General features: G+C 39.9%; 3 protein-coding genes and 1 pseudogene across 3 annotated transcripts in view; 2 read left to right on the top strand and 2 right to left on the bottom strand.

The window, feature by feature from the left end:
• The window catches only part of LOC139741633 (aqualysin-1-like), a 17490-nt gene extending 9834 nt beyond the window's left edge, over nucleotides 1-7656 (bottom strand). Inside the window, exons 1-2 of the mRNA XM_071652212.1 lie at nucleotides 7540-7656; nucleotides 6362-6502 (exon numbers count right to left, since the gene is read on the bottom strand). Coding sequence (XP_071508313.1) covers nucleotides 6362-6502; nucleotides 7540-7656 — 258 coding nt within the window. The remainder of the gene's footprint in view (nucleotides 1-6361; nucleotides 6503-7539) is intronic.
• Nucleotides 7657-17129: 9473 nt separating this feature from the next.
• On the top strand, nucleotides 17130-40772 carry LOC139741618 (probable ATP-dependent RNA helicase DHX34). The gene is made up of 27 exons (XM_071652196.1): nucleotides 17130-17153; nucleotides 17967-18106; nucleotides 19440-19531; nucleotides 20113-20259; nucleotides 21341-21426; nucleotides 22190-22327; nucleotides 23106-23295; nucleotides 23819-24036; nucleotides 24382-24435; nucleotides 25233-25460; nucleotides 26337-26444; nucleotides 26890-26986; nucleotides 27726-27873; nucleotides 28354-28528; nucleotides 29190-29276; nucleotides 29881-29955; nucleotides 30349-30462; nucleotides 31768-31920; nucleotides 32540-32638; nucleotides 34922-35068; nucleotides 35382-35527; nucleotides 36121-36231; nucleotides 37134-37255; nucleotides 38846-39007; nucleotides 39413-39524; nucleotides 40026-40180; nucleotides 40597-40772. The coding sequence occupies exons 1-27, from the start codon at nucleotides 17130-17132 to the stop codon at nucleotides 40770-40772; spliced, it is 3504 nt and encodes a 1167-aa protein (XP_071508297.1).
• A 12537-nt stretch (nucleotides 40773-53309) lies between these two features.
• Nucleotides 53310-64563, top strand: LOC139741632 (F-box/WD repeat-containing protein 4-like). Its single transcript, XM_071652211.1, has 9 exons — nucleotides 53310-53515; nucleotides 56564-56835; nucleotides 57125-57220; nucleotides 57994-58188; nucleotides 58511-58732; nucleotides 59738-59803; nucleotides 61315-61452; nucleotides 62183-62327; nucleotides 63570-64563. The coding sequence occupies exons 2-9, from the start codon at nucleotides 56567-56569 to the stop codon at nucleotides 63702-63704; spliced, it is 1266 nt and encodes a 421-aa protein (XP_071508312.1). The 5' UTR covers nucleotides 53310-53515; nucleotides 56564-56566; the 3' UTR covers nucleotides 63705-64563.
• A 5623-nt stretch (nucleotides 64564-70186) lies between these two features.
• LOC139741617 (melatonin receptor type 1B-B-like) overlaps nucleotides 70187-72089 on the bottom strand; it is a 6788-nt pseudogene continuing 4885 nt past the window's right edge.

Raw genomic sequence — 72089 nt, 5'->3', positions numbered from 1 at the left:
CGAGCGAGCGAAGCGAGCGAGCTTGAAAATTTTAACATTTTTACAGTCCAAAAACTGCCGGTTGTAGCTATATTTTTTCGCTTTGGAAATTAAGGGGGCACAACTGGCAGCAACATCAGGAGAATTGCATAACAATTAAAATGAATGCGAGCGAGCGGAGCGAGCGAGCTTGAAATTTTGACATTTTACAGTCCCCAAACTGCCGCTTGTAGCTATATTTTTTTCGCTTTGGAAATTAAGTGGGCACAACGGGCGCAACTGCTGGCATATTATGGGCAGCGACATCAGGAGAATGACATAACATAACGATTATATGCGAGCGAGCGAAGCGAGCGAGCTTGAAAATTTTAACATTTTACAGTCCCAAAACTGCCGGTTGTAGCTATATTTTTTCGCTTTGGAAATTAAGGGGGCGCAACGGGCGCAACTGCTGGCAATTTACACAGGCAGCAACATCGGGAGAATGGCATCACGATTAATGCGAGCGAGCGGAGCGAGCGAGCATGAAAATTTTGACATTTTACTGTCCCAAAACTGTCGTTTGTGTAGCTATATTTTTTCGCTCTGGAAATTAGGAGGCGCACCGGACGCAACTGCTGGCAATAACTGGCAGCGACATCAGGAGAATGGCATAACGATTATTATGCGAGCGAGCGAAGCGAGAGAGCTTGAAAATTTTGACATTTTACAGTCCCAAAACTGCCGGTTGTAGCTATATTTTTTCGCTTTGGAAATTAAGGGGGGGCACCGGGTGCAACTGCTGGCAATTACTGGCAGCAACATTAGGAGAATAATTATTTAAAGACTAAAGAATATGCGAGCGAGCGCAGCGAGTGAGCCTCCAAATTTGGACATATAAAAGTCCCAAAACTGCCGTTTGTGTAGCTGTATTTTTCACTTTGGAAATTAAGGGGGGGGGGGCGCACCGGGCAAAACTGCTGGCAATTACTGGTACCAACATCAGCAGAATGGCATAGCGATTAAATGCGAGTGAGCTTGAAAATTTTGATATTTTACAGTCCCAAAACTGCCGTTTGTAGCTATACTTTTTTGGCTTTGGAAATTAAGGGGGGGGGATGCAACGGGCGCAACTGCTGTCAATAACTGGCTGTGACATCAGGAGAATAGCATAACAACTAAATGTGAGCGAGCGGAGCGAGTGAGCTTGAAAATTTTGACATTTTTCAGTCTCAAAACTGCCGTTATACTTTATAATAAGGGGGGCGCACCGGGCGCAACTGCTGGCAATTACTGGCAGCAACATCAGAAGAATGGCATAGCGATTAAATGCGATCGAGCGGACCGAGTGAGCTTGAAAATTTTGACATTTTGCAGTCCAAAAACTGCCTTTTGTAGCTATATTTTACGCTTTGGAAATTGAGAGGGGGGGGCGGATCCGCCACTGGTAGTCAATGGTGTCGGTTTATGTTCATGATTTGGGGAGGTATGACCAGCGAGGGGACGTCGAAGTGACCAAATGGGGGAAGGATATCCAAAATTTGCACTTTAGAACATCCTCTAATATTATTGTTTGTGTTTGTGTGTGTGTGTGTGTTTTATATGCATGAAAAAGTTAGGAAATAGCCCAGGTCAAGTCTTGTTATTGGCAATGCAAGGCATTTTGATATAGACTAGTATGTAAAGCAACGCTGCAAAATTATTAATGATCTAGCTTTGATATATACGAAGCGTAAGGTACAAAGGTGTATATCTACATCACATTGCGCAACATTGCAGCGACTCTTTTTGCCGTTCGGATGTTCTGAGTACACTGCGCACATCCTGCTTATATTCAGAATGTCAACCAGGAATCATGCTGAATCGCAATATTTTGTCGGCTCCAGACTTTTTGCACAATGTTTCACGTTATGTACCTCTTTAATTATGGTTAAAAGAAATCTTAGAAAAATATCTTATTTCTTGATCCCCCTTTCATGTCGATTTCGAAAGCAGTTTAGTAACCCTTGAATTACCATTTTGGTTAGTTTTTTATTCTTTTTTACGAGCGGATGCGGGGAGGGGGGGAAGCTTGGCGCCCCCCCCCCCCCCCCCCACACACACACTTAACAGGGATCGAATGTACCACTGTTTTGCATGAAATATAAAGTATGAGGGAAGTGGCAGCAAAAATATGAAGACTTTTTGTTTTTGTTTGGTTTTTTTTTCTTTTGCTTGTCAGCCGACTTTTGGCGGAAAATCAGACCTTGAAAGAACGAGGAATTTTTGTTGTTGTTTCTCTTATCTTTTGATTTTTCTTTCTTCTTGACTGACAGGTGATTTTGACCCCCCCCCCCTTTAAAAACGCAGCATAGCCCTGAATAATGCCCAAATATATTCAATGAAATGGTAATATGGATTTCCATTTCTTTGTATGTAATAATGTACCGGTATTATCTTCCTGTAGGTATTGTATTTTTCTATTTTCTTGATTTAAGTCAATAAAGCAATCATTCCAGAGGCATCGTTCTGTAATGATGGTGGGTGGGGGAGGGACTTAGAGTTGGAATATCTGTGCGAGGGAGCGGAGCGACCGAATGGGGGGGGGGGGGGGGAGGGTGTGGGAGGGGGATACCCCCCTCTCAGACGAGGAAGATCTTGCATTTTCAGACCTGAAATTAAGCGATCTGGTGCACACTTTTGGTGAAATTTTGGATTTACATGTTTACAATGTATAGGCCTATACTATTTGACATTGTTAACGTCTGGGTCATACCTTATGTCGATATTACTGTCTTTGCGAGCGAGCGAAGCGAGCGAGCGAGCGCTTGAGAAAATTATGTATACATTATCCTACAAGACTATTCAGCTCTGTTACCTGTCTGGAGGCGGGCGTACGAACGTCATGCAATAATTATGCCAAAATTGATGCAATCACATTTCTGCTTCCTCCATTTTTTCCCTCAAATTTCAGGGGGGGGGGGGGAATGATTGTACAGGCCATCCCCCCTCCTCCATTTCGGGGGGGGGGGATATATCCCCCCATCCCCCCGGGATTTACGCCATGATGTGTGTGTGTGGGGGGGGGGAGCAATGCACGGTGCAATGTGCGTCCCTCAAGAACATACATGCATCCCCCAGTAATATTGGAGGTGTTCAAAAAGGGGCATTAAATGCAAATGATTTGATATTAAATGATTTTAGACATTAAGTGTAAAATCTTAGTCGATACCTAGTTGAATCATTACAAAAAATCTTTCATTGCAACAACTTCCCATTTTCATCTTGCACAGATGCACTGCATTTGCGAATAAAATATTCCCACACCAGACACTACAGAACAGAACTAACTTATGTCTGCTGATACTGGCACGTCATGACAGGGCTATTAGGAGTGTCGATCGTGGAAAAATTAGGAACTTTTAGTTTTGTGCGCCTCCGCCCAAAAAAAAAAAAAAGGAAGAAAAGAAAAAAACCCGGATATGAATGGGTCTTATAATTATATTATCAAAACTCATTCAAATTATTGCATATCATTTTATCTTCAAAATTTGTGGTCAAATCATGAGACAGAGTACTAGCAGCTTAACTTTGGAGGAATAAAAATTATTCACTTTCCGGAAATGGAAGTGGCAGCTAAAGGCTTTTGTTTTTATATTAGTGTTAATAGTCTGGATCCCCCCCCCCACACACACACAAATTAGCTTAAATTAACTTCAATTATTAAGAACAAAAAATCAAAATTTGAGGCACTGCATTGTGTAGCGTTTTTTCTCACTTTATTTTGGGAAAATAAGGAAGTTGATAATCTGGTAAAAAGCCAAAAGGTTCAGCTCCCCTCCCCTCCGCCGGCGAAATTGTGCTCGTATAACCAATGTTACTACTAATAATAAATGTATGAAGCATCAGTATAGTTAAGACTTAAGATCCCAATTTCATGAATTACTTTTACAAAAGATAATGGAGAGGGGAAGACCGGATAGATCGCCGTTTTTGGTGTAAACGCCTGCCATGCATATGGAAAAGGGCGCAAAACAGCATTGGATAAGTAACCGACGCATTTTGTGTATAAACAAATGGGAGAACCTGACCCAGACCACACCCGTGTAGCCAGGGGGACGATGGGTGTGGTCGCCCCCAAAACGCAAAAAAAAAGAAAAAGAAAAAGAAAAAACATGAAGAAAAAGGGAGGAAAAGAAAGAAGAGAAGAAGTAGAAACGTCGATGCTTCGATAATACACAAAGCGCGTCACAGAATCGGTATAGCATGCATTGCACACACATATTAGCCGGGTTCACACGTACACCAATTAGCGGGATAATTCGGTACGTGTGGACGCTCGCCAAATTAGCGGGATACCGATCGCGATCGCTATCCCGCTAATTTGGTACGTGTGGACGCTCGCCAAAAAACTCGGGATGAGCATCGCGATCGTCATCCCGCTAATTTGTACGTGTGAACCCGGCTAATATTATGCATCATACACAATTTACGGTACCGCGTACGGTATAATACCGGTAAACGGTGCAATGAACATTATGCGCAATGTATCTTCGCGATTCGGCCAGAAAGCAAAGCAGGGAAGAGAGAGAGAGAGAAAGAAAATGAACACAAAAGAAAGGAAAGGCGGATTCAAAACGGAAATAAAAGCGGTAAAGACAGCTTTTGTTTCATTTTTTAACATCTAAACATTGTTGAAGAGGGGTGTTGAACAGCTCAAACACCTCCCTTTTGCCCAAGGGAGGTGTTTGAACACCTCAAACACCCCCATTTTGGCAAAGGGGGGTGTTTGAACACCCAAAACACCCCCCCTCGCTACGCCCTTGAGTGGCAATGACTGGACAGTGACTTAGAGATAGAAAACCACATAAAAGTGGCTGGTATTGTTCTACGTTACTTTGAAGTTTGCCACTTTGTGATGCCGTACAAAGAACCAGAGTAGAGCATACATGTAAAATGCTTTGTATTAAGTCTCTTTCTCTCCCTCCCCCTCTCTCTCTCTCCCATCTCTCCCTCTGCCTCTTTGTCTCTCTCTCTCTCTGTCTCTCTCTCTCTCTCTCCCTTACCATTCATGGTCAGTTTTTGTATAAAGTTTTTGTACAAAGTTTCTTTGAGAAGGGTTAGTCAGGAAAGCTTGGGTACGATACCAGAGATAAGTATTATGGGATAGTAGGAACAGGAAAGTATATATAGTAGGGCCTATATATTGGAAAAAAGACTTCGAATCAGTCTCTCTCCCCAGGGAGGTGGATTCCCACCTCCCTGCTCTCCTCCCCAAGCCCTGTGAAGTGGAAGGACGTGTTCAAATTTCTCAGAGACCAAGCTGTTATATACTTGAATGCTTTAGTGGAGAAACTCAACCTTTTGCATCTATACACAGAATTCCGTCTTGACATAACTAAGTCATGTCTACTGTACATCAGTTCAAAGTTGATAAGATGTTTCGAATGATATTTTATGGACGCTTTGCTGTACATTCGAAACGGTCTGTTATAATTATGTTGGTCGATCTAAGGAGGAGTCAAATGACCACTTAGTGTTTTGAGGACCAGACATGCAGCTTTTAGAATGTGCAGCAATCCCGAAGTAACTTTCATTTGGACGAGGACCCCCCCCCCCCAACTGTATAGATGTTTCGAATGATATTTTCTGGACGCTTTACTGGACATTCGAAATGGTCTGTTATCATGTTGGTCGACCTAAGGAAGAGTCAAATGACTACTTAGTGTTTTGAGGACCAGACATGCAGCTTTCAGAATGTGCAGCAATCCCGAAGTAACTTTCATTTGGACATGGACCCCCCCCCCCCAACTGTATGTGTGAGTCAACTCAACGCAGAGATGTCTTCAAGTCATCATTCGCGGCTCCTCTTCACTTCATGAACTGAGCGCTCCGACGAGATTCGCCATCAGTTAGCATGTTAAGTCGACCGCGAGAACTGTATTTGTGAGCATTTTGCGCGAAAATTGAATGGTAGTGCATGACCCAATCCCCTTTATTGAATTCAGAGTGGACTTACAGTGTATATGTGAGTACATTCTTATCTCTGTCATTTGTATATGTATAATAACTCTTTTTATTTTTCATGGTTCAAAGAGATCAAACTGATTGCTCTGATGCGTGACCTTGAATAAATCTCAACACCAACAAGGTGATTAATGTAATCCAATGTGTACCACATTGTCTTTGTCACTGCTTTGACGCCCAGATATTTGGTTTGTTTAATGTTTCTGTGTGATATATCCATTTGGATGAAATTATGTATTCGGGGTGAGAATAAGCCATCCTGACAAGTGACTTTATTCTACAGTACACATACTCTAACACCCCCCTTACAATATGAAACACCCACCAGGTTTGGATAATATTACATTGCTCCCTGGGATCGGACTAAAGTACTACATTGACTTGAAGTGGTACTCACGAAGTCCACGGCCTCCTCGCTGAGCTCGAGTGACAGGGCCCGGATGGCCTTGAAGGCCTTCAGCACCTTGCCCATCCTCACGCGTCGGATGTTGAGAGCCTTCTGCAGGCGGTCGGCGATATCGTGCACGTCGACGTCATCCTGTTTTAAAAAAGAAAGAAAGTCACTACCAAATGACGATAGACAGTCAGGCAGATAAACCAGAAAGACAGTCAGGCCGATAAAACAGACAGTTAGCCAGTTGAACTGAACATAGAGTTATAGGCCGATAAACCAGCAAAACTGTTAGACAAATAAATCAGACAGACAGTTAGGCAGATATACAAGGAAGATAGTCAGGCCGATAAAGCAGACTGACAATTAGGCAGATAAACCATACAGACAGTCAGGCCGATAAAGCAGACCGACAGTTACGCAGTTGAACTGAACATAGAGTTAGGTAGATAAACCAGAAAAACTGTCAGACAAATAAATCAGACAGACAGTTAGGCAGTTGAATTGAACAGACAGTTAGGCAGATAAACCAGAAAGACAGTCAGGCCGATAAAGCATATAGACAGTTAGGAAGTTGAACTGAACAGACAGTTAGCCAGATAAACTAAACATACAGTTAGGCAGCGAAACTAGATAGACGGTACTAAGTAACTGTTTGGCAATCAAACTAGGCAGATGATGAGAAAGTTAAACTAGACAGACAGTTAGGCAGTTATTGCTGCCGGTACATTTTCCCCTTTGTTTTCTCTCTGTCTCTTCAATACCCCATTTCCAAGCCACCTTAATTTCAAGCAAAAGGCCTACCATATGCGGCCGGCAGCATTTCCCCTTCGTGAATTATATTTCTTTTATTTGACATCAATTAGTCTTCGTTGTTAACAAATTTGCGAGTTCTATTTGCATTGTGTTCTGTTGTCAATAATGTTGAAAGCAATGAAAAGTTGTTTTTTTAAATGAAATATTGCATAATGGGAAAATAAAACCAAACCAAACAAAACTGGTAAACCAGACAAGTTTATAATTAGGCAAATAAACCAGACAGACAGTTAGGCAGATAAACCAGACAAGGAATTAGGCAGTTACTGCACTAAACCATTCAGATAGTTAGGCAGTTAAACCATACAGATAGTTAGGCACTTAAACTAGACAGAATGAGGTGGGGAAAGCTGCATGAAGATGCTTACACTGAGAGCGACGAGGTAGCGGTCGGGGAGCTTTTCGGTGGCCCTGCTCATGGTGGCCAGGCCGGCGTAGGCGGTGGCGGCCAGGCAGGCCACAAGGCACAGAGTGAGAGCACGCATGATCTGAAGATAGTAGTTGAAAGAAAAATAACAACTTTAAAAAAAAAACAAGAACTTAAATACAAAAACAGTAGTCTCGGCACCGTGGAAATACCGCTACAAAAATTCGGAAACTCGATGCTCATGAACTGCTCATGGAAACAACAAAGCAACAGCTTGGCTGTCAGTGAGCATAGCAAATGTTGCTGTAGATAATGGATCATTCCATCACAGGAAGTATGCTAACACGACAAATGCTAACTCAAATTTCAAATAAAAAGTCACGCCTTGTTCGATTAAATTTAGATAAGTTTGTATAGAGTAAAAAATTATTATTCATTACAGCTTGAATCTAATAGAATTAAACTGTCTTATGCTTATATAAGCAAAGCGGCGGTAAATCCTTTATGTTAACAGGAAGTGAATGAATGTTACAATCCAGTGAAGTTCTCTAAAAGTACTCGGATCATAAACACCACACATTAAAGCAGAGCAGAGACGCATAGGCCCCGTTTTAACAGATAGGGAGTGCCCGATCCACAAATTAAATGAGAGACAGATAATCTGAGCTGTTTCGTTAAAAAAAAACCCTCATTGTCAAGAAGTTACAATAAATTCATGATAAAACTTAAGTAAAAGTACATCATAGACTACAAGGGTCATACCACATTGAAGAACTGTAGCAAAAGAAAAGTAAGCAAAAGCCAAAAGAAATGGAAGAAAATTCATATTGACTGCTTGATTCTTGTTCGCTTACATAACGTTCTATTAAGATTTATAAGTATCACCCATTGCTGTTTTTTATATGTAAAGAAGCTTTGATACAAGTTGAAGACAAAAACAAAATCTATATTGGATGTTACAAGACGATGAAAATGAACATGCAAACGATGACAAATCTTTTTTGTCAGTGCTGATGATTAGGAAAAAGACATCTACAAGCAGTGTGACAAATTGGAACATGTGAACATGTGATTATGAACTAATCATCAGTCATACGCTCTTGTCCAGAATTGTCACAAACAAACAAAATATAAAAACACACACACACAGAAGAGTAAGATTATGATGCGAACTTGTGCACAGTAAAAAGCTGCTTTTGTAGTCACTTATTTGGAGGAGTAGTGAATTATTTTAAACAGTTTAGCAAATCAAATTGTGTTGGTTAATTCTCGGATTTAAAAAAAAAAAAACACTGAAGAAAGAACTGAAAACGTCAAGGAAGACGTACGCCGCGTGCAGTTCAATCGAAAATAGACTATCGTTTGCATATTATCATGTCTCCTTACTTCGATGATTATTTTGTCAAAGTATACCACGAGGAAAGTTCGGAAGAAACGGTCTCCAATGTCCCCTATGCAATAATCCCCATTCAACCTAAGAATACTCACGAAATATTCTGATCCAAGTCTACACCAGGAGCAATTTGATAGAGAATGAAGCTGGGTGGCTTTTGTCGCCTGAAATATATAGGCCTGATCGAGAATATTTGTTTATTTTTATCATGGTATGATTGTGAAAGAGCCAGATAATTCTTGAATGCATTACGTAAACCCGCTGTGAATAATACTATTGTCAAGGAAGAGGGTCAGCGTAAACCACAGAAAGCGCTGAATTGCTTGATAAAGCAGGTTTACTCTAGATATAAATTATGTAAACATGCTAAAGGTAAGCTCCTTTGATACGCTGCAGATGGGATAATTTCCATCATTAGCTTTAAACAAAGAGGTTTCTAAAATAGATGAAATACATCTTGACATCACGCCAAGTCCTTTGTTTTATCCCTCTGTAAGCCACAATCCCATTAACATCTGCCTTTTTCACTTCTTTTCACACACTTTACAATCTTTAATATATGCACGGTTCATTCAGGCACAGGGTTTGATAATCATGCCGTGGGTGGCGCAGGAGGTATAATTCGCCCAATATAAGATGACCTTTATCACAATTTTCAGTCCTTAGCTCTTATTTTTTTCTACCACGCACTTTTCACACAATATTCGGCAACCATGCGAATATTCCAACCCCCCCCCCAAAAAAAAAAAAACACAAACCCGTTAACTAAGAAAGAAAGAAGAAAAGAAAGATACCAACGCGCACAGATTCTTGACTATGGTGATACATGGAAGGATTTCATCAACTTGATTTGTTATGTCATGATAAACTAATTCAACAGAAGTTAGTTTTCGGTGGGATACTGGGATAAAATGACAATGACAATCATATTTACATAAATGAATTATTTACAAGGGCATAAGTAACAAGAAATAAATTAGAGAGCACAAAGTATACAGAATCCATTTTATCATTCAATCATGTCGGGTCGATCGTTAACGATCGCCCCGTCACTGTACAGGCATGCTAACCTGGAAACATTAAACTGCACATTACTTGAATATGAGACCATTCTGAAGCAAATAATTTTCACACAACAATAGATATAATGTACTCTCAAATGAATCCCACAAGGATTGGAACAACCATCCCCCAGCATTCCCACTGATTCCTACTGATCAGTTACTAGCCATCCCCTTTAACTGTAAAATGCTACTAAACACGCAGAAACACGCATTAGCCAATTACTTAATTCGAAATATCTAGTATTCAAGTGCATAACCTGGTGAACAATATCATGCACAAATGTGCGTAAGACCGTTAATCATGATATTATTCTAATACTCCTTTTTCAGCCCTGGGGTAATAACAAGGAGATTTGAAGAAAAACTTTAACTAGCTGTTCCGTACGAGGTTACCACCAAGTTTCGAACAGGATTTCCCTTCCGAAATACAGCTTGAAATTGTTAAAATAAAGAACCTCTTCTTTGTTCCCCATACATATCCAAACTCTGGAAGAACGGCTTGGAGCATGAAACATCAAAGCCAGTGAAATGCTAAGCATTGTCATGCTATAGAACCTATATACATTTGCACAAATTGCGAAGAGATTCCACTCCTTTTCTAACAGCTCCCTGATGGAACCCAAACATGTGTTTGCATGGATTACGAAGAGTTGCCACTCCATGCATCTAACACCTCCCTATGTGGAGTGACAACTCTTCTTAATAACAGGGAGGTGTTAAGGAAGGAGTGGGATCTCTTCGCAATTTGTGCAAATTTATGTGAAGATTCTAAAGCGTGACAATTAAATGCTTAGAATTTCACTGCATGGCTTTGATATTCCATGCTCCAAGCCGCCCTTCCACAGAGTTTGGATATGTATGGAGACCAAAGAAGAGGATCTTTATCTTCACGATTTTAAGCTGTATTTCAGAGGAAACGTTGAAATCCTATATGGAACATGTACGGAACAGCTACTTTAAGTTTTTCTTCAAATCTCCTTGTTATTGATACCAAGGACTGAAAAAATGGAGTATTAGTGTATCATGAAAAAGTAAATATATAACCGTCTTTTACACATTTGCGCATAACATTGTTCGCCAGGTTATGCACTTAAATGTTAAATCTTTCTAATAAAATTATTGGCTCATGCGAGTTTCTGCGTGTTTAGTAGCATTTTACGGTTAAGGAAGTACAATTTTTACTAATTTCTTTCGAGGGTCCTAAAATTATTGAAGGGGACAGCGAATTGCTGCTGGCTTGGTTTATTATAATTTAGGATTGATGCATACCGTACTTAAACAAAAGTGCTGCCTTTAGTCAAAGCAACTTATTAACACGTGCGATTGAGCTCATAACTTGTCGGTGGCACGGAGCATGGGTACAAAGGAAAGATTCTAGTTTTTTCTCCTTCTCTCACACCATGCTTCGGTTCTAAAGTCAATGCTTCAATGGAATGTCTAACGTTTTTCTACGCTTTCATCCCGTCCCATGCTTGGCGCATCTAATAGCCCCCCCCCCCTCACCCCCTACGAAATTTAGAGGCGAAAACAAAAGTCCCCGTTTCATTGGATTACAGGCTGTATTTCAATTTAAATTTTGAATGAAATACTGTTTTTTTTTACAGTTAAGGAAAGACTTCAAATTTGTATTTCTGTTCTCCTATTTCTCTCTATTCTATTTTACCATGACGCTCAGATTTTGCCGGTGTTATATCTTTTATAAGCTGGCATATTTTGATCTTTAGAATTAAGCAATCCCATAAAGCGAATTCCAGCGTCCTTTTTGCTATCAATAATGCAATTTTACACTGTATTTGATGCGCTGCTTCAATTCAAAGCACACACTTTCATTGCTACTTGCTTGTTCATTTAAAGAGGGAGTGAATTGCGGGAGAGGATTTTCTACTCGTTTTTTTTTTCTTCATAGAAAGCTCTACATTCCTTGATTCCTACTGTCCGTGCTCCTTGGTCACAATGTACCTATATTTATACCACTTGTCGTTAACCGCATAACTTCTTGGCAGTGCCTATCAAGCGTGATATAAAAAGAGAACAAATATTTTCTGTTAACTAAGTGATACGCACATGTCTTGATTCCCATACCCGATAAAAATAAAGTGGCTTTTAGGATTGAATCGTTGTGCATATTTGACTTGTGGCCATAAACTTCTCGTAATGCGGTACACGAGACCGTGGTTTGTTTTTTATCTGTTGAACATTTTCAATCTCTGTGCATATTTGTATATGACAATGATAATTCCTGGCAACTGACCAACAACACCAGGGCGGCCTTACGACGTCGTGACAACTTATGCATGCAAACTGGATTTCAAGTAGTGAAAGCATAGATATTAATGCATAAATAGAACCCCAGTAAGCCCGCTCACTGTTCAGCATGGACCTACTGCACATGGACATTCATCACTTCGTTAATCTTGAATGTATGCCTCTGTCTATGTCAAAGTGTCACAAAAACATTCTGTACATTCTCCCTGCTTTGATCTTATGATTTCCGCCACCGTCAAGCCGGTTTAAAACACAACGCACTTTTGAAATTTTTTAAAAATCTATTAACTGAAAGATTAAGTTATAACTGCATGCCTAATAATTCAACATGTTCAAGGAAAACGCATGCACATTGATTTTGTGATATATATTGGTAATATAACCGCTCAGACATTTTATTAGCGAAATACACGTACGTTTTAAGAGAAAGCTAACTTTTTTTTGCTATGAATTACGATTTCTGTTCTCATTTTCCACCTTTTCCGCACATTTTCCAGGGTAAACAAATAGCAAGGGAAGACGATATGTATATGTCTCACTATTAGGCAAGGTCACAATAATGTGTGAGCGACAGCGAGGGAATCAATAAGCCATAATTTCCACGCCGAAAACACGAAAGTAGTCATGTCCTGAGGTTTGCTGCATCTCAACATTGGCGTTTATTCAAAGACGTTTCCGTCTGAAAAGGCGCATCAGTTAAATAAGACAGGAATTATAGGAAAACAGTTTTTTTTTTTTGTCAGTGACCATGGTTGATTATGCAATCATCATTTTCGAGACATCTGTATCCCGTACTCATTAAGATGCACATAATCATTTGGCTGCGGATCTCGTACGTCAGAGTGGTTGGATTCGTTGGAATTCCATTCGTTAGCCAGATCCGGGGGTTAGCAGGGAAGTTTTACCAAAAAAAAAAAAACAAAAAAAAAAAAAGGAGAAGGAAGATAAATCTCTTCTTCTTTTTTTTCGTGCCCGAAAAGCCTTGTATAGTATGGTAGGTGCACCGGACGTGTGATGGGGAAAAAGGTTGAATTTCATAGGAACGATGCACAGGCCTATTTTGTGGATCAGTGAGAATTGAATGCTCTCATTTATTTATAACTTTAGAAACAGTTTAAAACCCACGAGCGCATATACAGTTCAAAAGTTAAACTAGCACATCCAATAAGCCAGTTCGGGGTTAGCTCATGGGCACATACGTACAAGTGACCTTTCTTCTTTCTCAGTTGAGTAGGCACTCCACTAGTTTCAAGCGACAGAATGCATATAAGCTTGCCCATCGTAACAATTTATGGAATTCATCAGTCATGTTCAAACAAAGGATGAACTTGCGTAGACCTGATGTCCAGAATGATCCTTCCATTGGCATTTTGGAAAACATCCATTTCAGTATTTTGCATTGAATGTATTAATAATCTCTTTCTATTGATATTGCCAAATACCACTTTTGCTGACAGATGGATGTGCTGGCAGGTAGGCCTACACTTATGAAGATTACTTGAATAATCATTACATCATAGATGCTTTTCTCAGTGAATTTAAAAACCAACATGCTCTGCTGGTACAGATGACCTTTTTCTGCTCATGAAACCCCGAACTGGTTTATTCTCACCAATCCATTCTGTCCTGTGCATCATTTGTATACATGTATTTGCAAACGACAGTACTTCTGTTTTAAGTATGCGTCATTCTTCAACAGGTGACAGACCAAGAGAGCAGCAGTTCACTATCTCTTTTAATATTTTCGGCAGCAATCTATATTGTGCAAGGAAGAGGACACCTGAACAAAAACCATGCAGTGAAAATTGTACTTCTTTAAGCGTATAGTAATGCTATTAAACACGCAAAGACACGCATTGCACAATTACTTTCAAATCCGAAAGATTAACAGTAAAGCGCTGAACCCCCCTCCCCCCCCCCCCCCCGAAAAAAAAAATGCACAAATGTGTTTATGAGATTATCTTCCATACTTGTGTCACTGACCTCCTGATACATAAGTAACGAGAAGATTTGAAAAAAAAAACCAAACTAAACTTGGTGGTGACAAAGTAAAGATATTATGACGATGAAGGCGCAAATATTCATATGTGAATGACGCGTCACAAAAAACACACAACAACAACAACAAAAACAACAACAAATGGTCCTGTATATAAACATCAAATAAATCCAAATAACAACAACATCATGTAGTAGATATCGTTTTCGTTTTCGTAGTATTTCGGTTGTTATTTTAACCGATTCTCTTGCAGCATTACAGGCGACTGACAGGCGCTAGAAAAGTTGTCTTCTATTATTAGTGTTTTAGTTGTAGAAATTTTAGAGAAAATGAAATGTTTACAATTATTGCAGGATATAGATGTATATTTTGAATGGATACCCTCTAATAGAGGAGTGAAAGGTAGTTGCTGATAATTTAGCAAAAAAGGGGGGTCTTTTAAAGAAAATATAGATGTTGATATTGCTCATACGAGACAAGAATTAACCAAATGGTGTTGTATTATAAAGATATTTGGCAAACAGAATGGGAAACATCTGAGAGAGGAAGAGATTTCTTCAGAATACAATCGCACTATCTAGGGAATACAGTTACAAGGAATGAGTAGAAAGGAAGAAGTGTTAATGCATCAAATTCGTCTGGGAAAATGTAGGCTGAATTATTATCTTTACGATATTAATTGTCACGAAAATGGATGATGTGATTCATGCCGATTCAGTGTTAGAAACAATAGAATATTATTTATTGGAATGTAAACGATATAAAAATGTAAGAAAATTGATGAAAAAATGATGAAAATAGGTGCATTGAATATTAGAAATATAATGAAGGTTAGTATAGAAGATAATTTTAGGGCTTTGTGTGTGTATTTAAAAAATACAAAGCGTTTATAAATGACGCAATAAAGATTGATTATTGATATTGTTGTATTTATTAGCAATACGCACACTTTGTGTGCTTGTATGTTTTGTTAGAATACACACAGTTTATAATGATAATATTTTAAGTAGATAAAAAAAGAGTATATTTATATGTATTTGTATATAGATGCACTGCACATACTGCAGGAGGGAAATTGATCTCATGGTCTTCACTTCCACTTGACAGTTAAGCCGAAACGTAGAACAGAGTGAGTGTGACGTGATCACCGAACTGAGCTCTTTCCAGACTCTTTCATGGACTACTCAGTAGCATACTAGTACCTCTTGTGGCGCAGATTTTGAAAAGCGCCGATAAACACGAACAGCACGAACACGAACAACAACAACATCAACAACACAGACCCTTTCCTCCATGCATAGCATACCAGTCTACGACGAGGATCGAGAGATGGACAAACTGCCCGGAGACTGAGATCGTAAGTTCTCACAAGAAAAGAGTGAGTGATAGTGCTGATTAATGCAGTTCTGAAGTATTAGATATACAGATGATGATTCTTGTCTTGTTAAGTTGTCATGATAATCTATAAGTAAAAGTGGACAACACTGCCTTTACTTCGAGTTGTGCATCCCAGTCCCACTCGTTCACTTTAATGATGGTAATGAGTCAGATGAAGGCAACAAAGGCAATGACATGTCCCAGTGCCTGCAATTCGCAATGGACAATCGCGAAGAACCTCGTCTCTACTAACTAGCTCTACAAATCACATCATTTCACATCACATGTCGTACAGTTAATTAGACGACTCGATGTCAGTAATTATGGTTAAATATTAATAAAGTATCTTATTTTCTATTAAATATAAACTTTATTTTAAGTGTTGTGAGCAGGTGAGCCCTGCAGCTCAGTAAATGCACGCAGAGAAATTGTTTGCTGTTTTTTTTTAGATCTGGGAGAAGATGTCTAACATTATAGACACAAGGAGTCTAGACTAGACAAGTCGTCTAGTATTGCGTCTAGACTAGAATAAGTAAATTTTGTCACTAACAAATTACTAGGGTCTAGTGACAATATTTGTTGTAAATTCACTGGTAATCTGAAGAATTGACAAAGGATTACTTAATACAGGCAATACAGGATCTACCTCTCCTTGTACCCAGATGATGATGATGATGATGATGGTGATTAACACTAACAGGGTCATTATAGAGTGTTCATTGTTAATTTTTGAACAGAATTTTAGCTCTTTTGCTGCTTTGAATAAAACTTTACAACCTGTGACACTGTATGTCAAGACTCAGGAATGCAGATTGATATTAAATGAAGCTTTGAAATCACACTTTGCTTTCCAGTCTAGTAGTAGTATGTGACTGTAAAAATAACTAAAATTACTGTTGCACAATTACTGGACATCTGTACAAAATGAGTTACAAACTTGGAGAAGTCAATAAAGTACATTTGTTTCCTTTCTTGTGTGCAATTCTCACTCTCACACTATGTTCACTCAGAAGAGAGGAGCAGATTAGAATGCCTGTGGCAAAAGAGATAAAATGGATCGGTCCAAGCAGTCATCAGAAAGATCTCGGCACAGAAGGGAAGGCAGAGACCACTCGTCTTCAGACCACAGGAGAAGGGAGAATAGATATCGCCATGAAAGAGAGCGGAGGGACAGCCGGGAGAGAAGGCGGGTTGACGTCAAACACCCAGACAGTCGTCACTCTTCCATATCTAGGAACAAAGACTACAATAGGGAGGAGGAAAGATCTCAACACAAGAGGGATAGGTCCCGTTCCAAGAATGATGGTGACAGAAAGCGAAGTCACTCTGGTAGAGACAGAAAAGATTTGTGGAATTACTACGGCTACACTGTGGATGACCTGCCAGTAGAACCCCCTGAGAAAGTCTCTAAGAGCAGGACAGAATGTGGTGAGCATCCAAAGTTGGAGAGGGAGATTGCATCATCACCACCACAGACGGTATCCCAGAGAAGCATGGAGTACCAGGGTCAACCTCATGTAAGTTATGTAGCTTTGATCTATCAAATGATTTTGTCAATTCAACTGTTTGGATTTTTCATTTGTTTGTAATAGTATTGTAATGTAATAAACTAATGTTTGCTTTGACACTTTTATAAGAACTGTCCATCCAAATGATGATTCCCACAAATTCTCAAGCTTAGCCAAAGAGTACTTCTTAAAATTGTGGATTGTCATTACTCAGTACAAAGGTATCGTATCATGTCTAATGTTAATATGATAGATTGTTCTGTTTTTTAGTATTATTGCAATTATGTTTTAAAAATCTCCCAGGGCTTTGAAAAAGAAAATGTAGGAGGGAAATATGAAAACTATCAGTTTATATTATAATATACTGCACTTACTGAAGGTTATGCATAGCCTCTGACAGTATTCATAACTAGTCAGGTGAATATTAGAGCATTATGTCAAATTGGTTCAGCATTATTTGGAATCGCTTGTGACTTTTATCCAGTGTGTTATAACCATGTGCCAGTAGGCTAATCAATGTTGATTTCTATCTTTTCTGTGTCAGTGAGACAATCAAACGTCAGACTTTCCCTGTGAGCTACAATGTATCCCCCCCCCCAAATATGTATAATCATGGAGCTAGCTCCGTGGTATAATGTTTCTGAATAAAACATGTTCACACCCTTACAAGGATTGATCAACTGACGTCTTATGTTTCCAAAGACAAAAGGGAACCAAAAAGTTCCCAGTGCTCCCCATGGTCACTTAGTGTCATGAACAAAGATGCATGACTCATAATAATTTTATGCAATGATCTCTGTCTCTGGTCAATTTAAAAAACAGAGAGAGTCTATCAGGGAGACGACAGGAGAAGGAGCAAATACCTCAGGGACCGCTTCATCATCGAACCAACTTTTTGACTGGGGTGCCCATCGTTATGAACTTGATAGACTCTTTTTCGATGTTGATGGTGTCTTTAAAAAGTAAGTGATGCTTTTCTTTACAAAGTCCAGTTGCTTGTTCTTTGTGTGTAAATTGATCTCACATTCTTTCAAATGTTTGATAAGTATGATATATATACATGTTAACATTCAGTGGAATTTTGCAGAGTAAGATTGAAGGAATTAGATGAATCAATATAGAAAATAGAGGGGGATAAACTTGCCTCAGCAGAACTTGGATTTTTTAGGTCAGAAATTCAATCAACCAGGACAGTGTCCAAGATTTAATACCTAACAGATTCTTTTTTGGATTTGATGGTAGCAAGGTAAGATGCTAGAAAAAGCAGATGGTTAATTTATTAGATCTTTACTTCAGTAAATAGTCCATTGTACAAATATCAAATGTCACTTCCAAAACCATACACAGTGGCTTATCATTTGAAGGAGGTGCAAGAGCTGGAGTTCTAACTGGCTGTAAATATTTAAATAGATCTGTCAGAGTCCTAGGAATGCACAAAAGAATTCCACCACGTGTATTTGTGCCTCTGATGATCTCTGTTTGATCCTGCAATGTTCTGAGCAATCTGGAGATTCATTTTAAACTCTAACATAATGTCGTGTATATTCTGCTTATTTATTCATTAAGTGAAATTAATTTTCAACTGAATGTGTATCTACTGATAAAAACAAAAGTCAATCCCATCCAGAAATACATGCAAATGTGAAAATCAGAACTGTATGTAGCAAAAGTGTTTGAGACCACCCCTCCTAGAAAGCCAAATTATTTCTGACAAAAATTGATATGGTATAACCTTCACATATAGTCCTTTATAGATTAATATGTCAGATTAGTGCTTAAACATGTTCAGTGGAGTAATCTCAATTTTTATTTCATTATTCTGTGTGCAGTGTGTATTCATGCATCCCTGAATTTTTGCCATTATTTATTACTGCTCATCTTTTATAAAAAGGGATGCCAAAAAGGAATAACCATCATAAAAGACACATCTTCTTTGGAGATTGGCTGGACATCAACCAATGAGACATGAATCAGTTGTCTTCTTATCATGGAGGCACATCCAGTTTGTCACATACTTCAACTATTTATGAGTGGTGGCATCAAACTTGGGTTCTAAGGGGAAAAGACTGTTGTGAATCTATCTCTTGCATGACCTTTGTCAGTTGTTCCTCTTTATTTTCCATTTAACACTGCCAATTTTATCACATGTGTTTACCAAGCTCCTCTTCGAACTTATCGTGATTGTGTTTCATAGACCTTCTGTTTACAAGGTGTGAGCATTATTTGAATAAAACCAAAGTTCTATCTCATTGGGTAAATCAGCATGTACTCATGTGTGTGTTTTTTCCTCCACAGGGGAAGTCAGGATTATGCTGATTTTATGTCTTTCTTTGAGCGGTACCAAACATTCCAAAGTAAGCTGGGCAGTCGACAGGGCCAACAGCAAGGTGAGATACATCTTTAAAAAGTTGCTTTTATGTCTGCAAGTAGAGCTATATGTGATGTACTGCAGCTTCACTCTTTAACCCATTGAGGACAAGTCCCGAGTCTATTCGGGCAAGTGTCTATGGGAAATGCGTGTTGTCGCAAAATCAACCCTTCTGCAACGGGTTAAAGTTGCTGTGCAGTCACAGTGTCAAACTCAAAGCACCTTATATGCTTTTGGTATGGTGATAAATGTGTGATGTATACACACCTATGCACTGTAGCTGCAGACACACCAAAAAAGAATTTTTTTTTTGAAAAGATTTTTTTTTAAAATTCAGTGCAATGCAAAAATTATTGACACAAAAATAAATTCTGAACTCTTGTGAAGTTTGGTCTTGCTTGATTTCTTTTTCTTTTTTAAACTCTGGCGATAAATCCATTCATACTTTTTAGCAACTATATCAATGGTAGCATTAGAAATGTCTGAGTAAGGAGGAATAGCTTTGCAAAAATGCTAGTGAAAGGAATCTAATTTTCTGTGTGCCTGCACCTGGTCACAGGAATACTAGATTCATGTTCTACATCATCTTGTTTGCCACAGGAAAAGAGAAACTGGAAGTGGATGAGCAGCGATCTGGAAAGTTTGGACTCCCCCTGAAGTATGACAAGAAACATGGCATCAACATGGAGCTGAGGGTTCCCAGTAAACACACTCTGAAGCATTACAGCCATGTGGCTGCCAGTGGAGGTAATTGTCACAGTATAGAAGTAATTATTATGGAGTGTCACAAGAGAACATGTTGTTGCTCTGTATTCATAAACCTGTCTTTGAGGAGCACACTGCATTCTCCTCTATTTCTTCATAATTGTAGACAAAGATACATACAGCAATGTAACTTTAGGAAAAAAGAATATATGGCTGTTTATACATCAGCAACAATCCCAGCATACAATTTTACATTCTTTTACTGTAGAGATGTTATTTTAGTCTTATTTTTTGTATGAAGTAAATCTCTGAAAAGAATGACAATGTTTGGCAGAATTTTGAATGCAGTTTGAAATGAAAAACAATGTGGAATCTTTGTGTGGCAGATCCTTGATAAGATAGCATGCCATATTTTCTTTTGATGACTCAATCTTGTTTCTCATGTTGTCACATACCCAGTCCCTTCTTTTGGGATGTATTCTTCAAGTAGTTCTGTCAATCACTATGGAAATACAGTACTCTCCGTGTAATCAGGTATCGCTTAAACGGGTACTCCGTTTAATTGGGTAGTAATGTCATAATCAGTTCCAATGCACATTAAAATTACCTGATAATCGCGTTGCCTCTCCGCATAAATGGGTAAATAATTTTCTTCTTATCTAATTTCTACCCATATTTTATCGCAGATTTTAAGAAATCCTGCATGTCAAATTTCCACGGCTAATCGCATTCTCTGCTTAATAAACGACAACGTTTATTGAAGACATATTTGTTCATAAAAAGAGTGTAAATTATTGCTCGTGACTGAGCCAGAGCTAGTGCAAGGCATGTATAATGTGCCGTGCAAGCACGTGTGATAAGCATACGGTGTAGGTGTTTGGTGAAGTGTACTCTGCATGTACATACACATTGCGTGTGTCAATTGTGAATGAGACGTGCTCTTCTGTTAATCGGGTACTCCGTTTAATCGGGTAAGAAACGCTGTGTTCGAGCCTACCCGATTATGCGGAGAGTACTGTAGTATCATTTGGCATCCATGTGTAGTGCTGAAAGGAGTGTATAGAAGATTTTTACTTATGAACAGTATTGAAGAAATTTTGATTTCTTTTTATCCTCCACCCAGAGGAGAAGGATGAGCTGACATCTGAACGCATTCTAGAATTCCAGAAAGTGCTGCTGCACTACAAGGATTTCAACCAGAAGCAACAGGTATGCTGACATGTCTGCAAATAACAGACATGGTTTCTACTGAATGCAGTGACTGTAACTTGTTAACCCTTTGCTTGTCAAGGCAGCTGTGTATGTGTATTATACAGTGATATCCTGTCATGTTAGAATGACACACGAAATCTCTACAGTGTGTTGCCAGAAAAAAAAAAAAGTAAACCATCTGACAGATCATTTTGAAAATAATCAAAGAAATTCAGATATACCACAAAATTGAAATAGTGAAAAGCAACGCAAAAGGAAGAAATAGTGCACTCCAATTATAACGAACATGGTTATAACAAAATTCCGGTTACAACAAAGTAAAAATTCACGTCGCAACATTATCCGCTGTATTATTTCTATTGTTTATTTGTTTGGTTATCACAAAATTTCGATGTAATGAAAGAAAACTGCCAGTCCGGAGGACTGTAATAGGTGCAGAAACACCTCCGAGTTGTTTCGCCTCAGCAGATTGGATAATGGACTATCATTTGTGAGGTCTGTGATGGTAGCAGCGGATGTACCCTTCAGCAAAGCACTTTCTCCTCATTGCTGAGTCCTCCAGAGGGGATTTCAAGTGTTTCATCCCATGGTTGCTTGGTTACAAGCCTTCGTTGTTTTCTTTGTGGCCATGTAAAACCAGATCATGACTCAAATACAATGAATGCTGAAGTACTTGAAAGTACAAGTCTGCCTCCAAGAGTAGACGCAAATCCATTACACGGACATTGAATATGCACCTTCTTGACATTACCTCGGACAGTTTGCCAAGTTGGTCAAGCTACGCAAAGACCAGGCCAACCTGCCCATAGCGCGGTACCGTGATGCGATAGTGGATGCAGTCCACAATAACAGCGTGGTCATCGTAGCCGGAGACACTGGATGTGGAAAGTCAACTCAGGTTTGTAAGTCCTTTCTTTGGAGATGAAGCATTCGTGACAAGCTTTGCACTGTAAAAAGTGTAATCACCAGTCTGCATAAGTTCCATCAGACTATTTGATATATGTAGCAGGAATCTGAATTCTGAAAGAGATACTGCACATGATCAAATTTGTGTTTCAATGACCATATAAGGGAAGCATAAAAGATAGCCACGACAGACAGGTGGCCACTATAGACAGGCTTGACTCTAGCACTTGGTATCCGTAAAAGATGCACCATGCAAAATGCTGTTTTAACATGTGAAAGCAAAAGTCATAGGACGCTTCTGTCTGCTTAAACAACCCTGATGTATGAGATGCAGAATCTCTGGTAGGAAGAACTCCAACAAGCTAGACTCAACCTTTCTCATGCATTTGATATTGATTGTAATATTTTGCATCTATAAGGTGCAAAATAATCATCAATCTGTATGTGCTTGTCATACAAATATGATATCGTTAATGTCTTTAATAACAGGTTAGTTTTCAGAGCCTCCATAAAAGAATCAAGGGGAGATAATCTAATCATTAGGGGTAGTGAATTTTAGAGTGTTGGAGCTGATATAATGGATTGGTTACCACATGTTTATGTGGTAATAACAGGATAGACTGTCAAAAGATGTTGTTAAGGTGTTATCTGATGGCTGCACTGTAACTTGTCTGCATGAATACCTGTCAGAAATGTAGAATATAAACTGTGTTTATAAACAACATCCTTATTTCACTGTAGGTAAAGAAATGTTTTCCATTCATATTCAGGTGCCCCAGTACCTGCTGAGTGCAGGGTTCAGCTCCCTGGCGGTCACCCAGCCCAGACGGATCGCCTGCATCTCTCTGGCCAAGAGGGTTGGCTACGAGACCCTCCATGAGTACGGCTCTCAGGTGGGCTACCAGATCAGATTTGAGACCACACGGACACAGACAACGAAGCTCCTCTTTCTCACAGAAGGTAAAGTTTGTAGGATTGGTCCTGGCACAATCCTATATCTGTCCGTTTTTGTTGTTGTTCTTCACAATTACAGCCTTTGTCCTCTTTGACAATCCAGCTTTCATATATTGTTCTTACTTGTGCCCACAAACACACACACACACATACACAAGGCACATTTGCACACATTTCACGTATACGGGCCTTCAGAAATGAACTAGACAAATGTATTTAAAGGGAATTCATAGGGGCAATGGAGAAATCAATGCAACATGGTCTTGAAAGAGGAAGAGTATAGTTCTCATTTCACTACCTTGTGAACTTCAAAGTGGAAAGCTATGAGTGCATTGTTGAGCATATGAACTGGTAGACAATTCCCATACACCTGTTTTCGAAGTGGTGTTTAACCCATTGAGGACGCGTCCTGAGTATACTCAGGCAGGTATCTATGGGTAAATGCGTGTTGTAGCCAAATCAGCCCATTCACAACGGGTTAAGCAATGATGATACATGCCAAGGGGCGGTCTGTGTGCTGTGATTTCAGGACTGCTGCTGCGACAGCTACAGGTGGACCCGGTGCTCTCCCAGTACAACGTCATCATCCTTGACGAGGTGCACGAGAGGCATCTCCATGGCGACTTCCTCCTGGGTGTCCTCCGGTGCATGATGGAGCAGCGGGAGGACCTGAAACTGGTGCTGATGTCAGCAACCATCAACATCAACCTCTTCTCCAAGTATTTTGAGAAGGCACCTGTCATCCAGGTGAGACAGTGCTGTTGGTTTTTCCATCATTAAATTTTTTTTCCTAGAATACACATGCTTTAAAACATGATTTCCTAAAATGATATGGGCACATGTTTCTTGACATTTATAAAAGAGTAATACTAAGTTTGGTATTGTGTAAGTGTGTTTGCTTGCTGAAGTTTTAGATATCATGACTCAATGTAAAACATTTTTTTTATTATTTATAGATTTTTCTGTTTGCAAAAATCCTGTGTGTCATAGTTGCAAGAGGCCATCTGATGTGTCTCAAAGAGTATCTGATTTTGACTTTTGTTTTTTCTTTGCTGTATTTCCATATAAATTCTGTTTTTATGATCGCTACAGGTTCCTGGACGGCTGTATCCCATCCAGGTTGAATATGTCCCAATAAGTGAGGCGGTAAGTAGCTAGTATTTTATCGGCAGGTAATCATTCTGTAGGAGTAAGTAAGAAGCAGAGACACTTGCAGAAGTTAATCATGTGGGGGTGGGGGGGGGGAGAGAAGGAATAATTTATTGGGAATTTTGCATGAGTAGAATCAAATAGAGGTGAAAGCAAGAGAGAGAAATAACAGACCAATTGATGAGAAAGAGCAAATTTGAACAAATTGCATATGACCTTGTCAATTATTTACTTCCAAATATCTCCTTAAACTTACCTTGGGCTAACTTATCCTATGAGATAAATCTCAACTTTGCATCCAGATTACATTTTGGCATAGTTAGTAATATGTCGCTGTTGGGCCGACGATACATCAATTCAATTCAATTTTTTTTTCAAAAATTCAATCTGGTTTATTCACAATACTGCCATGGCAGCCAAGTAGCTGAATTTGCGGAGTGACATACAGCTGTGTAATACAATCAAATATAAAATGTCATTATTGCATTAAAACAATACATAATAATCATATACACACATACATATATTCATAATTATTTGATAAAACTGTGAAAAAATATTAAGTTTACTTCACGTATGTAAAAAAATGTCAAATGTTCAGGGGAGTGAAAAAAACATGGCAGCCGAAGCAATATAATAAATGGGATTGCCTTTCCTTTGGCATGCCATGGTGGCATCATTTTTGGGGTAAGACAACTAGGATTTGGAAAGGACATCACTATTACTGATAATCTGACAGTCAGTCCAAAAAATTAATTTTCACCAAAATGTTTCACTAAATGTCTCTCAATCAGGAGCAAAGCAGCCGTTCAGAGAGACTAGACCCCCGACCCTATCTCCGCATCATGCAGCGCATCGACCACAAGTACCCCGAGACGGAGAGGGGAGACCTGCTCATCTTCCTGAGCGGAATGTCCGAGATATCTAGCGTCGTCGAGGCGGCCAGGCTGTACGCCAGCCAAACCAAGCGCTGGATCGTGCTGCCCCTCCACAGCTCTCTGTCAGTGGCCGAACAGGACAAGGTGATTTGGGCATTCATCCACATCCCTGCTAGTCTTGCATCACTGTTTGCTCTGGCTGTGCTGAAACCGATCTTCAAAGCGGCATACTCCTGTAGTTTGTTATGCCATGATTGTGTACATGATAACACAATCAAGTGCATGCTTTGCAATTGTTGTTGTGGTTGTTTTTTTTTTCTATTTTTTTTTTTTTGGCCTCCTTCATGTACTCATTATAAACCTGACTCTGTATTACTATATGATGGTAACTATGAAACACAAGCTACCAAGCAAAAATAGTTGGTGTAAGGTAGTGATTGAAAAAAAAAATGACAACATTTTATTAGTGCAAAGTATTGTAAAAAGCAACAGTATGAGCCATGCAATCGCTTATGTTATAATGTGCATCACCCAGTCTTGAAATTTTATATGTTTGAGTGATGTGTTAAAGGCTGCATTTCAGTCACTTTTTTGCCACTTGCAAAATCTGCAGTCTGCCTCTACTGAGTACACAAATGGAAGGCCCCTACCAGGGCATTTGCCTGTTGAAAATTTGTCGCTTTCTGCCAACATCAAATTAGCAATGTAGTCGCACCCATGTATTAGATATTATATGGGATGTTTGGAAATAATCTCAGTCAGTCAATATACATATCATAACACTGGGGGATTCACCCAGATAATCAGTCCAACAGAGCAGATGAGCTTGGAATAGATACACTACTTTATGTGCCACTGTGGAATGTTTCTTTCTCTGTTTGTGTCACAACATTTCATTGTCAGAAAATAGAACAGTATGATAACTTTTATTGGTGAGAAAAGTTGATTAAACACCAAAGAGATCCCAGCAAGTGATTTCAAAATTTGGTAAACTGCTTGCATTTTCTTTTTCTGTTGCAGGCATTTGATATAGCTCCCGATGGAGTGCGGAAGTGCATTGTGTCGACCAACATAGCCGAAACTTCGGTCACTATCGATGGTGTCAGGTTCATTGTAGACTCTGGCAAGGTAAGGCCTGTCAACTATGAACTACAAGATATTCAAGCAATTTGATTTTCTCTAGGGTGTGCAAGTGGGTGTATTTGCATGCATGGAATCATAATATTGGAGTCATATATTACGTCCTAAGAAAAGCTATGCCAAGCAAAGTTCTGCAGGATCAAACTTTCAGAAGTTAAAAACTCTTTCTTTGTATGTTGATGAAGAAATAGTGATAATGTTACATACCCCACATAATCACATCTCTGTGGCTACTTTCGTAAGTGTTCACAATGTTTGACAGAAGTGTAGTATGTCTCTGACAGAATTGTTGTGCAGATTTTGCATGTCCAGCTAGTCTAGAATATACAGGAGTTTACCTTTTTTTTCCTTTCCTATAGCATTGTCATTTTGTCTTGTCATGGATGCTTTTTCTTGGGCTTAAAGTGAGATTTCCTTGTCTTCACGCCCGCAGGTGAAGGAGATGAACTTTAACTCACAGGCGATGATGCAACAACTGCAGGAGTTCTGGATCAGTAGAGCCAGCGCAGAGCAGCGCAAAGGAAGAGCGGGTAGGGTCCTTTGCTTCTTCTTTCTGTATTTCAGCAACTGAAGGCGGGGGAAAATAAAATTCTGATTAGTGTACAAGGGAAGCTTGTGAACTGATAATCGTGTGAAAATACCAGTTGTTATTGATGACATGACACAGTGAAATTGCTCACAGTTTTAAGGTTCATATGATGATCAATAAGATACCTTACCAAGAAGAAGGCCTCTGGACTTAGAATTATAGTTGTGTTTTCCTTGTTTTTGTTATTTACTTTTATAATGTGATTTTTTTTTCTTTTTTTGCTTGTTGGTATTTCTCCTCTAATCCTGGCAAAGGAAATGTATTTGCATTTTAAGGCATTTTCACTGAAATTTGACCTTTTTATCTCCATTCTGTAGTTAAGTAGTATACATTTTATAAATGTAAGTGGAATTACTGTAGGTCTCTCAAAACGAGATTATTTTTAGTTTCTTTTTGTTAGACCTGCCATCGGACCATTATGATGGAGTAAACGAAGCTAAATGCATATTGATTTCCCCCCCTTTTTCTTGAAGTTGTCAATTTCACATTGTTGATAAGAAACAGACAAACCGGTTTGGAATTCATCATCTTTGGTATTACAACCATTGCCCCTTGGTTTTGGTAACTTTGTGTGATTGTAATACAAAACAACACACCTAGACATGTAATTCTTGTGGTCACCAGGTAATCAAGATAGTGATGTTGATATTGATATTTTGTGATATTTTTCCATCCTACAGGCCGCACAGGGCCAGGGGTGTGTTTCCGTCTCTACGCAGAGTCAGACTACGACTCCTTCCAGGCTTACTCCACCCCAGAGATCCAGCGAGTTCCTCTGGACTCCCTCCTCCTGCAGATGGTGGCCCTTGGACTGAAAGACCCACGGCAGTAAGTGGGTTATTTAACCCTCTATGTGCTTTGAGAGCTGATTGGCACAGAAAACCTCACAGCTTTGTACACACTGTCCAAAGTTGGAAAAGGAAATGGTAGTTAGATGCTGTTAATTCTCAATTTTTGTTTACTTATTTTGATGCATGTTACTTCTCGTTACATTCAATTTTCAAACTTGTAGCAGTGAGTGAGGGAGGGATCCACTATAAGGTGCTTATATGGCTTTGTTCGTGGTTTTTATCTAACCGGAGCCTCATTTTTTTTTCCCTTGGGCACAAGTTCACAGGTTAATAATATGTATTTCAATACCATACTTTCCAAAATGGGACATAATCACCTGTGTGGTTATGAAATTAGGATGCTTTTCGAGGTATATTGGCGTGATTTGGTAGCAGACCACAACACTGTGTTATGATTTTGCTGTTGTTTTTTATTCACTCTTTGTTTGTTTGTTTGCCATTTTGTGTACTTTCCCAGATTTCCTTTCATTGAACCTCCCCCGCCTGCCAGCGTGGAGAATTCCATAACATTTCTGAAGGAGCAGGGCGCCCTCACAGAGAAGGAGACCCTGACCCCGGCGGGCCGGATGCTCTCACAGCTCCCCGTGGACGTTGTCATCGGCAAGATGCTCATTATGGGCACCATCTTCAAGGTGTGGTGCATTTCTTGTGATGCTGATGATTGTAAATCAATCTTATCAGCTATGGGCTCATTTCACCACCCCCTCCCCCCTTGAATATGAACTTAGATATAAGGTGGTTATACTTTTATTCTCACAAGAATCTGTGCCATTTCCAGCCTTTCTGTATACTTTCAATATTTTGCAAAATAATACATTTCCTTTATTATACGTTGTGATGTAATTTATGCATTCAACTTCTGTAAAATATTTATATATTTCTGCTTGAAATGAAAAAAATGAATGAATGAATAAATTAATTTGTAGCTTTGTTAAGTCTTTGTGCCTGAGATGGTGGTATAGCTAGACATTAAGGTCAAATTTAGGGATGGGAGTGGATTAATTGAATGCCAATGAAAAAGCTGCAGTATCAGAGTTAAGGTGGATTTGTTTGTCTGGAATATCTTTCATGTACTTGAACATCATCATACAGCAGAGTCTGCAAAGTTCGCCATCTTCTGACTTCGAGCAGCCTGATACTTACTATTCAAAACCTATAACTGCCCTGACACTCACACCGTGATAACCAATGCATTGTGCATATGTTGCAGTGAGAGTGGTATCACACCCACATACTATTTTGTATTCTGTACCCAGTTTTTCTGTGTTTTTTCTGTCAATGTGTTGTCTCCAGATGATTGACCCTGTCCTGTCTATAGCTGCTGCCCTCAGTGTCCAGTCACCATTCACCAGCAGAGCGCACAGGGACCACGATGCAATGGTGAGCCCCCTCAGATACACGTACATGTATCAGCAAAACTTGTTTGTGGAAATTTTCTTGAACTTCCTCTAGAGTCCTGTACAGAGTGATGCTTGTGCATCAGTACTATCCAGAGATACTGGTCTGGTATTGCATAATCTGATGTTTCATGGTACTTTATTCTCAGCCAGTTAATAGAATGATGTTCAGGGAAACACATCAGTTAAAAACATGTATGCATGTAACTCTCTTTGCATTGGATGGGAGCAACAGGTATTTTGATAAAATGAAATGAAGGTTCTGTAGATTTGCATCCTCTCCTGTTGATTCATTGTTCTTACTCAATTCAATGTGAAGAGTTTTGAGTGGTCTCATTCTGTGGTTTGTGCTTCACATCAACATTTATTTTGATAATACCGGTAAATGTATCGTACGACAACATACTTGCTGTTAATCACTACTGGTAGTTAAGTTCAGACAAATGACAAACTACTACATTCTACATCACTTTCAATTTTGATAGAAGTAACATCTTCTACCTGTACATCAACCAATACATTCATGTTCATTTGCAATGGTATAAACCAAGATGAAAGCCTTTTTTGGGTTTGCTTTTGTGTTTCAGAGTGCTAGAAGATCCTTGGAGTCGGACCATGGGGACCCGTTCACCCTCCTCAATGCCTACGACGAGTGGATTCAGGTATGACTCAATCAGTTCACTCACACCCAAACCTGCCATCACATTGTAGTGACAGGCAAGATCTTTTGTACACACTGCTACTGAGAAACCAGTTATGAATATTCATGACATTTCCTGTGTGTTTCTCCTTTATAAGCCTCTGTACTGTCTCAAAGATTTGTGGATAGTTATTTTGCACTTCATGTTTCACCCAAAGTAGCCCTTTCATGTTTTGGGAGTAGACATGAATATACATGACGATGTACACATAACATTTCCTTTGAAAAGAATATTTCAGAAGCTGTGGATCTTATGCCAAAAAGAGGACAGCGATTTAACTTGTCATTCATGAATACACCCCCTCCCTGTCTCTCCACCCCCCCCCCCCCCCCCCATTTTTTCCTGTCATTTCAGGTGAAAGCATCCAGGAGCTCATCGACCAGGAAATGGTGCAAGAAGCGGGGACTGGAGGAGCAGCGGTTCTATGAGATGTCCAAACTCAAGAGACAGTTCAAGGAGCTCCTGGACGTATGTTTCATTTTTTTTAAACAACTATAGCAACAAATGGGAATTTAATAGTGTGATTTTTAAACACAACAATTGTCATCCAAGGTCTAAACATTAAATCTCTGACCTTCTGACATTCATGAGATGGGTATGAAATCACAACACTGTGTATGCAAGACAGATTCAAGAATATAGCCAATTATAGCCAATGGAGATCATTTGATAGTACAGTCCGACCTCTCCTGTCCTCGGGACTGGCGCTCATCCTAGATCCGGATAAGGAATTTGGCCGGATGTGGGAGACTCAATGTTTCATAAATGCAGCTACTTATCCAGTGGTAGCTACATGTACATGTATCAATTTTATGTGAATATATCATGTCCTTGTCAGCAGAATTCTCTGATAATTTGCTCAAACAGTGATTGCCTGTACCGTGCCCTAATGTAATTAAAAGTTTTCTGTCCATGTTCTTGCAGTGATTTGAAGGCAGTGAATGTCTGAATGCATGGTATTTAGATGAAGATTAGATGTGAATGTATGTTAATTATGTTGGGAACAATATGTAATTTATGTGAGTTTGTGTAGGAATTTTGTCTGAGTTTGAAATCCCCCTTTCCCTGTAATTATTAGAATTTAAAATAAATCAGGCCGAGATCACATCCGGATAATAGAGAGATCCGCATAAAGGGAGGCCGGATAGGAGAGGTCGGACTGTATTGTGTTTTGAAGCACAAAAGTTATCATCCTGGATCTGAAATGGATTCTCTGATATTTTATTGTAAATAAGTTAAACATGAGATAATGAGACTTTGTAGGTCAGACAGATTCAAGAGCATAATGATAGCCAGTTGCAAATTCACAGAATATTTTTCTGTATAACAAATTTATGCAACATGCACTGGGTTCAGTAGTCATGCAACATGCCCACATGTTAATCGTCACCATGATTGGCTGCAATCAAAAGTTGCATTCGAATGCATGCAATTATTTGGTCATGATGAATTTTCTGTTGTGAAGCCAGCAGCAATAATAAGTACACAGAGTTTGTGAAGCTACATTGGAGTTATTTCGAGCTCAGTGGGCGTATGTTGGTAAATGGTTTGTAGGGTAAAACCAGATTGAGTTCAGATTCACATTCTTTACCAAGTTATAATTTGTCTATAATGGACATGCTGTGTAGAAATACTGCATAGTGTTTTGTTTGTATAGCTGTGATGCAAGCCACCAATATAAGAACCAATATACATGGAATTGTATAGCCCTAACATGCTCACAACTTTGCCTATTAAATTTGTATGGAAATCCCGATGAATGGCTGTTTACAGGGCAATAATCTACTGGGCCTCAAGAACGAGAAGAGAGAATACAGCAGCTTGGAGCGTCAGTCCAGGAACAGGGAGAGATACAAGCTGAAGGAGCTGCGGAGGAAGACCCAGAACGCCACCAAGCGGAGGAAACTTCTCAAGCTGGAAGCTGATGTGAGTACAAAGTTCATTAATTAATGGTACTTTGTCGCAGAAACTGTTCTGTACAATTATACTCTCCATTTAATACCAAACTATCGGGCTCAATACTGAGACCATAAAGTAAATTGAGGATGTATGGCAAGTTTCAAACTAATGTGAAATACAGTGATTATATGTATATACTGTTAAAGTGGATATTTTCATGTGACTAATTTTACACGCTTTGCCGGGTAAGAAGAGTTTCGTGTGTTTTTAATTCTGTGGAATCAAGACATCACGAACAGCAGCACATGGCAAGCAAAAATATTTGCATTCTTTTATTTTCGTGCCAGTTTCTGGTTGCGCGAAATGAGCAAAAATTTCAACACTGCAAAAATTTCCACTTTTACAGTAGGTATGTTGGAGAGCACATAATACTATATGAATTTGTGCGTATTGCAACAATTGAAATGTTCATGTCTGTATCTAGCATATATTTCTGATATTGCATCAATCTGGTTTATTGGCCATGATTTAAAGAAGGTACGCATCATAAAATGTGAGCTGTGATTGAAAAACTGTCATGCCTGTATCACAACCTTGATGATACCATTGTGTCAATCTGATCTGATGATCTGGTTATCACATGCAGGATGTTGAGGCGAGCGATGAGGAGGATGAAGGCGACAATGATGCGGCTAATCTGGCGGACATTCAGTTCAAGCTGTCACATGATCTCTCTGAGTTACAGGTCAGTTGATGTTTATCTCTGCATGGCAGTCTTGATACTTAGCATATTCTAATATATGTTTTCTATCCTCTCACCCTTGCCCTGTATACTTTTTTTTCAGTTGAGTTTGTTTGTCCCAAAACAGCAATGTTTTTTATTGTTGTTGTTGTTGTTGTTGTTGTTGTTGTTGTTGTTGTTGTTGTTGTTGTTGTTGTTGCTGTTGCTGTATCTCTCTTAGCAACAGATCACTGTTGGTATTTCTTTAATGAACATTTGAATGTTGTAGATACTATTAACCCTGTTGAAGACGGACTGATTTTGCTACAACACACATTTCCCATAGACACCTGCCCGGGTATACTCGGGACTTGTCTTCAACGGGTTAATAAGAAAGCCACATATTTCATGACATCTATTCTTGTAACTGGTCCACTCCAGCTTGTTCATAACAGGTATGGTATAAGCCTAATATATCCGGCAGTGAAATAGATTGAGGTGACGTACACACTAGTGACAGGTGAAACCAGGGTCATTGTCTCAGAGTTATTGATAGACTTTTTGTATCACATGCCCAGTGCTTGGATCATGTCTTCTATAAACCTGAATGTAGTGACCAGTAAGTCTGCGGTCATTGTCACAGGATCATGGCTAGGTTTGTGATGGACGTCTCTACTCTGAGACCAAGTCCGACATGGAAAAAATGCCTTGCGACCAGTGACATGAGTCTTATTTTCTCAGGGTCAGTGATGCGTTTGTATTTGCTTGCCCTATGCTATGCCCTTTAATACCTATTATATACCTCATTTCTAGAATCCTCTTATCTGATTGGTTAAAAGGGGAGTCATGAAAATAACTGTGCCCTATTTTTGAGTTACTGTGACCGGGGAATGGGCACAGTTAGTAAATAGGTTTGGAGACAGTCGCGACCCCATACACATAGATCGCTCATATTTATGCACCAATGATACGACCGCCGCACATTCAATCAGCGTGCTGTAAAAGAGATTATAAAATGGGTTCAAGAATGTAGCCAATTGGAAGCGCTGAAATGAGTCACGTGTGCGTGCATTATTTTCTTCAGGTATGCACTAAGAAGAGTCTCTCTTCCACCTCCCTGGCCTGACGTACGTCACAATGTTTACACTAGCAGTGCGCACTCAATCAGTTGTTACAAGTGAGTCACGCGCTACTATACGCGCTGTCAATCCTGTAAACAACTTCTAGTTCGGGCCGCGGGCTGCCACAACAGCCGGCGGCCTTTCTTGTGCATAACAGTACGTGGCGTACGTATACTCTTATACGTACGTACAGTACTTATGTGCGGGATTTCCGAGTGCGACGTGCGTAAATGTTTGGGATGAACATCTTCGGACATCTTGACTTTTGAGCGAGTGCTACATGTAGCTGACTGGTATTGACCCACAAAGGTATGTGAATAATGCTGTTAGTTTTCGACCCATTTTATAAAACAAATGATGCACAGGATTATTTCGTGGCGTTAGTGAAGGTGCGGCTCACTCTCGAGTATTGACAACGGTTGCCAACATGCACTCGGCTGCGCCTCGTGCATGTCGCACCATTGTCAATACTCTCGAGTGCGCCGCACCTTCACTAACACACTCTATCCTGTGCATCATTTGTATACTAGCGGACTGGTTTGGAGACAGTCGCAACCCCGTTACTTTGTTACGGTATCGGTAGTACACGTACGCTGTACACATACTAGTAGATGATCACTGTACGCACCAATGATACGACCGCCGCGCTGTCGATCAGCATTGATTACAAGTGCTGTAAAAGAGACTAGAATCTATATTTTCGGTATCTATATTTCGGAATCTATATTTTCGGTATATAAAACAAATAATGACTGCTTGATATTCGGGATACAGTTAAAATTATGTAGGCCCTCGGTGATGTGAAAACCATAACCATGCCCTCAGCTTCGCTTCGGGCATAGTTACGGTTTTCACATCACCTTGGGCCCATAATTTTAACTGTGCCCCTCATAGCAGTCATTATTTGTATACTATTGAACACAGTGTAGTAACTTGGGAGACCAGAGTTCCGTTTCATGAAGTCTTCACAAAGTATTTACCTAAATCTCAGAATGGCCAAAGTGGCTCATATGTAGCTATGAAAGACTTTCAAGGAGAAGAAAAATCCATTTCATGAAGTTGCTCATAAGTATGTCTTATGTGCAAAAAAAAAAAAGTCTCTCACAAGACTTTCATAAAACAGACCCCAGACTCTTTGTCACAGGGTTATTCATAAGTTTGTTGTGTTGACCTATCTGCCCCTCAGGCCACGTCCAATATGAACCGAAGTCTTGTGACAGGTGAGATCAACCTGCTGAAGGTCATTCTGTGCAGCGGCCTCTATCCTCAGCTAGCCATCGCTGATGACTGCAACTCCTACCGACGAGAGTCCGACCAGGTCTTCCACACCAAGGTATAGGCCTACCACCGATTCATCATCATTCTTTGATCCTCTGTAGCATTGGCCTTGGCAGTACGCAGCTAACACTATGCAAATGGCAACCTTGTCTTAATTGGGTTTTATTTCATTTCATAATGGACTTTGGAACATCAGAGATATTAGCAGTGTTAGCATTCTACAATTACATTGATTTCAATATAGAGGAACACTGTACCGCAGCACTTGGAACATTGAACACTGTGAGTTGATAGATGTGATTGTAGTATACATGCATGTAGGATCTTTTTTTTTTCTCTCTCTCTCTCTCTCTCTCTGTCGTGTACAGGCAAAGCCATTTGTTGTTCTTCACCCCACTGGAATATTTGCCAATCACCCTGATTTGCTTGAACCCCCAGAGGGGGACACCCTGCCAGAGGAAACCACAGGGAAAAGAGGAGTTCTCAGTGCCAGGCATCAGCTGCTGGCGTATGTGTGAGTACTAGTGGTCAGTGGAAGGAGGTTTAGTCAATGGAAGGAGGTGTGAGGAACATGAGGATTGGTGGAAGATGGAATACTTAAAAGGAGTTTTCCGATTGATCACATCCATTTCTCAGAGATTTGCTGTTGCACATTTTTCAGTTTTGATAAAAGTACATACCATCACCATGGCATGAAAGATTCGCAAATGTTCATTTCTCATGGAAAGCACACATTCCATTGTTATTGACATACTGAGTATGTTAAGAGTAATATCATTCCTCCTCCTTTCTGAAAGCGGAAAGTAGAGTGCTTGTTCATTACGGTAAGAAAAAAATGAAAATATGTTGAATTTTCTTTGCATTCTTTGTATTGTTGTCTGGTAGAATGCCGTGAGGTGTATAATTTTCTTGTCCAATGACACTACTGAAACTGGAAAAGTTAAACATTTCTGAATGGAATGTCTGATTTTCCTCAAACTTTCACTGATGCTTTCGACTAATAATGCTGCTTTCACTCAATCAACACTTATATTTAGGCATTAGTTTCCTTCAGTTGGTGTTCCTCAAGATTTGAGTTGTTATGTCAGGGTCTTTGGTTTGTTTTAGGTCACTGCTGGAGACAAACAAGCCATACTTGGTGAACACCATGAGGGTCCCAGCTCTGCAGACTGTGCTACTGTATGCCAGGAGTCTGGACACAAACCAGGCCTGCACAAGGTAACCCATCAATTACACCCCTTCACACTGCCACTCAATGGGGCTAGAGCTCAGACTGAGCTTGGGCTAAGCTTGAGCTGGGCAAGGCCCAGGCTTACAATGTATTCATACTGGACAAGAACACAAGAGCAGACTCGGGAGTGGTAAACATCCACACAGACTCTGGTGTTCCACACTCTATAATACCAAAGATGATTGTGCATGTGCAATGATACTTCACATCTAGAGACTCTAAAATTGGATGTTCTGAATCCCTAGGAGAGTTTACTAGGTGAAACTAGCAGGGCAGACAAAAACATTTTGAATCTCATTGGCCAGTCAGAAGTATGATATTCGAAGAGTAGTGAGTAGTACCATGTGACTGAAGAAGTAGTAATATGCCCCAGTGTATAGCGCATATCATTGATGGGTGTTTAAGCAATGCATAATCTCATTCATGATAGCATTTTATGTGTGCATAACTTACAAGCTTAAGCTTTGAGATACTTCAAGACTCTATTGAATGTACATATGGCATAAAACTTTAATGATCAAGCATAGATTTCAGTCAAAATGAAAGCTACGGTAATGATAATTGCATTTACATAACAAATGCACTGCAATATATATTGCATTGTACTTGCTTTCATGAACTGAATATTTAAATTCTTGGCTGGCAGTGAGCCCAGACTTAGCCTAAACTAATCATCGTAAAGGCATGTTTGGTGTAGAGATAGGTTTTTGGGCAAACTGCATCCACAGGTGGCTCCACCAAGTCAAACTCCCAAGGCTTGCCCAGATGGAGATTATATATGTGCATGTCCATTTCAGTGTTCATGTTGACTATCAATCAATCTGCCAATAAGAAAGTTTTGGCCTAAGTGTTTTTGCTTGTGCTTGTATCTGCACATCTTTTTCATCAGGCTTGTGGTAGACGAGTGGCTAGAATTCTGCTTTCCAGATTCGGAGGTTGCAGAGGAAATTTTACCGGCTGTTCTCAGTCTGCGGGCTGCCTGGATCAGAATTCTGGAGATGAGGTTGAAAGGTGAGAATTTACCTTCCATCCTTTTTGATGCAATGAAAATAAATGAATAAATGTGACCCTGCACCTCAAAACAAACAAAAAGTCGCCAGACATGGATTTTTAGTTAAGACCATATTCTGAAAGAGCAGACGTTAAGCTTTAAAATGATGTATAACTCAAATCAAATGGACTCTCCTAACCGATCTAAATATTGGAAAGAAAGCACAAACTCAGGAAAAGTGTAAACTGAGAAAAGAGGCTCTGAAGTACAGTGTCTATTCAAGCGCTTAATCTGTACCAAACCGTGCTGGCTGTGCGATGAATGGGACAAAAAAACAGGAAGTAAACCACCAGAGTAACAACAATGAAGGGATTATCAGATTAAACTGAAATTAAGCATGCCTCATTAACACATTCTGTCCATAATTAATGCCAACTATCAAAGCAGTAGCACTATCCTTTCAAAAGTTATTAGAGTTGAAAGTGAAGAGTGTGGACAAGGTTTTTTCAGAAATGAAAAAGGGATTCTAAAGACACACCTAATCACACTTTTCTACCAAAAATGTTCGAGATAAACTGCTAAAAAAACACACTTTCCTGCCCGTTTTATGATACCAAATTTTAGCATAATGTAAAAGAAGATCTGCACTCTTTCAGAAAATATGAAAAAGTCAAGTTCGGCTAGGTTGACCCATTTCACTTATTTTCAGTCCTCACGCAAAATCAGTGTGTGCGACTTTATGTTTGTTTTGAGGAGCACGGTCACAAGTAGACAAAAAATGAAGGAATATTTTGTTGCTGATTACATTGTGTGTACGATGATTGTATGTCAGGGTATTTGACATTCATAAACTTTCATGCTCTTCATAAACAATTCATTTGCTACATAGAAAGATACATGTTAAAGGGATAGTATTGTCTTGGTAGAGATGAGAATTGGGCTTTTAACTTTTTCCAAGATACTAAGAAACCACCTATGAAATAGTACAAAGCATACCATTCTAAGAGGAATTCAACATTGATTTGATGAAAATCGGTGCTGGAATGGCTGAGGTATCCAAAAACAAAGTAAAACAGAGTGATCCTACTGTAGTGTGGGTTCCACCTTTTATTAAGATTACTCAGTTTTGGAAAACTCAGCCATTTCAAAACAAATTTTCATGAAATAAATGTTGAATTCCTCTTGGAATTACATGCTCTTTCATATTCATAAGAGGTTTCTTATTTTCTAACCAAAAAATGTTGTAAACCTGAAGTTTAACAGGTCTCAACCAACCGTAAACACATGGATTTATGAGCACTGAAGTGTATGTACATGTATATGTACATATACAAGCACACATCTTCAGTCATGAATTTTTAGCACTCTCAAACTATAGACACATGTGATTACATGTTACTACGTAGTGACTCAACACCTCTCTCTGTCACTTTTCCTCTTTTTCTCTCTCTATATACATCCATCTATCTATCTTTCTATCTATTTGTATGTCTATCCGTCTTTCCTGCCTCCTAAAAGCAGCACACTTCCATGCATTATGATTTAGAAAAATGTTGGATCTGAGAAAGGTGTAATCTTTATGTTGACCTCCCTTTCTATCACCTCTTCAGAATCCAAGATGGGCGGAGACCTGGCAGGGCCCAACCTGAAGACCATCCACCAGGAGCGACTCTTAGCAAAGAAGCTTGCTGAATACCTGTCCAGCCATGTGGAGTACACTGTGAGAAGACTCGGCGCCACAGACCTCCAGCACCTCTATGTTGGCCCATCAGGTACGTCCATCGGAGTATCATATAATTTTTCTTCCCCAGACTGGAGTAATCACATTATTATGTACTGATGGTGCTGCATATTCAACATCTCTGTGCAGTATTGGCATACTGTGTTGTCTCTTGAATATTTTATGTAGTTCTCTCGTGTCCTAATTTCTCTCTTTTTGCCCATTTGTTTTCACACTTTACTAAGAACACTATGAATTTTATCAAATCATATCAAATCAATCAATCAATCAATCAATCAATCAATCAATCGAGCAAGCAATCAGTCAGTCAAACAGTCAATCAATTGATCGATCGATCAATCAATTGATCCAAATCAAATCAAATGACGGGAGATATCAGTATCATGCAGAAGAGTTCTCACTGCATCCTTTGCTTCCTCTGATTCTGTACATACAGTCCCAACAGCAGGAAAGTCTGATGAAGAGTTCTTTGGCTCTTTCAGCAAAGACTCCGAGCCCCACCCTACTAAAGGAGGTTGGAAAGTGACAGACTTCATGACGTATGGATGGTGAGTTCTTCTTCAGTGTGTCCATTGAGATACCTTCACCCTTCCTTATGCCACCATCCTCATTTCTTCATCTTTAATCCTCTTATTTGTTAATAGTTCGACATAATCAAACATCATGGAAGAGCCTAAACATATTCTCTGACATTTTTCTTGATAATAAAAAAAAAGATTAATTTCAATTAAGTTTATGAATACCACAAGAGGAGTTGAGGTAAATTGTAAAAGTATACTCTGTGTGATAGAGGATAAAATACTTCAAATCTCAAAATGCATCCTTTTAGTTGTATTAGTTGCCAAACAGATTAAAAGAATATCATTTCTTACAAAAGGAGTCTGTCAGGATAGTTGGTTTGATTGAGGAATATATTTGGATGCTTGTATTTTTAAAGCTGACGTCAAGAGTGAAAAGTTTTGATATATCTGTGTTTGTATCATTACTACATTGCTTATATCAACTCACTGTGTATAACCACTCCAACATCCCACCCTTACTCCAACTAGCTTAATGGAGACAGCGGCATCAAGTATGGAGTCCAGCTACACAGCCGTCCTGAGGAAGCACTGGACATGTCCAACCTGTGAGAGGGGCCTGGTGGTCACACTGGTAGAACGACTGCAGCATGAGGCGGAGTGCTCGGCTGGCATCTCGGCAGAAGGTGATGAAGGGAGGATGCTGAGGGATGGGGTGCAGCTAGGTTCCCAGGACCCTTTACATGAAGAGTTGATGAAAGTGAACGAGCCACACCCAATTGGCTCTTAGTAACTTTCCACAAAGAAGGTCAAGAGATTCTTGCTGCATCCCACCCTGCAGAATTAAAGTTGATGAGAGTGGATTTGCCAGGCCAGTTCATGTGGGTGGGGTAAGCAGTATCTTCTCTAGTTTAGGATCAGAGTGGAAAGTAATACAGGTCAAGTGTGGGGTTAGAGTCCTACAGCTGTCGGGTATTTGCCCATTAATAGGTAATAACTTTATTCTAAACTGTCTCACAGATTTATTTAGGACAAATGCTTCCAAGCATGTAACCACAATTTGTGTCTTTTATCTTTTTCCCCCTTTTCTATGACTACAAAGACTCTGAGAATCTGCTCCAGCTGGCCACTCCCAGCAGCAGCCACAAAGCCGGGATGGAGTCGCTGCGCCGACAGTACGACTGTCCCGACTGCAACGAGACATTCTCCTTTACGTCGTCGGAGATCATGAAGCACAGGAGAGCACACGCCAAAGAGAAGACAAAGGAACCAGACTGAGAGACATTAAAAAAAAAAAGAGAGAGACTCTGCCCATGTTTACTAGGTTCACTTTGACATAGGAGCGGCTCATTCCATGTTTGAGTTGACCTTGACGAAGGGATGAGATTCAACCCCTTGTTAGCAACGACTTTGATAAGAGTGCAATGAACCTATTAGGACAGCAAAAGTTTTGCTAAAATTGATCAAAAAATGGAAACACAGATATGTGGAATTCGTGAAGTTCCATATTTTCGCTAAATAGTAGTGGCGCTAACAATCTCAAGTGCAAGTTTCTCTAGAAGTCCGTTTTAGTGATATATGATTGATTGTATTAATGCCTCAAGTGCAATTTTTAAAGCTAAAAAAGTGTCAATCATATGTAAAAGAACAGCAAATGTATGCATGTCTTGGCGTCCTCACATGTGAAAGAAGTGACCATGGTAATGTGACACTGCTTGGCTTCTTCCTCAAGTGCACCCCTCAAACAAACCTCACTAGCTAGCTTTACATTATGTGAGACAGCCTATCTTGGGAAACTGCATTTTTTATATCAGATATGTCTCACAGAAGAAACAAGTTTAGATGAACACCCTATAGTAAATTCTTATAAATCAGAAAACTGGATCTGAACTCAGATCATGCGACATTTAGCATACAAGGACCATTCTTCCAATAGAAGGATGCCTGAAGAAGCTGATTGTTATTTTTTCAACAAAGTGTCACATGACGGAAGTTCAGATCCAATTTTCTGATTCATTTAAAGAATTTTGGGAGTTATGCTTCAACTGGATGAACCATGATCTACATCAGTTTACCAGTACTAGAGTATGAAAAGTTGCAGTGCAGCTTGCAAAATGTTCTCACACATTCAAACACAAAGAAAATAAGAGTAAAATGATTAAAGGAGCCTAACTTGAACACCATGTAAGAGGCTTGTGATGTAATAACTTCACTCTCCGTCCAATGGAATACACTGAATTACGATAACTGTTGCATTCATTAGTCCATTGGATACAGCTCTTTTGGAGGATCTTCAAAGATGGTAACTGTTGTATAGAAGAAAAAAATGAAATGCGGCTTGAATAAAGCTTCAGTTATTTAATATTATATCGGAATTCAATGATTTCTGTTATGTTTTGTTTTGTTTGTAAAGCGTCTGTATTTGCCATGAAGGTTTGAGATGATTGTGTGAGCTACAGTGTATTGGCTGATGATGTTGGGGGGGGGGGGATGTGTTGTCTGTAATGCCCCATTCCTTCATCTACAACAGTAATTATTACAACCAAAGTATACTACTAATGCAGTACTAGAGAGCTTTCCACATGCAACAGAATCTGAGTGAAAAACGTTTCTTTTCAGCTGTTCTGCTAGTTTGCATTGTTCAAAGCATCCCCTTCCCTTAACCTGCCAATGCTACTTATTACATCCAAAGTACAGTTAAGTGCGTATGCATTCAGTGCAAGAATGACAAACTTTTCCAGATGCAGGAGAATCGGAACAAAACATTTATTTTCAATTGTAAATATGCAAAGTTTGAACAAGAACATCATGTACAATTTGTTCAAGCAACACAGCTACAATTAATTAAGATTAAATGTTCAGTAATCAAATATTTGTATTTCATTGACAAATCGGGTTTGAATACCGGTATGCCTTTTTTCATGGAAAGCACAAACACAAAGAATTATTTTGTATACATCAAGAGGAATATAACAAATTAGCGAAACAAAATACAAGGAGAAATGCATGAAAGACAAATTTTAACTTTCTTACTTTCACTGACATGCAGTCAACTTTAACGAAAGTCAACTGTCTTTTTTTAAGGCAATGCATTGATTTACAATTTGGCGCTATCCAACACCTGCAGCAAGTTGTCGGGACATATCATTTTCTCCAAGTCTAATGGATAATAATATTATGCCATTACTTTCCCCAGTTGAAATTACTCTGCTGCTGATGTATGTAGTGGTACATGGTCGGAAGCCTTTTTCTTCTTCTTCTTCTTGTTTACTACACCTATTACCCACCCCTTTTCCTGACATTAAAAACTTCATTGGCACTTCATACTCTTCTTCTTGTAAAGGAGATAAACTTGTTAATGATAGAGACATTTACAACATTACAGGTACACGTGTATTATACAATAATTATATTCATTAGGTCACAAGTACGCAAGATGCGTACTTTGAGGGCTCAAAAAGAAAAAAAAAAATGATTGGCAGCTGCACTTTTCTTTGCAACCATATAAGCACTCAAAAAGATCAGATACTGGACTAGCTTTGAACTTCATCTAATGAATTCAGTTCCAAGAAAAACGGTACAATGTACAAGTATATACATTTCAACAGAATAAGAAAAGATCTTAAGAAAGACAACAGCATTATTATTACGTGTGATTAACAAGCATTAACAAGTAACACTTCAACATTTTGCCAGAAGGAATGCAAATACTAATCAAAGCTGGCTGTAATCAGCCGCATGGAATCAGCTTGGCAAACATTGGAATGAGAGGTGTCAAACTGGCATAACGACAGCCAACATGGTTGATTTATGTGATCCTATTGGCAGCCTGGAAGCTTTTGTAAAGGGAGGGTTTCCAGATGCCGAGTTACAGGTAGTTTATGTAATCCCACTTCAGAATGTTATCCCGCTTCAGATTTCTCTAGGACGGGTTGGAGTTCACAGGTGTCGTCTTAAACGTCATCTTCATGACTCGATCGAACAGACGCTCGCTGTCGTCGTCCAACGGCGGCACCGTCAAGCTCGCCAGGAGTCGATCCGGCGTGCTGATGTCGCACGTCGTTGTCACTGTCTGCTCGGCGTGAGGTTTGGAAGCTTCTTCTTGTTTTGCGGCCTGATGCTGCGCCTCCTTTTGCGGCTCGTCGACGGCCGGGGAAATGTCGACAGGGGTCACTCCGGGTGCGCCAAAGGTTGGGGCAGGGGTGCTGAGCAGCGCTACATCCTGCGTCTTCTTAGAGCTCGTCGCGCTCTGTGGACGGGAGGTCGCTTCCGGAGCGGATGGGATCGAGGTGAAGTAAAACGGAAAGGAGGTGTTGATCACACTGCCATCCAGCTGCACCATTTGCCCTCCCTGGGGAGGATTTGTGATGGTAGACTGAGTCTTGCCCTTGTCTCCGGAAGTCTGCTGGAACTGAGTCGGCAGGTTGATGGTGTTCAACGCAAGGCTAGAGACCTGCTGAGGCATGATTGCCGTTGATTGTGCGACGGTGACAGGCGTGAGGTACACGTATCTTCCATCCTGTTGCTGAACCTGGTTCACGGTATACAAGATCTGTCCACCCTGTGTTCACAGTAATCAACATAAAAATAGACACTTTGTGATACATACGCAGTTAGAAGGTAACGTTCTCTACACGTAGCGTGTACAGTGTATCTCATACAGTGGCATCTCACGGTGTGAAATTGATGTCAATATCCAGAAAAGATTTGATTTCATTCGGCTGTTTTTCAATAGTCATCCAAAATGTTACCGAATCGGGACGCACTCATGGCAAATTGTGCTTAGGAATCCTGCCTGTTCACATCTGGGTGCACCAAGGAGATCTTAAATGACTGGGCTTTGAATGGGAAACGTGTACAATGTAGGCCATCTTTAGTTTAAGAACAGTCACTGAATCTTGACGGTCAGTGTCGCGTTTTCAGAAACACCAAACCATTGCACTCTACATGATCAAGTACCATTTTCGAACCTGGAAAAATATATTCTGTTCAAGAACAAATTGCCAGGACACACAGTTGTATTGTATGCCGTTTTAAACACTACTCATAATTGGTCACTGGATCTTGAATGCCGAGCCTCATCAACGACCTGAAGACAAGAAGAAATGTCACTCTAACAATAAAATAGAAAGATTATTTGATCAGATAAGTAGATATCTTGGCTGAAATCTTACCGTCTCTACTGGACTTCCCGCGATGCCAATCTGTGGTGTACTCATCGATGGCACAGTGGAAGCGACAGCTGTTCTGTTCTGTCTTTGCCCTTTGACTTGGGAAGAAAATTACATGAAACGTACAATTATGATAGATATTGAAAGGCGTATGAGTTGTATGTGTTGTTGAGTATAAATATGTACAATTGTGTGGTTTTTACATCAGTAACATCATCATGACAGCTCTACATGCATTAGAAGAAAAATGGTGGCTTTCATTTCTACTTTGAAGCATTTTGACGACTTTGTGATTCTTTAGTCTTTGTTATTTATTCCTACACGGTACGTCATTAACCAAATTTTCACCCTCGTATTGAAATCTCAATATGGTTTCGGGTTTTCCCCCCACTCATCAGTGACGTATGTAAGTAACATATTTGTCAAGTATAGAATATGGACGCTTCATGATAACAAAACATACTCCTCCATCAATTGATAAATATGTCTTCTTCGATGCCAAACATTTTCACTGCGTGTTTAAACATTTAAAAGCTCATAAAAACTGTCATGTCATATATATGTATGCTTTCCTAGCGATAGGCCAGGGGTGATACGCTTTGTACATGTATAGAAGCTGGGAGGGCTTTTCTTATCACCTGTTTTGCGTGCTGTTGTTGCTTTCTTACTGACTTTGGCCTTGGTTCGATCATTCTGCCCTGACTTAGCTAGGTCGTGCTGTTTTTCGACAGACTTCGTTCGGCCGCTGGTAACGGACACTGTCTGGACACTCTGGACAGGCATCGTCTGGACACTCTGGACAGGCGTCGTCTGGCTGCTTTGGCTGGGCATTGTTGAGTCACCGAGGGCAGAAACCGTCTTGACACTCTGGTCCGACACCGTCCGGACATCTTGGCTTGGCATCGTCTGGAGTTTTACAGCTGACATAGTTTGGACATTCTGGCCGGACATAGCCGCATTATTGGGGATAGGCAACGCTTGGTCACTCAAGAGGGATACAAATGAGACATTCTGGGCAGGCATCGCCTGGGCAGAAATCGCTGGGGTATTTTGGGCATACAGGACCTGGTTATTCTGGTCAGTTATGGCTTGATTGTTCTGAGTAGAAATTTCTAGGTTTTTCTGGACGGAAATCGACTTGACAATCTGGGTAGGCATTGTTTGGCTAGCGTGCATGAGTGTTGATTGGCCACTGGGATTGGACATCGCTGGGCAACTTGTGGCGGACATCGCAGGGCACAGTATCTGCTCGCCGTCGGGCATCACAAGCAGCATGTGGGTGGCAGGGCCTGGTGGTGACGTTGGTAGTGTTGTCTCTCGCTTGTGACGACGTTTATTGGGTCGCGGCTGGTAAGTCCAATCTGTGGTTTAACAAATGAAAACGAAAGTGGGGGAAAGATGATAAAGAACGTTTAGCAACAAGAGCGCAAGTAAATTGTCATGGCAGAACACGCATGGTGATTTTGCTGAAAATGAGATACAGTGTATATCGAAGCCTTGAAGGATGGCCACGCATATCTTGAATCGCGTATGACAGAAAAATACTGGAATGTGATATAAATAGAATGCTGCCATTAAACCATCTATGTCGAGTAGAGCAATGATAACAGGAATACAAAGAGAACACATTTATATCGGAAGAAAACAAAAGCAGATGTATACGACAAAATAAGCATAGAATAGAGAAATGTTCGATTTACCTGGATAGTCTTTCTTGTGCTGGGCCTTCAGCTTGTTTGCCTCGTCAAAATATTTCTGTTTGACATCATAACTAAGGTCGTTCCACATGTGCCCCAGTTGGATGCTGATCTCTGCATTCGTCTTCCCCGTGTTCTGCCGTGAGAGAATGAGGCGCTGCTCCCGCGACCAGATCATGAAGGCATTCATCGGCCGCTTGATCTTCTCGCCCTCTTCTACGGGCGCTTTGTCGTCTAGTGACGAGGTGGTAGGCGTTGGTGGTATCTCGATCACGTCCGTCGCTGCATGAGATACTGTCACTTGTGTCTCCGACTTCGCCGTAGAGGTTACAGAAGTTAGCAAGGTAGATGAAATGCTTGCCGAAGGTTGCGGTAGTACTGTGACAGATGCAACAGAAATTGGAGTAACCTGGCACGCCTTCACTCCGACCGCAGCTTTCGCGGTTGCTGCAGCTTCCTCCGTGCTCACAATCACCGACGCAGATATGGGAGCGACGCAGGCTGACACTTGAACCTTAGGTTTCGGTGTTTCATCCACCGATGGGGATTTTGATTGTGTTGTGACGATCCTGACCTCATTTAGAGCAGCGTCTATCCCTGAAGATTGTGTCACATTCGTGAGGGTATCTCTTCCGAGTAGGGATTCCCTCAGTTTTGCCTTGACATTTCTGTTGAGTAGCTCACGCACCGGCGCACCAGACTCTCTACTAGCCCCGTCGGACGAAATCTTGCTGCATGAAGGAGTCTCTTTCGCAGACTCTTTGACTATTTTCGTTGGCCCATTGTTTCGTGCGACGGTAGAAGCATGGCCAATTACCCCGTCGTCCAGTGATACCTTTACAGAGTCATCTTCAATATTGGACCCAAGCTCGTACTTCACCTCAGAATTCGACTCGTGTTCTTATCAGCTGCATTACTCAGAACAGATTTGAGCTGTTTTATCTTCTTAGTGTACCTCTTTTTGGGGTTTTGGGTGGGTTCAGTTGCCTTCTGGCGGCCGCCGGAAGTGTCATTTGATCGTAGATACTCTTGGATAATTCGTTCAGGCACAATCACTGCAGGAGATGAGGTGGGCAATACTTCGTTAATGACCAAACGACTAGGGCTGTCTGACGCCTCGGTCATATCCTTCTGTAATGCGTGAGGTGGGGTGGACGCTATGGCAACCCTTTCCGCATCTGCTTTCTTCTTCGGAACAGTTTTCTTACCGTCGCTTTTCTTAAGATGTTGACGGCATGGGACCCCTGCAGTTGCCGATCGCAGGCGGCGTTTAGTGGGCAGAACAGATCGTTCGTGTTCTTTTGATCGAGAGCTTTTCGGCAAGCTGTCTCTTGTCTTGAAGACCTTGGCAGGCAATGGAGAAGGTCGTTCCTCTTGTGACCTTTAACAGACGTGGTACAAGAGATATCATCAATTCAGGTAATTGTGGTCTGGACTTTTTGTGCGTGATTCCAGGAACATCAGCTACTTTAAAACTGAGAATATGAAATTACTGTATGATTTTACTCTGACACTAACATTTTTGTGAAAATATCAAATTATGAAGAGTTTCTGTTGCATTGCAGACGCATAGGCCTACACATGGCAACATGAAAACAAAAGAGCGCAGTGCAGAAGTGCGTGGATTCAGATCACTTTGGGAGTTTTCAGAGGTGAAAGTATTTGACTAAGTTGAAAGGAAAAGGTAGAAGCGAAAGAATGCAGAGATGCTAGTAAGAATGAAAGAGAGGGACCTGAAATTCATCTAAATGAAGCTACATGTACTTTGAACACGAAAGGCGCCTGAACTTTGATGCTACCAGGGCCTTAAAACTGGCATCCCTGAAGATGACAGACGAAAAGGGTAGGGGAGGATGTAAAAAAAAAGGGTTACACAAGAAAAAGAAGGAAGGGAAGAAAGAAGCAATCAGCGGGCGAATTAACAGAAGAAGTCAGAGGATGACTAACCGGAAATGAAAGTTAGTGTTTTGGCAGTATTTTGTTAAATAAATCATACTTCTCTTCTTTATTGCTCTACATTTTCGACTAGGATCTTAAAAAACGTTGATTGATTGCTACTTAGGCCGAGGCACTTTATAAAAAGTACTGGCTGTTCGATTGATATATGTAGAAACCATCATTTTCATCATTGTGCGGCTATAGCAGATCTTTCCAAAGTTAAGATATCTCTCATTGATACATAATATTTGTTTTTAGGGCGAGGCTCAATCACTCCAATACTTAAACTTGTAATCAAATTTAGGTTTTGAGACTTTTACTATGCAAGTCGCATAGTTCCAAGAGCGTTCAGTTCAGTTCAAATTTATTCAGATTATTCAGATGTTCAGGATACCCATGCAACTTGAAAGAAAATAACCCATCTAGGCGTCGTGTTGCTATTGGATCGACTGATTTATAGACCCTACAACTTTAGTACAAGGGTAAACTATTAGTAAATCATATCGATTAGGGCCTACCGTCCCTTACCTTGCATTTGAAAGCGGATGAAATTAGAGGGCGTCTATATGCACAAGACCCTCGTTCTCGGACCATACGATAATTTGAAAGTCTAACGTTAGAGTTATTATTTGAGTATCATTGACTGCACATTATATGTTCTAACGTTAGAACAATCTCTCCTAAAGACTCTATGTTACAGACATCTAATTGTCAGATAGAGGGCCTACACGTATCTTTACAAATGTTTCTGGGCTTGTTCGTTTTAATGTTTGTTTTGCGTTCAGATCAAAATCCCTTCAAAATATTTTCTTATAAAAAGATTTGATGTAGAAAAATTAGACGTCTTCGATAAACCAAGAAATTTTGCGTGCAAATGCAATTTGGAAATTACTAGACATCTACCTTTTTATTGTGTAACGTTAGACCTACATTAAAACATCTGTACAATTCTATAAACTAGAAATCCTAACAGAATTTTTGTGAAGGACCCAGTAGATTGAGTCCTAACTTAGATATAACGGTTAGCGTAAACGCTCGAGTATTTCTAACGTTAATAACTCAGTTTCAGAGACCCGGTTCTACGAAATCTTGAAAGACCCTTCAGCCCTGTTCTACTAGGCTTATCTTACTAACAGGTTTTATTATAATGTTAGAATCATTAAGACTCACCTCGACTCTCGCTGTTCTCTTCATTGCTTCCCTTCACTGTCTTCAGCTTTCGTTTCCGTGGGTTTCTAATGTTAGACCCCTTTCTGGCTGTTGTCAGTGTTGGCAGTGATTTTGTTGTTGCAATTCTACGTCGCAGTGACCGCGAAGCAACGTCTAATTTTGATACGTCCTCGACATTCGTCTGACGTAGTCGTAGTCGTGCCCTCATCCTCTCTCTCTGGCTTCGTGCATTTTCTTCCCGAACCCTTCTGAGGATTTTCGATTTCAGAGACTCGTTCGCCGATCCAATATTCCGGTTAGGCATAGTTTAGTTATGCCATGGACGTCAGTTGAAAGCAAAAGATTACTTGCTAAACTAAAGCGATCGTGCTTTGATAAGAAGATAATCGTAACTATTCTAGTCCATCTTGACCAACATGTCATCGGCTGATGGGTTTGGAAGATGTGCGTTTTATAGCTTTTTCCGTCGCCATCCGCATCTGGATCACCGTAACACAAAGGTCTAACGGTTTAGGAGTGACCTACAACTCGATAAAGTGCTGCTGATAGATTGTGAGCAAAATAATGAAATGCGTTGCGTTGGACGATCGTTTGTCTGCGTTTCCCTACAATGACATTGTATGGCAACAATAGAATACGCGCAAAGGTACCTACGTAAGGATCACAGCAATAATGGGGCAACAAAAGCATGCGCGTAGTTGGTTGTTGACCAACGCGTATAACCTCTTTTCTGATGTTTTTAGAATGGGGCACTCATGTCTCGGACCCACAGACTAATTACCTAGGCCACGTGATGGGTTGTTACCTCATATTTTTATAAGGCCTATTACATGTGTCGGAGGCAACCTAATCGATTAAAGGGCTTCTGAACGGGGAGAAGTGGGACTTTGGTTGGGTGAAGTGGGACTTTGGTTGGGTGAAGTGGGATATTAGTAACTATATATAGGCTAGACACAATACAAGCATATCATATGATATTTTTTTTGTGTGTGTGTGTGCACGTGTGTGTGTGTGTTTGAATATTTACACATGAAGAGTTTCATCACAAAACGTGATACAGGCTTATCTTTTGATGGTCCATCAGAGAAAGTTGCATTAAAAGCATCCAAAACTTAAAGAAAATAATTAGAAATTCTTTGATAAAAGTATATTTATCATAACTTTAAGTACAGGGAGAAGTGGGACAGTGATGCTGTCCAAGTTAACCCCAGTGCGCCCCCCCCCCCAAAAAAAAAAAAAAAAATCACAACGCTATGACATCACAATTTAGCTAATTTTTGCAAAATCTTTTAATGCAAATTATTGGAACTCATTGCCTACAATAGCATGCTAGGTGCCTGCTAAAGCAGTATATGATGAATTCAGAAAGCATTTCACAATGAATGCAAAAACCTATACAAAAAGTGTCCAACAAAAACAAGATCAAAATCAAACTTTCTCGCAGAGTTGTTGAAGAGCAGTTACCGTGTGCTTGTAGGCCTATTGTGATGCTAAATGCCTAATAGGCGATAATATAAGACTTGAAATCCGACTAGTTTAAAACTTTTTGTCCTACTTCTCCCGTGTCCCAGTTCACCCCACTCTCCCCTACATTACAGACTTATGAAGTACTCACTATGTACAACATCAAGCGATATGTGTATGTGTGTGTGTGTGTGTGTGTGTGTGTGTGTAAAGATTCGATTTATTTTGTGTTTCATATATGCAATAACTTGTTTTCACTTTAGTTCTCAAAAATAACAAAGGTTGTCGTTTCTGCTCAACTATGCTCTGAAATCCTTGGAACTAAAGGAAGACTTTCATTTTCACACTCAAAGATTGCATTTCTTGTCTAAGTCTGCCCCGAAACAACGTAGGAGCCTACAGTCCTGAATTTTTATAGCCGGACAAAACGTGTCCACTGAGTCAACGACAGCTGGCCAGTGTGGTTTGTCGAGGGATTAACTGTAGGTGTAATTAATATCACCTTTAATTCGGAGGTTTTACCAAAGAGTCTGGCTTTCAGTCTTGTCTTTGATTGTCTTCCCAATTCATTTTTATACATATTTGATGTGACAACGTGATAGAGCTCTGAATGGTCCATTTAATTCATACAGGCCTACATCGCATCAGGGCAATTAGCCCCCCCCCCCCCCCCCCCCCCCCCCCGGGGGGGGGCTAGATATCGGTTAGTGATAAAGTTAAGAATAAAGATTACGGTTAGGGTAAGATAAGGTTAGAAGTTTGGTTAGGGTTAGAATTAGGTTCAGGATTATAGGGTTAGGGTCAGGGAATTATCCAGGGGGTAATTGCCGTAGAACCGCCTACAGTTGTGAGGATCATGAATATCCTATAACCTGAATAACTGTCGTGTGCTTCTTTATTAAAGGAGAATCATCCCAAACAGAAATGTGAATGCATAGATTATAGCACGTTGAGGAAATTTGAGGAAAAACAATCGAACGACCGGTTCATTCTTTATTTTTGTTAAATCCCATGCTATATGCATACTCGTCAATTTGTTACAATGTCAAAGGTAAGTTTTCCCCAGCTCCTGATAATGCATGATGCCCTTTCACTGTGTTTGAAAAAGAAAAGTCCAAAAGAGTTAGAATAATGTAAAAATACGGGACCTACCAATACGCTGACATCGAAACGGCAATTACTGTATAAAGGATAAGTCGTTTGAGTCACTGTGAACGCTAGTTTAAAGTTGCAAGGGGGGGTAGCTGCAGCCCCCCCCCCCACATACACACACACACACACACACACACACACACACACACACACACACACTTTCTTGGGGGAGGGGGAGGCTCCTGGAAAAAAAATCGGAAAAAAAGGGGACAAATCACAACACTCATGAATTTCCAAAGGATCCGCCCTTAGATTTTTCATGTCTAAGGGGGGGGGGGGGGGGGGGGGAGTATGGAAGGGATGTCTTATTTCATCTTGACAGGCAACCCCCCATCAATGTAAAACATTCCACGACCCCTGAATCATACAAGAATCAAACACTTTTCAGACCTTTCGTCATGAAAAAGTCAAGACGAACTTCTCTGATAAGGTTCAGAAACTGAGTATTTGTGTTGTAAGAATTCATTTTTAAAGGAGTTTATGCTTGTATGGGAGTCTGTCATAAGACCTTTAGGACCTTGAGTTACAAAACATAAATAAACAAACAAAAAATGTAAGACCTAGCTACTTGCAATAGGCAAGTCTAGCCATGTCACAAATCTGGTACTGATATTTTTGTTAATTGGTTCGATTTCTTTGTCATATTTTGCTTGTAGCACCATGGTTGGTCTTTATTAGGCCTATATGCCTATGTACTACTGTTATTGTTGCTCTGTAGGCTTACATCACTTCACCCCTCAACTCTTATACTTTTACACAATCATATAAATTCTAAATGAATGTTGTTTTTTTATCAGATATTGGTTTCATGCAGTAATCTTATTTAGCAGTGGCTGTGAAACGATAGGCTATATTATATAGGCCTATACAGAGAGGGGGAGAGAGGAAGTGTACATGTGTGTGTCATGGTTTTGCTGTTGTTTTTTACTTTTTTAGTTTTTTAGTTGTTTTTTTTTTTTTTGGTCTGTTTTTTTTTTTTCTTCTTCTTTTTTCAGTTTCAGTTCGTTGTAGGTCCATGTTTTGGGTAATACATTTGTACATTATATCGTGATTTCATTTCTCCCGTATCGCATCCCGGAAGGAGCGTCGTTTATTGCGCAATCCAACTTCCAGCGGTGATTGCCAAAAACCGTACCGCATCACACACGCGATATGAGAGCTCTGCAGGAAAGTGACGTCAAGTACCGTACGCTAACATACAGAGCAGCTAGCAGCGAGTGCAAGTGTTCGGTGAACGTAGGTTAATCATTAATTTCTCTGTGGGAAGTAATTTCAGAGCTCTCTTCATATATACTGCGGAACAACTTCAAATTTGGTGAAGCGACCAAGCATTCAAGATTCCAGATCGTGAACGGAAGTAAAAATGGCTATAGACCTGTAGTTACCATCTGTATCTTGTGCTGGTGACAGAAGAAATGGTCACACTCGGGTAAATATACACACATGGGACTAAGTAAACCGTCTAACTTTAATGCACGTAGTCTAGATCTATCCATTGGATTCCATGGCACTAGCGTTCTAGTATTTTTAGTTTACTTCTGATATACGTTGTATCTGCTGTCAAGTCGCATGCGTAGTTAGACAGCTTCCAAATGTCAACTTACCAATATAGATTAAATGGTGTGTACAGTTCTGGTCGAGGTGTAGATTTAGCTTTCAACATTTTGCGAGATAGGTCTATTCAGAAACCACTCTATAGCAGTCTATGACTTAGATGTAAGGGGGAATGCAGTTCTAAGGGGTATCAAAAGTTTATTCGATGAAAATCGGTTTTGAAATGGCTGAGATATCCAAAAACAAGGTGAAACAAAGAGATCCTAATAAAGTTGCGGCATGTCGCCTTTTATTATTAGCACTTTTTTGGATATCTCAGCCATTGGAAAACCAATTTTCATCAAATAAATGTTGAATCCTTAAAATTACAAGCTCTTTCATATTTTATACGAGGCTTTTCATTATCTCACTTAGGAATGTTCAAAACATGAATTCCTACCTCAACCAGTACTGTACAGTCCCTTTAAACTATGATGGAACTCTTAAATACCACCAACTAATAGCACCTCTCTACATAGGAGAGTAGATCGTATCACCTTAAATCACCGGACGCTTTTTTTTTTCGTGGCTTTCAATTTCGTACTCAGAGGATGAAATTTCGGCTAAAAATAACACCACTTATTCACAGACTCCTGGAAATTACAAATTCAGCCAACTTATGTCAATTGTTCACTCCAGTTTTTATAAAATATGCTTCAAACATACCCCTCTAAAAAAAGTTGTCTTTTTGCGCGATGCAAAATCGCATTGTATTACCGGACACTATTTTCGCAATGAAATAATCGACGTCTTTCGCACCTAGTCCTTGCACTAGAAATCACAATTCATCCCACAAATCATCGTACACATTCTCAACGATGACAAAGAAAAAATTGGCAAATGAGGCTCAAATTTCGTATTTTACAGTAAAATGTCTGTCTTGAACATTTCGAACAGTTCACGCAATAAAACCTTGTGAGAAATCGACAACTTCTATTTTACCTGGTACGTGCTTTGTCTATGGGAGCTGCATGCGCGGGTGACAAGTTGCGGGCCCCTTCCTCAGTGCACTATTCCGCATCGTTTGCGTTTGAGGATGATAGCTACAAATTTCCGATATCGATCAGTGAACTTTTGGTTCTATCGGAATCTTCATCAGCATTCTTCCTGTATGTGAGTGGGATTTCATAGAATTTCAGTTACGAAATGTGATTCAAACATGCATGAATATTAACTATGACGAGGTGCGGGTCACTTAACTGTAAATTTGAGGTAAAATGTGAATTTCTTCATGTTTTTACATTTTTATGTCGCGTTTTTTGCGATTTCCGTCCACACAAAGTTCTGTGAGGCTAATCTATGAAGTCTCGCCCGTACAGAATGTCATTAGTACGCAAAATGTGCATGTCCGGTAATACCATGGTGTCCGGTAATACCATACCTGCATATACATGTAGTGATGTACAACTTCTACAAGATCTTCAAACAGGGGGTGCAACAAATTAGGCTTCGTTAAGCTTAAGCCTCTTCTGTCTTTTTTAGCAACACATAGAATCTGTAGTGATCTTTTTACCCGCACTTTTCATCCAGGCACTTGATAAGTACAGGTAAGATAGTATGCTAAGGGCAGTTTGTACTTACTTGGAAGAAGAAGAAGAAGAATCTTGAGGCAGTAGCACTAGCAGGTGCCCGTCATGCACAGGTGCCAGGACTCGATGGAAGGAGAAGTAGCATCCATGGATACCTTTTATTATGGTTTTTACACATGGCCTGCCTCTCGTCAATAGTGTCTTTACCCTACATAGATGATATCGGGTAGTCTTTTTCTCTTAAAGAAAGCTATGAAGAACAATGTATAATGATAATAATGATAATAATAATAATAGTGATAATAATGATATTAAATGGATGATTTGATGTCGGAAAGAGTAGGATAACTGGGAGTTTGGTCACCACTCCACTACCGTTCATTTACTGGAAGATAAACACTTTTTCATTAATTTACATGCAGTTTACATGGTGACGTCTTTTCCTTGAGCTCAATAGACCGTACATAGAAGAGAGACATATTTTGCAATTTTTATTGTGCTGATAATTGCATATGTGGAATACAGTTGGCTTGATGCAACTTTGTACTCCATTAGATAAGCTGCACCCAGGTTTGACCTCCTGTGCTAAACTTTGACTGCACGTGGAAGCATAGGTTTACATCAAAGATGTCATGTAGCAGGAGATCAAATTTTGGAAGCTGTTATGGTTGAATTATGAGCACCTTGCTTTATGTCACAACAAACAGTAAATTTAATCAACCCTGGGTCTTAAAGGGGCATAGTCCCGGTAGTGTAGAGGGCGCTGTTGATGATACTGCCGATCACTGTTAGCATTGATACGAAGATTACCGAAGTTGAGCTGTCATCAAGAGTAAAGTGCATACATTGTAGGTGTTGCTAAGTAACGTTGCCTTTGTTGCCTTTTCTGCGCATCGCGCAGTCTGTAATAATGCCAGGGTGCGTGCATATGTGCTTGTTATTATGACATCACAAAAGAAGTTTGCTAAAGCTGTCATCCCCCTCAGCCGAATCATGAGCCGAACTGTGATCGGACCACTGACTACAGTGGATTGGACTTCTTCGGACTCGGGGGAAGTGGGCCAAAGCGTAAGCGCTAAGGAGGAGTCGATAGCGTAGGTCTCTATAGGAAACTTGTGCCGTGCGCCCGCATACGCATTTGACTAAAACACCGGGACCATGCACCTTTAAGTATGCAAGTGTAGGATGATATGTGAGATAATCATTTTCTTCACATGATAGCCTCCCATTAATTTACAGGGCCTACATTGTTCCTAGTTTTATAGGCAGTTTCATCAAAGGCAGTAATATGCAACAGACTGATGGGTTCTCTAAATGTAGCTCTATATGCAATGTTATATCCACTTTATCAACAGAGAATGACAAGCGAACAAAGTGTGAACCTCGCTGTGTCAACCATGAATGGAGAGGTGGACAATGCACCTGAAGAAGAACCCCACATCCTGAAACTGCCCACTGAGGTAGTCATCTGTGTGCTAGATCTCCTGCCAGTGGCGGACTTGGCTGAGGTCTCGGGCACCTGCAAACAGCTCTGGGAGATCTGCTGCGACCTAGCCATCTGGAGAAAGAAGGGTCTGGAGTACATCAACTTTGACTCACACACTTCTGGCGACGTAACTGATGGAATGTAAGTTGGTAAATGATGATTGGTAACCCCACGCTTGCAGTAAATTCATCCTATCTGTCATTCCCCTGCTTGTTTCAATGCAGCTTGACTGTTGTATAGGTCAAACTTGTCAATAAGGTCTATTCTCAAATAACCAGTTTGATAGATCCAGCTACCGAGTGCTGGTTGCTACAATATTCGCTGATATTATTGCTACTGTTGCATCAAGATTTTCTTGCAACAGGTACTTCCTTGAAGTGATTAACCCCTTCTTACTTAACATATTCATGATGTGTCAATTCTTCCGCAGAACATCAAGCCTTTCACTAAGAGACAGGTGCCGGATAGCACACCACTGGCATCATGGTAAATGCAGTGAACATGTGTCACTCAGATTCAAGACCAAGTGAGTATGCATATCTGATAAAGCAAGTCCTCTGATAAAGAGATATGAGTTGGGGTTATATGGGGCTGGCTTTACTTCAAGTTAACTTTGATATAAAGTTGATGATAGTGAATGTCTGAAAATCATCAAACATTAGGGACTGTGAAAAAATGCTCTGATAGTAAGCTAACTGTGAGTTATCATTGGTATTCCTAATCATTGAGATTTTTTTCTTTTGAGTAAGCCATGAATAGCTCAACAAGAACACCAGCCATGGTGTGTCGTTGTAACCAACACTGCCGGCGAAACGTTTTCAAAAGTGGGGGGGGGGGGGGGGGGGGGGGCACTTCCGGGTTTCATGAGCTAACAAGAAAAAAAGGAAAAACAAAAAGGCCTTCAGCACAACTTCTAGTGCCACTTCCGGGTTTCTTCAGCTGACAAGCCCCCCCCCCCCCCCCAAAAAAAAAAGGTCTTCAGCACAAAAACATAACATTACCGCGCTCACCTTCAAGGTTTATCTATTTCTTTCTAGTGCCACTTACGCACTTCCGGGGTAAAAAAAGTGGGGGGCCTAAAGTGATGACACCTTATGTATTCCTTTGTATAGTGCAAAAAAAAAAGTGCCTCGTTTTTGTAAACATAGGTCTGCAATTTGTTTAAAGTGAATAGATAACTCTGCAGTACTGGTGCATAATCATTTACCTATATAACAGAAACAAGTCACACGTAGTTTGCACACCTAATAATGTTTGTTGTGCCCCTATTTCCACACCATTCTTACCATGCCTCTTCAGATTGTTACCATGGCTGCAGCTAACAGAGGACCACCTGTACATCAGCGTGATGAGTGACATCACCAAGCATCGTTTGAAGGAAAACAAGAGACTGGCCATCCACCACAATGCCAAGAATGTGGTCAAGTTCACTGGACATTCCCAGGATGTCAATCGCTTTCTGGTCAAACACAATGATGTCATTAGTTGTAGCAGGTCAGGAATTAGTACGCAAGAGTTTTTATGTGTTTATGTGTGCTTGATATTTTGTTGTATATAATATATTTGCATAGATACAGTGTAGAGAGATGTTTAGATTATGTAGATCAGTTTATACGTTTTATTATACAAAACAAATTGCCAGTGACAGCACATTAGATTTTAAAAACTTGCATTGGAATGAATTGTGAAATTCCTGGCTTGTTTTAAATATTTCAGTTTCGGCCCTGAGGGTCATCAGCACACCATAACCCATACAAATATGGGTATTCGACATCATCAAATTACTAAAAAAAGTGATATCCTCTCTCCAAAATAGGGATGGTCAGGTGCTGGTTTGGGACAAGTCGAGTGGCGCAAGGTTGGTGACCACACCCAGCACCCGATCCGCCGTGATGAGTGTGGATGCCACCAGGACGCTCCTGATTGGGGGCACCAACAACATTGGTGTGCGCATGTGGAGTCGGTCCGACGGAAGGCTCGTACATCACATCCGAATGGATGACCGGGTGTGGTCTGTTCAACTGGATCCCTGTGACAGGTTGGGAGGTGTTTCAAGTTTCTTTCTTTATGGACTTCAAATGTATCTTTACATTCTCGAAATATGGAAATTTCTTTTTCTTTTAAAATACATTTATTCATATTTCATATGACAATAATAACATCAAGAATTTCATGCATACGCATTACCAGAGAAAGCATCGAACAAAATCAAATATATCATTTGGAAGATTGAACGAAGGTTTGCCAAAACATAATTTGTTTACCTCAAGCCTTTCCGTGATGTAGATGCAAACATGCTTCATTCCACTTTCTCCGTGGCCAACCCTTTTATATTTGAGTGATAAGATCAATTTATGAAGCCACCAAAATATTTCTTATTTCAACAAGTGTTAAAATAGTTACATTCGATCAACCTGTATGTACTCGATTGAAGATGACCGTGAAAAAAAGCTTGACAGCGTAAATATTTAGCAGATCATCACATGAGGCATCCCACTGGAGCCTGTTCAAAAATGAAAAAATTTAGTCACAAAGTGAGGATGTAATTTCAAAGCAAGACTGTATACGTTTATCAAACAAAACGTCCAATAGTATCTACTCATCTCATCGTGTGTGAAATAACGTTTGTGTATTAAAGTATGCAATAGATGTCTTTTAAAGCAAAGTAAATCTGGAAGACATTTTTCCCCCCAAGAAGACTGTTAGATGATTTGAGAAACTTTGTGTTTTTATTCATGACTGGTCGTAAGCAGAATACATGTACATGTTAGGAAAAATAAGTGTCTGGTCACATGATCTGCTTTATCATTTTATAAATTCCAGTTTTCAATGAGAACCACCTGAACTGAAGTTTACCAAATGGTAGCCCTCTTCAGTCCACAATCTTGAAATGCCAGTGATATTTTCCACAGATGGGATACCAATGAAAGTTACAGGGTTACGGTGATAAGGATAGAGAGCTGAAGCAAATTTTCCACAATTTGTCAGTCAATGTTGATTGAAGCTCACGTTTTCTTCATTTTTTTTTTTCCTTGCTTGCCAGGTTACTTGCTGTCGGCTCATCAGGCAACAGTGATCTCAATTCCCTAAAGCTGTGGGACCTTGAATCGTAAGTAGATTATTCACCATATCTTGCGCACATTTTTCTTGAACATCATAGACGCTGCTGGAGAATACGCTATAGTTAGCAACCTAGGTCAGTCAACCCTCTCCATTTGTGAGTGTATCCTGTTGCCTTGACAAGAGTCACTGCCAGGTGCCAACTTAAATGCATCTAGATTGAGTTTCAGATGATAATGTACAGGTGGCCATTGCTTTCTTGTTGATGTGCAGTGGTGTCAATGCCTGCCAGGACAGCCAATTTAAACTCCTAAAGACAATGAATGCAAACAGGCTACCCATGGTAGTGAAAGATTTAAACTTGTAAAACTTGTATGGGTAATTGAAGGACAGGAAACACTTGTTGATACATATACCACAAAAAATGTAGGCTCATTTTCAACTTTTTCTCTCTCTTCACTTTGTGATTGAATACATCATCAGAAAATCACATCTTTTTCACTTTTCTCTCTTATCTCTGTGATTTTCCAGCCTACTCCTTCCTCCTATCATTAATCATTTCTCGTTCATCTTTCTCCTTACACTGACTTCTGAACTCATTACCTGATTTTCACTCCAATCTTCATTACAACTGTCCCTTTCTCCTATTCCCATCTCCATCAGTGCAACCTCAACTTCCAGCTCACGCTGCCCTTCGACTGTCACTATTTGCCCTCCTTGCACTCTCCCTATGTCCCTCCCTCCTCCACCTTGACTCTCTCTAGGTTCTGTGACTAATCAACAGTCCTTTCAAGGATGACATACACATGGTGTTACCACAAACCTCTCTCGCTCAAAAGTCTAGACCTAAAACAGCAACAAATTCAGTGCTTATGTACGTCGACGTAGGGCAGTTTGTCAATCAGTTGCACCTCGACGGAAGAATTTCATGAATTTCATGAATTTGAACAATTTAAGAGACTTTATCAAGTCAAACTCTCATTACAGTCAAGCATTCAATCATTCCAAATTTGTATAGTAAATGGCAAAATGTTTTATTCGTTTTTAAGAATATGAATCCAGCAGCACAAATGTTTTTATGTGCAGGCTGTGTACATGTGTGTGTTTTTTTCACATGATGTAAATACAGTAAGTACGATCCGTTTTGTTGTCATTTTCAAGGCAGTATGATATTTGTCACATTTATACATTTGTGATAACTCTGTGCGTGGCGACTGACATTTATCCTTCAATACTAAATCTGTCATGATCCTGAATGCTACAATGCGAAGCCCGATTACGCTATGCGTATGGGACTGCTGGTCGCTATGCGTATGGGCTGCTGGTCGCAGTTAATTGCATGATTACTAAGACATGAGAGCACTTTGGGGCGAGTAAGTCTCACAGTGTTAGTTATATGAAAGGTACTTTAACCTGAAACACAAACTAAGACAAGGAAATTCAAGGAAACTTTTGAGGTACCAAAACTTTTTATTATCTTTAAGTGATATATTTAGAAAGGTATTCAGTCTGTTGTAGCAAATGAAAAAAACATTGCATTTCTGTGTGTTCTTATGAAAGGCACAAGCTCTCTCTGGTTCTTGGTGAGAACAAACGGAAAGGTGCCGGGATCCTGGACTTACAGTTTGAGTCTCCCCAGAGCCTTCTGTCTGCTGGGTATGATACGTACATCAGACAGTGGGATATTCGCACACCAAGGTCAGTTTATTTCTTAGCCATGTACCATCTTCCTCCGTCGGTGGATTTTGTTCATGCCTATACCACTTACACTGTAGTTCGCTTTTCAGTTCTGACAATGGATGAACATCATCGCTTTCTCAGCACGCAACAGAAAATATTATCAGCCAATTATAGCATCCTGAAAAAAGAGTCTCAACCATCACTTTACATACTGTAAATTAAGAACTTTACATGGCAAGAAATTTTCGCAAATTTGAGTGTTTTATAAGGCATAGTAAAATCTTTTACATTCAAGACATTTGTTTGTCATTTATAATGGTTTGTTTTGGTTGTATAATATTTGTTACCCTCTTGATTGCTAAATTTACAACTTATTTTTAAATTAGCAACATATTTTAGAAGATTAAATTTCCTGTTTCTCAAATTGGCCAGATTTTTTTCTTTTTTTTTAGATATCTCTATAAATTTCGTGTAGATTACATGACTGTACACCAGTTCAATGTAATCTTCCTTGTGGCCTGGATGTGGTGAACTTTGCTCTTTCACAATTTTTAAAGTTTCATTTCATTTCATTTCACATAAATTTTGCAGGAAAATTTAGAGTTGCCATTTTGATGGTGGGCAGATCATTATTTTTTTGAAGTAAATTTCTCCAAAGACTTTATAAATGTATTAATGGCTGATAGTAGGTCCAACTGAGCAGTAAAGTGACCACTTCCATGTCCCGCTCATGCTGTCCTGTATTCAGAGTGCCCACCCTGGAGTTTGAGGAGCCAAGTGATAATGTGGTCTACTGCCTTTCGTCAGACAACAACAATTTCATAGCTGCCGGCTCGTGCCGACACGGAGTTGTGCGATTCTGGGACAAGCGGAGAAGTGACACGTGTCTCCAGGTATGATTACATGAACGCAGTAGCAAACTACAAAGTAGATGGAATGCTTTTTTCTTTTCTTTTTTTTTAATAAAAGTTCATGTGTAAGAGTGGCCTCAGCCACAAACTGTAATGGTGCAACTGCAATGGAGAAAAAATGCATGCAATGTTTTTTTTGGTGATCATCTTGTTTCTTTATGGAATAGTCTATCTCTAACTCTGTATGATTGTCTTGTGAGGCCAGTTATATCAAATTTAAGTGTGACACTTGGCTCCACATGGAATTGATATGTTGCAACCCTTTGCAAACTGCTTACAAAATTACTGCCTGTAAAATAAGATATCTTGACTGGTATATAAGTCAAAAGTTTAATGTCCTGACTATCTCATGTCCAAATGTGAATGACTTACAATGTTTTGAAGTTTGAAACTTTTTGGATCACATAAAGGATAGTACTGCAGTGTTAGACCAATTTGGTGTAAAAGTCCAGTCTCCTACATGCTTTGTAGCATTTCAACTTCAAAGTCAATATTTTCTCAGGTCTGTGTTTACCCGATTGTCAATTCTCACTGTTTTCTTTATTTCGTGGTATGTTTAGGGGAATGGTGTGGGACAAATTGCATGGACAACTTTTGAAAACTGAACAATACCTGAATCAGGTAGTTAATTTTCAAAGACTTTATCAGATGTTTTGGATTACAGGTGTTCCATGAATTGTTATTTTGGGTTTTTTCGCCCCCTGCATGATAGGAGCACAAGTGTTCAGAGTGTTGTTTAACAATAAGTTTGACCATACCCACTCTCACTCTATGTATTGACCCGTTGACGACGGGCTGATTTTGCTACAACACACATTTCCGATAGATACTTGCCTGAGTCTACTCGGGACTCGTCCTCAATGCGTTAAATAGGATTCAAGTAATGCCCGGGAGACCTGTCCATAGTCGTTTGAACCCAGTAATTATCCTTTCCATTATGAAGAAGTTCAAGGGATTACTAGATTTGATAATCCAAAGGGAAAAGAAGGATGTGTACTGGAGACAAGTGAACATTTGTTTGTTTGTTTGTTTTCGAAGAGTTTTTGTGGCACTTTGGTGTGCACATGTAATGCAGCAAATGATATTTGAGTATGCCATTGCAGTATTGATTTCATGGTTACAGTTTCATCATGTCATTTTATGTCAGTTCCAGATATTTCCTCTTTCTGAGGTTTCAATAATTTGTCAAGACGTTCTGTCATGTTTTCTCTCTCTCTCATTTAGACCATCTACGTGGGGGCCAGATCAAAGTCACCAGTGTACAGCATCCAACATAATTATCACTGCCTGTATGTTGCACTTGCAAATGGAATATACATCTTGGACTTCAATCAGTGCATGGCTAGTATCTCCAGATAACCTACTTTCTGTGTGCTGTTTGTATGCCAAGTGACTTGGTTATGGCACATACTGTACTTACATCAGGGGTATGTGCTGTGTGACTACTGTCCTCTATGGCCTTATTTATCTGGTGCTAGTGTCTTCGGTGTAAGCATTGTGTTTCCAAAATGGCCCTGCCATTATCATGACACCAGCTATTTTGAGGAATACACCCAGCGATACACCAGGGTCAAGAGGGACAAATGGAAGAGATATACACCCAGGAATACACCCAGCGATACACCAGGGTCAAGAGGGACAAATGGAAGAGATATACACCCAGGAATACACCCAGCGATACACCAGGGTCAAGCGGGACATATAGAGAAGAGTAATCATGTCCAAGGATGCAGGCCACAGGCTGAAGACTGGTGTCTTGGGATTTTCTGTTACTTGAGACCAGCAGTCTTATCTATCACTCTATAGTGCTCCTCCTCTTTTGAACAGATGCCTTCTTCCTGCATGTAGTACAGTACACCATAGGTGTATCAATGTGCTAGGCAATAGTGTGGCAGCAGGCACGGTACAGATACTTACATAATTGTATACAGTGCCGTTCAAATATTAGCAGAGTCACTATGTGCAGTTTAAGATCCTGGTTTCTCAATCGAGTTGGATTTCCTGTAGCCTCTGGTTGAAGAACTTGAGAGGGATGCAGCTGATGATGTCTGGTGGAAGATCGTTCCACAATCAGTTTTCATCTGTGAAGAATAATCTCTTGTAAGTGACCAATCCTGTGATGCAGTGCCATAGTAGGGTGTCAAATGTCTGGAATTAACCTGTTACCTACAGGAATCTGGTGGCCTGTGTATTAAGACTATATGGATCTCAGGATTCAGTAAGGAACAGGTTAAATGGTGGCATCCTCCAGTGATATGAACCTCAGGGTACAGCTCCACATAGATCTGCAACTCGTACCAGCAAAACTATACAGTAGACTGCGTATCTCCAATTCAACGATTGTATTCCTTGTCCCAGTGATTCAGTCTGCTGTTTGCCCGTTTGTTTGTTTGTTTGTTTGTTTCATTTCCATCTTGAGAAGATGGCTGGATAGCCCATATTCAGCTGCATTAGCTGGTCTTCCTTGGGGTCCAGTTGGGTGTGAGGCGGGACCACTTCTCCAGGTTAAACACCCTGCTCCTTGCAATGAATGAATGAAGCGGGATCTTTTGCGTGCATGAGTTTGCTCTGTACAATGTAGCAATTTTGACAACATCCTAATAGTCCACTGTCTCAACAGAGGAGGACATGAGGCTACTGAATTTATTGTGGAGGTGATTGTTTGTGAATGTAAGGAGTGCATTTTAAAGACCATTCAGGGCAATATCATGCATACAATGAAATTGATGCGTTGGTACAAGGAAATTGTAATGAATGGAATATATGTATATTACATATATGCAATATTTTTTCTATGTGTAGATTTCAGAGTATATCCACAAATTATGATATATCAGTTGTTTGTCAGAGCTTGTATTGCTCATAATTCTTCAGACTAGATTTGGTAAAGTATATATAGCACAAGAGGTTTTATTGTGACAAATTATCAATTTTTTTTTCGGTATTTATTCTTTCCAGTACTTAAATGTTTTCAGGGAAATTGAAGACACTTTCAGGTCCATTTAATTTGTTGTATCAAAATCAACAAGGCAAAGTTAATTTAGCTTTGAAAGTTCTTTGTAATTGTAATTGTCTGTGCAGAGTTTTTCTTACAGTAATTCGCCTGTATGTATAATACGGCAAATAGACAATGAACTCTTGTAGTGATTCAGTAATGCCGTGAAGAAGTTCTTGTATGCCACACTCTGGGGAATATTGTATCAAGTGCATCGCTAGGGCAGCTGTTGGACTAACCAATCATAAAACTGAGATAACCAGCACAATGGTCACTTTGTCTGTGGTATGTGAAATAAAGTCTAACAAAGAAAAAAGTGAATGTTACTCTTAAACAGAAAGTAATAGTCACAGTCATTATATTTAAACAAAGGAAGAAATGTTGATGGGGCCTTGCAATTCTCCCATTGCAAGCACAAATCTCCATAAATTCTCTTTTAATTTGGTGCAGGAATTCAAGAAGACAGGAACAGTATAATTCCCTTACTCGTCATAATGTTCTTATTTAGCAATGATGGTTTTGTTTAGGGGAGGGATTAGATTATAGTTGCTCAGTTTTTGAAGACAGTGATGAGTGTACAATACTTTTCATGTACAAACCAGTGGGAGGTTTGTGAAGCCATTACATAGATACCTTGTCTAATGTGCATATTAAGAGATTGTGACTAATCTTATTGTCTCAAGAACACATGCTTTTAAAAATTCCGTAGTGTGCAACTTTCAATTCAAATTAAAGAGTAACTTTCATTGTTATGTTTGATTGGCTTTCTTGTCCCTAAAAGTCTTAGATGTGGAGTGGAAGTTTTTGTGAAATTTTCTTGCCTGATTAGCATTTAAACGATTAATGATTTTTATTTTTTTTTAAAGCAGTATCTTTTTTGTTCTTGTAACCTCCATGCCATGGTATGGCTGTGCTTTTTCTCCTTCCCTTGCCCTTGCTTTGTATGTCTTATGGCAGAAGCATCACTGTGGGCCAGATAAGTTTGTCTGAAAGTTTTCTTCCACAGTGGAACTTGGTCCAACACGTAGTTACACCATGAGATGCAGGGACGTTAGGATGTTCAAACCAAAAGGATATGCTTGTGTTGTAAATAAAAGACAAAGGCTGGTCAGTTATTCAGTAAGGAATCACAAGGGTCCACCAGCACCTGAAATGTATTTCATTTATTACATTTCTCAAATTATGGTCATATCAACATAGTGCTGTACTTACATCACTACATACTGCAGTCCATCCACCTGCCAAGTGGACTGCCTATTGGCGTGCTCATTTGTAAGAGTCAGCTGCCTATTCTACAATGTATTTCAAAATGGGAATACTGTACCTGGTCTCACCAAAACAAAAATTTTAATGTCACAAAAAGTATTTCAGGGGACATCCTCTCAGGTAGTTTTACCATCAGGACTACTACTTTTTAGAATAGAAAAACTGCATACCCATTTGGTTACTTCTACACCGTGAGAATCCTAATCAAAGTTATCAAATGTACAATGAATGATCAGTCTGCTATAAGCTGGTTTTGTGCTCTAGGTGGCTGAGAGCTGATGTTGAAACCAAGGATATCACCATCACACTTTGAGCTGGATCATTTGTGCCGGACTTTGATTCAGCAGGTGTTATTGTTTCCATGTTATTTAAATGAAATCATTGGTTTTTAACTCACAGGGTACCACTGATGAAGATCAGATTTCCTATGTGTATCTGAATGTGTAGTATGTGTGTGTGTGAATCACCGAGGTTCTTCCCTGTGATTTCATTAACTACTTAAACTACCATAAGAGTACGTTATATATGTTGAGAAAGAAAGTTAGGATAGATGGTGTGTGCAATGCAATGCTGAAAAGAACATTGAGAACACAGCAGGAGAGAGAGTGATTTCTAAATATTTTACAGTGCTGCACTGAAAACAGGAGACAGACACAGATATTATATTGCAGACTCTACACAGCTTTACTGTACATAAATTAAAAGTTGAGTCTGTTGTCTCCAACAGTACTTTATGAAGATTGAAGTTAGATAGGCATATTCACTTTTTCGTTAGGGAAGATTATTCAATAATGTCTGGGACATATCTGTACATGAAAGCCTTGGTGGTGTGCAGAGCTACCAAGTCTCACGCATTGTGAGTGAGACTCGAGCATTTAGGGTCTGTCTCACGATCTCACGCATGGCACCCATTTTTCTCACGCATTGGGAGCATAGCTTAAAGGATTAAAGTAAGAGTTGTAATTGAAGGCATATTTTCCTTTTGTCTTTCAAAATAAGTTAAAAATAGTCACTAAAGTATGCACCAATTTGCACCATTAAGAGCTAAAAATTGAAAAAGCTCCCAACCGTGGGAGGGCAGACACCCCCCTCCCACACCCTCCCCTCCCTCGGGTGCTACGCACCTACGCCGAGATGCAGAGTCATGAAAATCTCACTCATAAAATTTTTTTGAACTTGACATCTATGGGTGTGTACTATGAGTATCTATTAACAACTGCTCGAAGCTTTGCTGCCAGAGTTTGTTCTTTTATGAAAATGATAATGGTGTGCTAACGTGAAGACAAGGGGATTTATTTTCCACATGAGAATAAAAGGTTACAATGTAGGAAATGTGTAGGCAATTTGTAGCTCACGGTCAGATTTTGAAAACTTCCGTTTGACAACGCTATTAGAAATTGAATGAAGCTTGCATGAAATGATGACAACTTCCAACAACACAGAGTTCTAATTTTTTTTGTTTAAAGATAACATTGGTCATCCAGTGCGTTGTAATAGCCTGTTCATTTTCTGACTAACAGAATACTGTCATGTTTTCTTTAAAGTTTTCTATATTATAATAAGCACAATAATGATCATTCGAAGGTATTAATGTCATGTCATGTACATGACAGACTACTGACAGAATCATATTCTTTTTTTTAAGCAATTGCATGTCATGCCATGGAGCTACAATGTGTTGTAGTGCTATGGTCATACAAACGAGATTGACATGGCAGTTATGTGATTAAAAGATCAGCATACGAGCTTGTCCAATGATGTATTAAACTTGACCCACAATAGTCTTAGTGAAATCTCTATTATTTGATATTCTGTAATGTTTGTATTATTTTATATTCTGTAATGTTTGTATTATTTTCTCTGAATATCTGATAAAATGTCATAAATCCTCCGCAGAGAAGGGAAACCCCCAGAATTGTAATGTGAATCGAGCTCGAATACTTTTTTGATATCTTAAAAATATGTCCTCCAACAACGAAACGCACGACTCTGTGTGACTGATTCAGACTCGGCTATTCTCTCCTTGTATGTGCAGTAGGTGAGTTGCCCGTGGTTGTGTTTGTGGATACTGTACGCGAATGAAGTGTATTACTGACTTATACTGGCTGATTGATTGATTGATTGATTGATTGATTGATTGATTGATTGATTGATTGATGGATGGATGGATGGATGGATGGATGGATGGATGGATGGATGGATGGATGGATGGATGGATGGATGGATTGGGTTGGTGGATGGATGGATGGATGGATGGATGGATTGGTTGATTGATTGATTGATTGATTGATTGATTGATAGATCGATCGATCAATTGACTAATCGATCAACTCGGTTGACTGGCTGGCAAATTCACTGAATGATGAATTAACTGACCAACAAACTGACTGATTGACTGACTGGAAAGTGACATGCAACTCACGTCTATTTATTCAGTGCTATATAAAACATACACAAAATATAATAATGCACATTGTTACAGTAATACCTGAATCACAAAAATCCGCTTAGTGATAAAAACATACACAAAATATAATAATGTACATTGTAACAGTAATACCTGAATCACAAAAATCCGCTTAGTGATAAAAACATACACAAAATATAATAGTGTACATTGTAACAGTAATACCTGAATCACAAAAATCCGCTTAGTGCACTAAATATTCACACTTTATGAATCTAACATGAAAGGCAGTGACTTCCATGGACTGGGGTGCATATCTACATGAAGAAATAATAGACACAAAGGCAAAATCTCAATACAAAGCTCGACAAATGTGATATTGTACATCAACTGTGATACATCTTACACACAAGCCACGAAGTGACAGGAGTAGCCCAATGGGCGTTTTGTGGAATACTACTTATATGTTTGCCTGCCATTTATATCCCACGATTCTTGGATAGATACTTGGGAAGTTTACATGTCGGAACAAAATCCAGTGATAAACAGCCAAACGATTAATATATCTTTAATTTCAGTCGTAAAAAGATGGTCACACACACACACTCACAAAAACACAAACAAACAAGTATACATGATTTATAAAGACACGTTTGATGAAATCAGTCAAGTTGGTAAAAGTTGCAGAAACTTGGAAACTTTTGACGTTTCTGAAGAATAGAAGTCTCCCGGGCTTATGTCACTCCTATGATTATATAAAATGAGTGTTAACATGAATGATATTTTCAAGGAGATATTACGCCCTCCCTGGCTATTTGCGAGCTTTAGATATGCGACACAAACGCTAAAGCCCACCGCACACTATACGACTCAGGACCTGACGACTGACAGACTTTGGATCTGAAATAAACAAGCGATGTTAATTCTGAGGATACTGTGATTTATTTCGGATCCAAAGTCTGTCAGTCGTATGGTCGTGAGTCGTATAGTGTGCGGCGGGCTTAAGACGACGCTATTGAGCAAAAAGAATAAAAAATGGTGTTCTCATGCGCGGAACAGTTGTTTTCATAGTCCATACGGGAAGAGACGCCGCCGTCGAAGATCTAAAGCTCGCTCCTGTCACTCGCGATGAGAGGCACGTGACACTGTCTCGTGGCAAGGCTTCTTTCACTGCTATCCACTCTCATCCGGCATAATTGCTTGTCGGGCGAGGATACCGCCCGCCCGGCGTGTGACCGATGCTTCAACGGTTGATCGCTTAGTCCTCGGGTACAGTGAGTTCAAGTAGGACTACTCGTGTGAAGATGGATAAAACGCCCCGACGTCGATTGTCACGTCATAAAGATTTCCCTTTCACATTTTCATATTTTTTTTTTTATTTTGTCTTCCCGATAACACTCTGAGACGGATTCTCGCTAAATCCGACATGCTTATGAAACCGTCAGCGTTTTTGGGTTTTTTTTTTTAGTCGGTTCGCTCTTCATTTCCATTAATTGTCTTTTCTTTCTCTGAATAATATATATGAAGAGTGTTTGTACTCATTGTCGTGTTAGAAATTGTTCAAACACTGAAAAAATAAACGTATGGATTTACACATCACTTTGGATGGGCATCTCAATAGCATGGAGATAATTTCTTTATGCAATATTTGAAGTAAGCATGCAAAGGTATCTTTGCTAGTATTGAGAGCTAAATGATTCATTGACTGTCACACAAATTACATCAAATGAATTGTGGGATTTCCTGTCCTTTACGCATTGTTGTCACGAACAGGTCTTTCTGTCGACCACTCGCAGGTTGTGTTCGAAAATTACTAGCTTCCTTATGGCACCAGAAATTTGGAATTTTCTTTTCCACGAAAGATGTTTAAATATCACTGAGAATCCGAAATTAAAAATGAAAAACCCACGCGTAAAAGTGATATTAAAGTGATAATTCAAATATACATTTTTGTACATCAGGGGCAATTTACATAAATTGGCTGACATCAATTCATCTTTTCGGCCAAGTTTCGAGAGTCCGCCCACTGGTTGTTGCAGTTTTTTTTTCTGAGAAACAGATATGACGGTTTTTTGGATCGCCTTTGATGTTCTTACCCTCCTCAGTATCAAATCAATGCAAATCGAGTAGCCCTGCCTGAAATTCCTATTGGTGACCGCGTAGATGAAGCAATTCACACAACTGTTTGTGTGAGCTAGCAGGATGGAAAAGATGTAGGTGTTTCTCCCCAACGTCGACGACGAAATTGATGACGATGCTCAGGGCGTAAGGTGCCCCACATGAGGACGAAGACGACGATGATGATGGAGACGGAGCGAGCGAGTCGCATGTCGCCCACTCGATTAACGGTCGTTCCCGTATCCTTGCAGACGTTCTTAAGGTTGGCGGCGGAGCGCCACGCGCGCCAGTAAATACGTGCGTAGGCGTACAAGATGACAAGGAGGGGGGAGGATGAAGGCGGTAACACTGAAGAAGATAGTGTAGGACTTGCGAAAACTCATGTTACCTGTGCACAGCATAGTCTTCCAGTCAAAATTATGGAGTCCCCCAACCGAACAAGTTCGGAAGATCGATGAGGAAAGAGAGGATCCAGATAGCCGCTACCATGGCAACGACCGTCTTTCGGGTGTACACGGTGTGATATCGGGGCCAGTGGCAGATGCACACGTATCGATTGAGACCGATTGCGGCTATCGTCCACATGGAGCATGCGCAGCTGTATCAAAGAGCAAATAAAAAAAAAAACTGCCTTACTTATGAGCTGTCCCTACCTTTCCACAATCACGAGCGGTATATTTTGCCTATAGGAAGGAAAAAAAAAAACAACCGACAAACGATGGTGGAATGTTCCACGGCATCATGAATTCCAACTAACAGACTTTTGGATGTATGATACATAATGATGTTACTCAGAAGTTCAGGGTCAAAGTAGAGGTTTTGGTTCTTCTTATCAACGTGGCCTGGGGCCAGATGTTTACGATTTCATACCTGACCCCCTGGGATTCATTTGTCGTAGACATTCTTAATAACTGATTTCATATCTTCTCAGGACTATACGCAAACTACTACAAGGACA

Source organism: Diadema antillarum, unplaced genomic scaffold (genome assembly GCF_040938485.1).
Source record: "Diadema antillarum isolate AM-2024a unplaced genomic scaffold, OU_Dant_1.0 seq00000941_RagTag, whole genome shotgun sequence".
Lineage (NCBI taxonomy): Eukaryota > Metazoa > Echinodermata > Echinoidea > Diadematoida > Diadematidae > Diadema > Diadema antillarum.
This window is presented reverse-complemented; position numbering and strand designations above follow the sequence as displayed.

Excerpts from the sequence above, each read along its gene's own strand:
- LOC139741618 (XM_071652196.1), top strand. The coding sequence starts at position 17,130 with ATGGAGTACCAGGGTCAACCTCAT. Across the intron at positions 26,445-26,889 it reads TCATTGTAGACTCTGGCAAG|GTGAAGGAGATGAACTTTAA; the intron begins GTAAGGCCTGTC and ends TCACGCCCGCAG. Across the intron at positions 36,232-37,133 it reads ACAAACCAGGCCTGCACAAG|GCTTGTGGTAGACGAGTGGC; the intron begins GTAACCCATCAA and ends CTTTTTCATCAG.
- LOC139741632 (XM_071652211.1), top strand. The coding sequence starts at position 56,567 with ATGACAAGCGAACAAAGTGTGAACCTCGCTGTGTCAACCATGAATGGA. Across the intron at positions 56,836-57,124 it reads GGCGACGTAACTGATGGAAT|AACATCAAGCCTTTCACTAA; the intron begins GTAAGTTGGTAA and ends ATTCTTCCGCAG. Across the intron at positions 57,221-57,993 it reads TCACTCAGATTCAAGACCAA|ATTGTTACCATGGCTGCAGC; the intron begins GTGAGTATGCAT and ends ATGCCTCTTCAG.